The sequence below is a fragment of the Helianthus annuus genome, chromosome 5 (assembly GCF_002127325.2).
Source record: "Helianthus annuus cultivar XRQ/B chromosome 5, HanXRQr2.0-SUNRISE, whole genome shotgun sequence".
Classification (NCBI taxonomy): Eukaryota; Viridiplantae; Streptophyta; class Magnoliopsida; order Asterales; family Asteraceae; genus Helianthus; species Helianthus annuus.
Genome location: NC_035437.2, coordinates 29,323,408 through 29,395,496, shown reverse-complemented (window position 1 = coordinate 29,395,496; position 72,089 = coordinate 29,323,408). Strand labels below are relative to the sequence as shown.

Genomic DNA, 72,089 nt, shown 5'->3' with positions numbered 1-72,089 from the left:
TGTTGCAATGCTTATTTGAAAACAAACCTTATTTTGAAAAGTATAACATTACGACATAATTAACCAACTCAAATCAAGTTGATTATAATTTATAAAATCTCCTAGCCATGATTCTTAACTCCAAAAGCATTTGTTTAATTTAACCCAGATTGGAAATCGTTTTTGAAATAAAAACTCGAATAGTATATATATATATATATATATTGTTAGAAAAACCTTGTAATATAACTTTGTTTTGATAACAATTGTTGCTGCATCCGTCTGTCGTCTTCGTCTTGTATCGAGTCTTGTATAGAATGTATTAGATGGGGCACAAGAATCGAGAAAAAGTAGAAGTTTAAAGCTGATTCCGCTTGAAATGGCATTAGGCCACTTTCAAGCGAAATCACCAAATCATGTTATTCCGCTCAAGAGTTAAATGTTTATTCCGCTTGAGTTGTAGATAGTGATTCCGCTTGAATTGAGTTCAAGCGAAATCACAGAGGCTATATATAGGTAGTGTCTCGAGCGAAATCAGTATGAATTGGTTCCGGTTTGCAACGAAGTGCTGCCGAAGTGTTGTCAGAATTATAAACGTCATTCAATCAATAGAAACAACAGTTTAAAGTGATATACTAGCTGAATTGAGCTTAGTTTCTTAGTTTCCGCCTCTGAAACTGAGTTTAACTCTTCTGATCGACTCGTACGGGTCACAAAACGATCCTACAAGTGGTATCAGAGCTCAGGAAGAAGAGTTCTATACAATTCAGCTGCAAATTCTGTTTCTACACCTTTCTTTTTCAAAATTCAAAAATTTTCACGGTTAAAATTGGCTCAAATTTACACAGTGCACTCGGAATTTCATATTAACAAAGCCTTAAAAGTTTCAAGTTAAAATTCGAACTAAAACTGGTATTTTTGGCTATTCCGCTTGAAAATCAGCGATTACAAGATGACGTCAGCAGCACTTTGGATCTGATTTCGCTTGAAATCACTTGTTATATTTGATTCCGCTTGAAAATTTTGCTGTGTTTCTGCTTGTATTCCAGATTCCGCTTGACAGTTTCCAGTTGATTCCGCTTCAACTAAGATTCCGCTTGAAATATTGTGTAATTCCGCTCCAAGATACTGTGTGATTCCGCTCTAGGTTATTTTGTGATTCCGCTCCAAAGTTTGTTGGGATTCCGCTTGAAACGTTTAGTTTGATTCCGCTCCAAACAGGGTTTCGCTTGAAAAGCATTAACTGATTCCGCTTGAATCAGTGTTTAGTGATTTCGCTTGAACAGTTGTTGTTTAAATTTGGTATTTTGCTTGAAAGGACTGTTTTTGAGAACTTTGAAAAACCGAAACATGGACGAGGATTTTTACAACACATTCGCTACCCCGGTTACCCAAATGAGTATTGCCCAAAACACGATGTTGGAAAACAAAACGGGAACCATGCATAAACCGCCCAAGCTTATGAACATTGAGGAATATAAGGGTTGGGAAGGACGGTTTGAAAATTGGGTACAAGCAAACTATCTAGAAGCTTGGGAATGTGTTGAAACGAAGTATGTGAGACCGATGAATGACGATGAAGAGGTAATTGCGATCAAGGATATGGGTGCCGATGATAAAAGAAAATATAAAAATGAGAAAATGATGCTAAGTCTGCTACAACAAGTTGTGAAAGAAGACATCATGGTCTTATTGCAACACAACGAAAGTTCTTATTCGATTTGGAAGGCTTTAAGATCAAATTTGTTGGTAGTCAGGAAATGATCAAGAATAAGAAATCTCAGCTAAAGAAAGAGTTTGACTTATTTCGTGGGTTGAAAAATGAAAGCAAAAAGCAGATTATCGAAAGATACTGCAATCTTTTAGCCAACATGAGAAGGTTAAGCATTGAAAAGGATAATGAGGAGTTAATCGAAAAACTTACTGATGCATTGCCACACGAGACTTGGGGCACATATCTCATGATGCTCAGAAACAAGAAAGGATTTAACACGCTAACTTTGAATAAGTTCATTGAAAAGTTGGAAGCTCAAGAAATGGAACAAAGAAAGATTTCCAGGATGAAAGACTTTGATGGTGAATAAGATATCGGGTTGTACTACAAATCAGGGTTGAATGATAAAACAACCAACATGTCACCAAAAGTTGAAACTGCATTCAATGCAAAGAACTCATCTGGAGGTTCATCAAAAGGATCAAACATCAACACAAGTTTCTCATCATTTCCATCCTTTGATCCGAATGGTTCAACAACAAGAAATGGCAAAAAGCTTCAATGCAACATTGTTTTGAACATTGAAAATGATCAGGAATATTCTAAAGAGTTAGCAAAAAGCCATATGTCTTTGTTGGGAACTGTTCTTGAATCTTATGGTAGTTTTATTGCAGGTCGAATCGGGAATCCAAGGCTTACTAAGGAAGATTACGACCAGATCGATGCTGAAGAAATGGAGCTGATGGACATAAAATGGTGTTTGGCAAGCGTGTTGAGGAGAGCTGAGAAATTCAAGCAGATTACTGGAAGAGATGATCTTCGTGAAGCTAACGTCTCTACTTTAGGTTTTGACAAATCTAAAGTCACTTGTTTTCGTTGCAGGGAGAAAGGACACTTCAAGAGGGAGTGCACAAATCGCGAAGCAAGTGGAGCTCAAAATCCTTTTAACAACAACAATGATTACTACCGGAAGGCCATCTACCATCAAGTTGCTCAACAACCAACTCAACAACAACAACATCAGGCACAAACTGCTCATGGAAGAAATGTGATTGAAGATTCTTCAAAGAGAGCTTGTGTGGTTAATCAAGATTTTTCAAAGAGAGCTGATGGTCACGCCTTGATAATAGATCAAGATGATGAAAGGTTACCCGAAGGGTTTAGCTGGGAGAATTTCACTTGGGATGATTATATTCCTGATCAAACTCCAGTTCACATAGCTTTTGTTGCTCGTGTTGAAGAAGACAGTGATGATGATGGTACTGAATACTATGCAAGAAGGATGGCAGAACATCTGAAAATGATGGCAGAAAGCGATAGTGAAGATGAAAAAGTTAAGCAAAAGAAGAAGAAAAAGATCAAGACACCTGTGAGCAGTGATGATGAAACTCCGGTGGTTAGAAGAAAAGTTAAAGAAGTTCCGAAGTTCGAGATTGATGAAGAAGCTGTTGCGAAAAAGAGTCCTGTAATGTGTGAAAATTGTGAAACAATGAAGAAACAAAATAGTTCATTGATTCACAATATGAACAGGTTAAAGGAATCTTATGATGTGCTGAACAAAGCCATGAATATGTATAATGATACAAGTGAAGAGCAGGCAACAGCAATGAAGACGCTTCAGGGAGCTTTCATGATTAAACAGAAAGTTGTGAACAACTACATTGAGAAGTGTGCTGCTCTTGAACAGAAATTAGAGTTACAAAGAATTGAGACTGAAAGAGTAAACCGTTTGTTGAAAAGTTACTCACGTACTTCTTATGTCATTGACAGGATTTATCCGACTGTTGAGGGAATGAAGGCATTTGAAGAGGATGAAGTAACTGAAGAAAAGAATACTGGAAAAGTTACTGATGAAAAGACTCCAGAAAAGAAGACTGAGAAGAAGAAAGACACAAAGAAAAAGACTAACAAAAAGGATTCTGGTAAGAAACAAGGTGTCAGTTACAACAAGTGTCCACCCCCGCTGGAAAATGTATATTTGCCCAGAAATCCAAATTCTGAAAGAGTCCAAAAGGCTACAAATTTACAGTGGGAGTCGGAGTCGTCAGTCAATTTGCCGGAAAGTATTGGTGTCACATTTACATCGTCTGACACTGATCAACAATCTCAATTGATGAAGAAAGTGGAGGATCATGTGTTAGATAACGATGAAATAGAGGAGTCAAAGTCGGAGTCAATGTCGGAGTCAAAGTCCGAGTCTAGCACTCCAGATCAAAATGAAAAACAAGGAAAAAGAGTTTATAATAATGAATTCCTGTTATCAAAATCTAATTTGAATGATGAAACATTTAAGGTGGCTTATACTTTAAATGATTCAGACAAATTATATTCTGATGAGGAATTTCCAATAAGAGGTGTCAAAACTGAAATGATAAACAAGGTTTTCAAACTTACAGAAATTAACATTTCTGAAATAAAAGATTTAAATCTTACTGATAAACCTAAAAAATACACCTCAAGAGTTAAGCAAAGAGAAAACAAGAAAAAAGGTTATGGCTCTGGTTCTGGTTTTCAAAAGAAACCTAACCATGGCAATTTCAAAAAGAAAGGACTTGGTTTTATTCCAACAGAAAAACTGAAAAATGAAAAATATGTTCGTGATTTTAAATAAAAAATGACATTTGTTTCAGGTACGTCATCAGAAGAAGAAGAAAAGAAAGCATTTTGGAGACAGTCAAACAGAGAGTTCCTTGCAAAGAAGCAAGAAGAAATGAAGAATGCTAATCAAAGAAAGGAAACTCGAACCTGTTTCAAATGTGGTAGAATTGGACATCTTGCGGTGAACTGTTCGCAAGCAATTCAAACCAAACAGGGAGTTTCTAAACTTAAAGAGATAGTGGTTGAGTTTGAACCACCAATTGACCGAACAAAACTATTCAAAAACTCTAAATTTGAAATTGGTGAATGTTCAAACAAGTTCTACAACAAAAGAGCTAAATCTGACAACCAGAAATGGGTTGTTAAGAAGTCTGTTGATAGCTCTAGCGATGATTCTGATAGGTCAAAATCAGAGGAGCTATCTTCTGGTGATGAATCTGATGCCACAAAATCAGAGGAGCCACAGGTTGCAGAAAATGGTGAAAAGTCAGTAACTCAGATGGATGATGAAAATTTTCCACCATTGAGTGCTGAAAATTTTAAAAAGAAAATTGCTAAAGTGGAAATTTCAAATCAATTTTATGATGATAAAAAGGTGTTTGATGTTGAAAAGGCCTTTAACTCCAAAGTTAAACATATCTTTGGAAAGATGATTGATCGAAAAGTCAAAGGGGTTAAAGAGTTCTATGAGAAGAAGAGGGGAGGTAAGAAACCGAGTGATGATGACTCGGTAACACCCAAGGCTGGTCAGGCTTGGGTGGATATTTTCTTTGAATAGAAAAACCTGACTTGCCGGAGATCCCAAGTTGGTAATCATGGATCATGAATCGACATCATTCTTTATATTTGATTATGTTTGTCGTACAAGTGGTACAGGGGTTGGTTCTTAAAAGTGATTAATCAAGGTCATTAAGTTGAACTTGATGTGATCCTCATACAAGTGTTTGAAGACAATATGATGAACCACATCCCCATTCCTACAAGTGGATAAATCAACTAAACTTATTTTCCGGAAAAACCATTTTGATTAAAACAAACTTAAGTGTTTTGAAATCTAAATGGGAAAATAGTTTGTTGATAGGGGAGTTCAGATTGTTTACGCCTAGTGGATGGCGCATTGATGCGATTTGATATTGGTTGTCAATTTCTGTACAGTTTGTTTTCAAATTTCTTTATGTGTTTGCATTTTAGGGGGAGTAGAAAAATTTCAAGAAAATCCAAAAACAATAGAAAATTTGAAAAAGTCAAAAACATGATAAAATCAAAAATGAGTTTTGTTGTGAAAAAGAGGAAATGATAGTACATCAGTGGACTATCACAACATGCTAAAGAATTGGAAAGAAAAAAATGTGATAAACAATCTCATTGTGGATGTGCCAGTAGGTTTTACACATTTAGTAGATTGTGATGAGATATAAATCTAAAAATTCAAACTTGCTTATTTCGTGGGTAACAATTTCTTGGATATATGGGTAACCCCCGAAATCTTGTTTGAAAGATCCCTCTTTCTGAGATACTAGGTCTTTATGCTCAGTGATATCTGGGGTATTATTCCGGGACTTCTGCTGAATGGAAATTCTGACCTAGTGTAGGATCGTTAGACGGCCTGACGAGTCGATCAGAAGAGTGCTCAGACTGAATCAGAGGCGGAATTCATTAATTCAGTCTTTGTTTAGCTTGATTTCACTAATTTGTCTCTGTTTATTACACTTATTAACAAGTTACAAGCTCTGGAGACGATTCGGCAGGGCTTCGCCATTACACAACACAACTGCTCTAACTGCTACGTAGTTCCGCTTGAATGACCCTATATATAGGCAAGTAGGTTTCGCTTATACGTACATGTACGTATAAGCGGAACTACATCATTACCTTATAAGCGGAACCATCCCAATGACACACAAGCGAAACTACCCTATGACACATAAGCGGAACCATGTCTAAAACATGATTTCTCAATTTCCGTGCATAATACAATCAGCCCTAACCTAAAACTCGAACTAAGATGTAGTCGACAGACAACTGCACCAACAGACTCCCCCTTGAATGTTGACGGAATCTTCAGTGAGAGTCTTTAAACATTGACAGCTCTTCACTCTTAATCGGTCTTCTTCAGGAACTCTTCCTGGAATTATGAACCCGGATCTTTCTTTGGCTCTAACTTTCATCAGACTCCCCCTATCATCAAGCTGGGATCGCCGTCTGGAATTTGTTATCACCATTGAAATCAACTCCTGGTTTTATCAACTTAAACTCTTCTCAGGATCTGATGTATCTCCTGGCTTTCCGTAGCAACAGGATCAGAAACCTGCACAACTCAAACACTCTATCACAAACAAACACAATAGTGATTCAACTTAATGAATCAACTAATCATTTAAGAATATTCAAGAATTTTTCTCAGTTAAAACCTATTCAACTTTCCAAAATCTGATTAAACACTTCAAACCAATTTAACCAAACCTCTGTTCATCATGTTTAGCCTTTGAGATTTTGAATATCAGCTTTCCAACATCAGTTGTCGAAATTTTTTTTTGGATTTTTCAAAACATGAAACACAAATGCAATAACAAAAATTAAATGCAGAAATGACATATATACAAACATATTTTTGTGAGTTTGTGCAAGAGGATCATATCAGCTGCCGACTAAACACTAGCACCGTTAAGCTGTTATTTCATTTTAAGCTATTAAACAGTTCGCATAGATTGCTGATATACCGATCCACTTAAATCCTCACAAAATGTTCAACCTGTTCGGGATACAGAATTAGTGTTTTAAAAACTTAAACCTCTACATGTGTCCCACCTCAGAATATACTCCCGTATCCAGACCCCAGTATTCAGTCTTACATGTGAGTATACCACAGCTGATATATGTTAAGGGGTTATGTGCGAGGGCTGTGAGAGCTCAGGTCGATACTTCCGTATACGCAGAGAGATGACGGCTTCGACTTTTGGTGTGTCCCCTTTAGAGGATCTTTTATTTACAACAGCAGCGACTATCAATTTTATTGTTTCATCAGCATGCTGAGGGCGAGCTTATATTTCAAAGCTTTTTGCAGAAAGCATTATCTGGGGACTAGGTCAGTACTTCCATACAGCAGAAGTCCCGGGATAATACCCCAGATATCACTGAGCATAAAGACCTAGTATCTCAGAATACGAGACCCTTCAAACAGGATTTCAGGGGTTACCTATATATCCTGGAGGTGTTCCCCACGTAGATGCAAGTGAAATTTATGTTTATATCCCAAACTGATCTACTAATTCTGTGAAAACCTATTGGCACATCTTTAGCGAGACTGCTTAATTGCATTTATACATTACAAATCTTTAGCGTACTGTGCCAGTCTAGCTGATGTACTATCATTTCCCCTATTCGCACTTAAAACTCATTTTTTTAATTTTTAAATGTTTTTGACATTTTCAAATTTTCTAATTTTTTAAAATTTTTACTCCCCCTAAAATCAATATATGTTTCAATTTTGATTTTCTGGGAAAATTTGAAACAATCTGTACAAAGTTTGACAACATGATATCGAATCGCTTCAATTCGCCATCCACTTGGCGTAAACAATCAGAACTCCCCCTCTCAACAAACTATTTTCCCATTATGATCTCAAAACACTTAAGTTTATTTTAATCAAAATGGTTTTTCCAGAAAAATTAGTATGTTTACCAATCATTTGTAGGTTCGGGGTCACTTCATCATTTTGTTTTCTTCAAACATTTGAAAAATTTATCATTTCCAGTTTTACCATAAACCATATGTAGAAAATCAAGTACAACTTAATGTCCCTGATTTACCACATGTAAGGCGAAAAATCACCAGAGTGAAAATTTCTCAAGAAATGTGCCAATTCATGTTCCACTTTTACTAACCTGGGAACTCCGGCAAGTCAGGTTTTTCATTTAAACAGATTCACCCAAGCCTGACGGTCCTTGGGTGATTTCGAATTCTTGTTCAACAATGGTGGAAAATTTGCATCATCCATTGTTAAACCTGAATTCTCCTTTTTTACCTCAACCACTGGCTCCTCTGGTTTTGACGAACCAGAATCATTGTCTGAGTGTGGCTTATCTGACTTAGATGAGCCAGATTCATTGCCGACACCTTTCATCTTCTTCTTTTCCTCTTTCGTCCTCAGATTTGTATCTGATGAATTCGCCTGGCTTGACTTTGCATTCGAAGGAGTCGATTCATCAGAACTTTTATTTGTATCAACAGATAAACCCGAGGACAAGATCTTCTCGAGATACTCTCTTGCCTTCTTCCTCTTTTTCCTCAGTCTGTCTTTCTGCCCCTGTGAAAGTTTAACTTTCTTTTCTTGAATTGTCTGTTCTTGAACTTTAGGTTTTAGAACCTTCTGTTCATGGGGCTTGACTTTGACTCGAATCTTTGCCAATTTCTGAGACTTAGCACTCAATCTGTCATTCGATCTCCTTGGGCAATCTCTGGCAATGTGACCTTTGATTTGACAGTTAAAGCATCTCCTCGTCTCAAAATTCCTTCTCTGGCAGTTAACAGCAATGTGTCCTTGATAACCGCATCGGTAACACACTCTGTTATCATACCATGTACCACATTCACACCAAACGCTCAGATCATAGCATTGTCTGGCTTGGTGATATTCCTTCCTCATGTTTGCTGGATTTGGCTTTTGAGCACTGTGGTCTGACCTGCACCACTTATTACCAACAGTTTTTGAGTTTTCATTTATCAATTTTTTAATTTTTGATTTTGATTGGATGATTGATCTGATGAGCTTTTATTTTCTTTTTGAACATTTTTCAAGTTTTTATCTTTTTGTTTCTGTTCCACTTTCTTCTTCAAAGGTTTTTGCTTAGAGCATTCTCCCTTTTCAGTCGATTGTAGAACAGTTTTCTGAAATTTTTCTTTTTCATCATCAGATTTCTCATCGCAATCTTCAACTTTGACATTGTCAAAGTTTGTGACATTGTCACTTATTGGAACTGAATTGATTGGTTTTGGACAGGGAAAATTCAAACTGTCTGATGCAGTCACAAAACCTTTCAATTTCTTTTCAAGTACATCAATCTTGCTTCTGGAATTCTCAGCTTCATTTTCAAGCTGAGATATTCTTTCAAGATGAGACTTGATTGAATTTTCATTCTCATTCTTCATGTTTTCAAGAACAGACTTTTCATTTTCCAAAACTTTTATCTGTTCTTGAAATTTTGTTTCATTTGCTTTCAGATTCTTGTTTTCCAGCTTAATCCAGAAATCCTCATCTTCTGAAGATTTCTTTTTGCTTACAAAATCTTTTTCTAACTCTTTGATTTTCTTTTGAGCACATTCACTTTCCTTTTCCAATTTTATAATTTTCTGAAGATGAGAATTTATCATTTTTTGTTTTTCAATGTTGTTTTTGCTAAAAACATTTCTCCCATCTTCAAGAATTTTTATTTGACTTTGAAATTCTTTCTCAGCTTTTAGTTTCTCTATTTCAAAAACTTTCATTTTATCTTTCAACATCTTGTTTTCAAATGTCAAACTGTTCAAGTTACTTAACAGTTTGTCATTTTCAGCTTTCAGTTTCTCACAAATTTCCTGAACCATAAGAATCTGTTTTTCATCAGTTTGCTTCTCATCTTTCAACTTCTTGACTTCCAATGTCAAACTTTCCGCATCCTTCAAGAGTTTGTCATTGTCAGTCTTAAAGTTGTCACATTTTGAGCACACTGTTTCATTCTTCACAGATTCTTCATTCTTTGGAATATCCTTTGTTTCCATCTTGTATGTTCCTGCACAAAAGAGTTTAACGAAATCAAAAGGATTCATACTTTCATCAATATAACATTTCCTTTTAATATCATATTTCAGACTACTCTTTGTTACAAGACACACACGAATTCTTTTATCAATTTCAGTAAGTACATCCGATTCCAATTTTTGTAAATTCTTTTCCATTTCATTTAAAAATTCCTTCCTTTTCGTACATTCCTTATGAAACTCTGCATTAACCTCATTAAAGAATTCTTTTGGATAAAGTTCTTGAAAAAAATCTTTCTTTTTTAGCTCAACCAAGAATTCATCCCATTTAGCAGGTAATGCATTTGTCAATTTCGATATTTGTTCATCATTTGATATTCTAATACCCTTGTTCCTCAAATTGTCCATTAAAATTTTAAACTGTATTTCCATCTCATTCAACGTTTCATCCTTTTGACACATGAAATGTTCAAAACTTTTAACCCAAATGTCCGTACTCACATTTCTATAATTGGTATCCACAGTTCTCATATACCAATTATTTAAACTTTCAAACTTATTGTTTTCTTGTTCATCAAAAACCATTTCCATTTTTTTACCAATCCAACACCTTTTTAGATTTTTTATTTAAGAAATCAACAAGTGTCTTATAAGCGAAACTGCAAGATGTGCACTTGAAGCGGATCTAGTAATGTTCAAATAAGCGAAACTCTTGTTGACCAAATGAGCGGAACTACTAATGTCTTAATGAGCGGACCAGTGTTGTTCAACCAAGTGAAACTGATCTGTTCACAAAAGCGGAACTATCACAACTGTCCTTTGAAGCGGAACCTTTCAAGCGGAACTCCAACCTGTCACTTGAAGCGAACCTTTAAGCGAAACCTTACAAGCGAAACTCCAACTTGTCACTTGAAGCGAACCTTTCAAGCGGAACCACTTGACATTTGGAGCGAAACTACCTGATTTTGGTGTCACAAAAGCGGAACTAGGTGGTCATAAAAGCGAAACTACCTGCTGTCCGAATAAGCGGAACCTAATCCGAAGGTAATTTGACCCATTTTTAGTCCGTAATTTGGTCCGAAATTTTCAAGGGTTTGTTAATGTCCTATAATACACAATCTGTGAAATTTTGATCCAATTTTGACCGGTAAAACTCCCTGAACTGATAAAAGAAGGTGTAGAAATCAGAATTTTTGAGCGAAAACGAGCTAAACGGTAAGAACTCTTCCTCCTGAGCTCTGATACCACATGTAGGATCGTTAGACGACCTGACGAGTCGATCAGAAGAGTGCTCAGACTGAATCAGAGGCGGAATTCATTGATTCAGTCTTTGTTTAGCTTGATTTCACTAATTTGTCTCTGTTTATTGCACTTATTAACAAGTTACAAGCTCTGGAGACGATTCGGCAGGGCTTCGCCGTTACACAACACAACTGCTCTAACTACTACATAGTTCCGCTTGAATGACCCTATATATAGGCAAGTAGGTTTCGCTTATACGTACATGTACGTATAAGCGGAACTACATCATTACCTTATAAGCGGAACCATCCTAATAACACACAAGCGAAACTACCCTATGACACATAAGCGGAACCATGTCTAAAACATGATTTCTCAATTTCCGTGCATAATACAATCAGCCCTAACCTAAAACTCGAACTAAGATGTAGTCGACAGACAACTGCATCAACACCTAGTCCCCGTATAATACTTTCTGCAAATGCTTTGAAATATAAGCTCGCCCTCAGCAAAATGATGAAACAATAAAATTGATAATCATTGCTGTTGAAGAAAAGATCCTCTAAAGGGGACACACCTAAAGTCGAACCGTCATCTCTCTGCTGAATGGAAGTTCTGACCTGAGCTCTCACGGTTTCGCATCTAACCCCTTTACAAATATCATCTGTGGTATACTCACCTGTAAGACTGAATATTGAGATCTGGATACGGGAGTATATTCAAGTAGTGGGACACGCGATTAAGTTTAAGTGCTTAAGACATTAATATCGTATCTCAGATCAATTGAACTCTGTGTGAAAATTTAAGTGGATCAATATACTGACAATCTAGGTGAATTGTTTAAAACTTAAAATGAAATCAAGCTTAACGGTGTTGGTGATTTGTCTTATAAACTGATATGATCCTCTTTCACAAACTCACAAAAATAGTGTCTGTAAATATTTCTTTTCTGCATTTCTCATATTCAAAAATCCCAAAAAGATTTTAGTGTGTTTTAGCATAAATTTTTGAAAAATCCAAAAAGATTTTCGATAACTGGTGTTGAAGAGCTGATTTTCAAAATTCCAAGTGCTAAACATGACAAACAGGTTTGGGAAGATTGTGATTTTAAAGTATTAACAATCTATCTTATAAGTGGTCATCAGAAGTTTTGGAAATGATACTCCTGCAAGTGATTCTTCAGAGACTAAATGTTAGATCATTTTATGATTTCTACAAGTGATGTATGAGTGAATTAAAAGTTTAAATTAGAAGACTAATGTTTGAGGTAGAGATTGTGCAGATAACCTGAGCTGGAGGAGAGCCAGGTCACGATCTTGGAATGGATTCTGAACCTGTGAAAGCCAGACTGCGATCCCAGCTGATTGAGAGGGGGAGTCTGAGTTACAAAGAGCCAGGTTTCTGATTCTGAAATTGTTTCTGCCGATGAATTTAAAGATTTAACACTTAAGGGAGAGTGTATGTTGATGCTGATAAAGAGAAGAGATCAACATCCGAGGAAAGATGATAGAGAAGAGAAGATAGAGATTGAGGATGCTTACAACGTCAGATACTTCAAAAAGTTTAAAGAGAAGCCCAAAGACTGATAAAGACTGAAGATGCGAAGACTCGACACTGAAGACTCCGTCAACATCCGAGGGGGAGTTTGTTGGTGCATCCGTCTGTCGTCTTCGTCTTGTATCGAGTCTTGTATAGAATGTATTAGATTAGGGCACGAGAATCGAGAAAAAGTAGAAGTTTAAAGCTGATTCCGCTTGAAATGGCATTAGGCCACTTTCAAGCGAAATCACCAAATCATGTTATTCTGCTCGAGAGTTAAATGTTTATTCCGCTTGAGTTGTAGATAGTGATTCCGCTTGAATTGGGTTCAAGCGAAATCACAGAGGCTATATATAGGTAGTGTCTCGAGCGAAATCAGTATGAATTGGTTCCCGTTTGCAACGAAGTGCTGCCGAAGTGTTGTCAGAATTGTAAACGTCATTCAATCAATAGAAACAACAGTTTAAAGTGATATACTAGCTGAATTGAGCTTAGTTTCTTAGTTTCCGCCTCTGAAACTGAGTTTAACTCTTCTGATCGACTCGTTCGGGTCACAAAACGATCCTACAACAATTGCCCAAGTGATCTAGATAACGCAACGACATATAATGCGTTAGAAGCACTTATATATAGGAAGTACCAGCGGCGTATCCACCATGCTTTTAACACATTACACCCGCCCCGTTACCTAATCACTTCCCTAACCCAACGGTTCAAACAGTTATAAATGGTTCATGTCAATCAACAGATACAAACGATTCACACAGTTCAACAGTTACAAACGGTTCACATAATTCAATGGTTACAAACGGTTCACATAATCAAATGGTTACAACGGTTCACATAGTCAAATAGTTACAACGGTTCAAAATGTAATTCAATGTGTCCATATGCTGGATGAGCATATGCAGCAAAATGTAATGTAAAACAATGTACTAAGTATGCACACAATGGACATACATAGCATAAAAACATAATGAAATCATGTACTAATAGTGTACTAATGAACATAGCAAGTATGTGATATAAAAACATGAAAACATGAAAGTAACAAGTAGGCACATGTGTTTCACCCCAAAACGTTTGAAAAACAGTAAAAGAGGGGTCTATGTACTCACTTGAGGGTGCTTAGAAGTCTTGAACAACAACCAAGCAAAGCTAGAAGATCACGGAATCAAACGGCACCTAATATAGGTAACTATGTAAATAACCGGACCTAAATCGGGAGATCGGATAGAATAAGGTTCCGTAAACCAAATGAGTGTTGGGTCTCATATGATATGGTTTAACAAAGCCTATATTCTAAAATGAAACCTATCCTAAGTGCTTACGACCCGTTTAGATAGCTTACGCTACTTTAACGCGTCGTTGAGTAAAAAGCGTTCGGAACGCCTAACTAGTCCTATGACAAGTATTATATGCCCATATATGTTTAAATATGTTACATAATCAGTTACGTGACAAAAATTTAGGTTACATATGCTTAATTTCCAATTATGTATGAAAAGGGTATTTTGGTAATTTACCTATGGCATATAAACAACTTATCATACAACTACCTAAGCTAGGTGACCATAAAGTATAACCTCGGAAGGTTATTCCCTATGCTACTATGGTCACTAAACATGTTTGGTCGGATCCTAATGATCGACCAAACGGGTCGTGTTCGAAAGTCTAAGCGGGTGTTTAGTCCGCTTGACTTTCGACTCTACACAAGCACTAAACTAAAAAGTGACGAGCTAAACATGCTAAAACATGTTTAGTTAAGTTAGAAAACAGGTTTGGTATCAAAACAAACGGTTTTGATACCTAAAAGTAGCTTGGTTACAAAATACGTGAGAATACACATTCTGGCCGAAGCTACGACTCGTCACTGAGCCTAGATAACGTGGTAATCAGTAGGTATAGTCACTAGGGACTATAACCATCGTGATTACGCTCACGTTATGAAGTTCAAACGAACTTCGCGTTGACCATAAACTGGTCAAAGCAGAAAGTCAAACGCAGTTTGACTTTAACGATAGAAACGAATGAAAAGAACGAAAGAATACTTACAGAAGGTCCCCGCAAGCTCTTGACCCGATTTACCCTCAGGTATGAAGTGTTCACTCCAACTTAGAGGGCCAAAATCAGATCAAGTGTGCTTTGGGAGTGAAATGAGAGGGGGTATTTATAGATTTCCATGAACTGTTAAGATCATTTATCGAAAACCGAGCTTCAATCTCAACCATCCATGTGGGCACATGGTTTACAAATACAAGGGGCACTTGAAAACCAACAAAATTGGCCCATAGATTGATCAAAAACCATTTGCAAGAGCTGGAATGAGCTGGAAACACATTCTGCTGGTCTGGGGATGGCTTACGGACCGTAAGCAAAGGTACATACGGACCGTAAGGACCTTGCAGGTCAGCAACTTTCAAAATTGGCCGTTTTAGTCCCTGCAGCCCCAAAACTTGGTTTTTGATGCATTTTTGACACGTTTAAGCCCCGTTAACCCCATTTCAAAGCTCTAAAATGAAGTTAAAGTATAGGGAACTTAAAATGTGCTAAAAAATATCTCGGATGTTGGTTCGTTTGGTCGTACGGTTGTGTTATTCGGTTAATTACGACGGGAGTCGTAACGAACGCAAAAACGATCCAAATTGCGCGACGAATGGAATTTTATCAAGCCAATCACTAAAACATAATATTTTAATGATAACTTGAATTTTTGGATGTCCGGATATATTCAGAACGAAAGATATGCGCGAAAATGCAAACTTATGCACTTTTTGACGCTTTTAGTCCCTATTGATCAAGAAAGTTTATTTTAGCACACTGAACCCCTCCAAGCCTATTTCTAAGTTATGTAAAGGATATTTAGAGTGTGTTTAACTTATGATCATGTTCCGGAGGGTCTGTTACAGTACAAATTGACATACTTTCGCAGTTTGTCGAATTTAGTCCCTGTAAGCGAATAAACTTGATTTCGGCATACCAAACCATCCAAAACTTATTTCTAAGTTATCTAAAGGTTATTTAAGGTATGTTAAGCCTATGTCACTGTTCTGGAGTGTTTGTTGCATTAAACTGGTTATATTTATGCATTAGATTGCGTATAACCTTCCAGAAAGCGATTTAAAGCCCGAAATCGAACAAGAATTTGATATGTACAAACGATACACATATTTTTACAAATCCCAAGTATGAAACATAATATTTAATTGATTTGGTATTTGTTTGATGGTCACGGAGGCACCGGTGTCACACTTAGACTATAGACTAGGTCAATTCTAAGACATCAAAACCTGGACTAGGTCGTGTCTTTCCTAATTCCCTATAGTTATGGCTCTGATACCAATCTGTCACACCCCAACCGATGGAGGAATCATCGGGGCGCGACACTAGGCGAATCAGATTGCTCAAGAGAATCCATAACAACTATTTGGTGACAATATTTAATGTGTTCATTATCCATACAAACAAACAATATATCAGCAAACAATTATACAGATTTCATGTTCTCTCAAACAATACAAATCCGACAACCTAGATTTATTGTGAGTTTCTAGACTTCCTAGCTTGATTTCGAGACAGTCTGTGACTAACCTGCAACATACGTTAAAATAATGTCAATACACAGAGTGTAAAGGTGAGTACACAAGTTTAACAGCATATAGTATAGCGAAAGCGTTTATGCATAACCAACATGTAACACCTAGAAATGTGAAGCAAGTAAGCTATCGACAATGACATATGCAACCGACATGACTGCGAGTGTAGAATGCGCAACACATTATCACCACTGTGACCATGTGGAGTAAAACCCTTAACAACCCCTGTCCATGACAAGTGCTGAGTCCAAACTATTGTACTAGCGTTGCTAAGGTGTCAGGAAACAATCACTGTGTAAACATAACATACAAGTATTCATTGAGACACGTATAACATGCGAGAGCGGTTAGCGTTTAAAAGTGTTTGCATTGTGTGTTGATGTGAATTGATATAGGCAATGTATGTACCACCCAAAATGTGTGTTAAGCGAAAAAGGGTTCAAGTAAACTCACAGTGGTGTTTAACAAGTAAACACAACTTGATTGGATTGAAAGAGAGTGCGTCAGAGTTAGCCTGAGCATAGAACAGTAGCGTAAGCATTGAACATCGTGTAACAGCGTGTCGAATGAGATAAGTGTCGAATCGTGAGTCGAACGGGTGAGTACCCATTCGATCGGATGGTCATCCGGACGGATGACCATTCGAATGGTTGGTCATTCGATTGAGTGAGTGTCAGTGTATTGATCTGAAACTTTTGAAGTTTTCATTGCAGTAAAAATCAAGTCATCCGGTCGGATGGTCATCCGGACGGATGGCCATTCGATCGGATGGCTATTCGAGTGAGAGCTTGATAGTTTGAAGTTTGATTAATTATATAAGTGTTGAAAGGACAAGTCACCTGGGCGAATGGTCATGCGATCGGATGGTCATCCGATCAGATGATCATTCGAGTGGGTAACTTGTTGTTTTGTAAATTTTGTAAAATTTCTAAGTAAAATTTTTCGAGTATTAATGGAGACAGCATGACGACGTGTCAACAACGGAAACATACCAAGATCCAGTTCCTTCGATCGGATGGGAATCACCCCATTCGATCAGTTCACTGTTCTCGACGAAGTTTCAGGTATGACCCGTTGGTCGGTCATCTCTCCGGTGGAAATCCGTTTTCAAGGCGGCTCTCGGCTATAAAATGAGTAGGGAGTCTGAATGAGTTAAGATTCCATTGGGTTTTGTATGAAAATCGAAGAAAGTTGAAAGAAAGTTTGTAAACAGTTGAAAATTGTGAGTTTTTGTTGAGATTCGTGTTAAAAAGTTTGGAAATCCTTTAGATCTGAACTATTCTTGATGAGGTGACGTCACACTACAGTTTGCATAAGAAACCAAGTGAGAACCACCTTCGAGATGTCCAAATCAGACGATTTTAGAAGGGAAATTAGTGATTTTCATGTAGAAGATGATGTAAAAGTGTTTAGTGATGAAGATTGTATAAGATTCGGAGAGAAATACTTACGGAATAGCCTTGAATCGTGGTGAAAAGTGACTGAAAGTGCCTTGAGTGCGAGTGGTAGGATGGAAGAACCAAAGTGTTGAAATGAGACACCATGGTCCTATTTATAGGTGAGGGAGAGTTAAGGCGGTGGAACCAGTCATCGGATGGCCAGCCGATCGGATGGCCATCCGATCGAATGGTCATCCGATCGGATGATCATTCAATCGAGTGGTCATTCGATCAGACGACTGATGCGAGTTAGTTTTCCAACTTTCGGTTTCGTTCGACGTGTTTTGTTACGTTAACCATTGTGGAATACTTTAAGCGTTATACCGAGATAAGTAGCGTCATGTTAAGTTGCGTTTCAGTGCGGTAAATTGAGTTGCGCGTGCCAGCGAGTGCGCGTTTAGACATGTTTAATACTCGGATATTATTGTTATTATTACATATAACAGGTCATAGCATAAGTAACTGCGTTTCGAGTTTGCGTTGCGTTAGCGTTGCCTCACGACGAGCGAGGGGAGTGGTTTAAGCACTCACGCGATATCATCGTTAGCGTTAGTGTTATACGCGTTGTGATGTGCGATATAGCGTGTTGAAAGTATGCGATATATACGAAGTAGCGTTGTAAGCGATATAGTTACATTATAATCTGAATCTCTGGTGCTAGGCGTAACGAGTGTAACGAGAGTAACAAGCACGAAGGTGAGGGTTGCTACAGTCTCCCCTGCTTTAGAAAATTTCATCCCGAAATTAATCCACAAGGAGGGCTGCGAGAGTTGATACGAGTGCGAGTATTGACACGAGTAAGTGGCGAGTAAGCGTTAAGGTAAGCGAAAAGCGAACGAGCGATCGATCGAGGATTGTCTAGCGAGAGCGTCTCGGTGACATAGGGAAAGCGCTGAGTGAGGCGATTCGTTTGACTGAAGGATGGTATTGCACGGGTTAGCGATCCAAAAATGTCTTGAGTTCTCGGAAGGTTTATGGCACCGAGATTTTAAGGAAAAGCTTGTTTTTAGAAAAATTTTCGTACGGTGTGGCGTTGAACTTGAGTTGATGTTCATGCCAGCGTTGTCGAAAAGGTTTTTTTTGAGTTATCAAAAGGTCTTATGGAAAATTTGATTTTTACGAAAAGTTTCTTATGACGTGGTGTTAACGAACTCAGTTTAGCGATATGAGTGTGCGCGAATGAGTCAGCGATTGAAGCATTAAGGTAGCGATAAACGTTAAACGACACACAATGAGCGAAATGCGATGAGCGACACGCGATAAGCGACGGGCAAAAAGCGATAAGCGTAAGGCGATAAGCGATACGCGAAAAGCGACACACGAATAGCGATAAGCGAAAATGGAAAAGCAAAAAGTGATAAGCGACGAGCAATTAGCGATACGCGATAAGCGATAAGTGAACATCGATAAGTGATAAGACACGAATGAGCAAATCAATGACATCATGAAGAAATGGTAAAGAAAATTCACCTTCAACAAAAGAAACTAATTATTAAAGTCATTAATACAAACCCAAATAAAAAGTGCCGAAAGATTAAAATCAAAAGTAATACATTAAAGACTTGTCTTCACTAAGTGATGTAAGAGTTTAGCCAAACATGGCCTTTGATTGACAAGAACTCTTACGATCAATCTTGGATCCGGAGAGTACTACACACTCTAAAGATGGATGATGGTGGTGGGTGTTGGTGTTGTAGTGGTGGTGGAGTGGTGGCAAAGTGGGAGAGAAGTGATTTGCCAAGCGATGCCTTTGAAGTGAACCAAGCACCCCTATTTATAGCCAGAATAGAGCCCTGGCCACGGCCCCGTGTCTAGCCAACATGGCCCGTGGCCATTATCTTCTCTTCCTTCACTAATTGCAATTGTCAGCAGAGGGCCCCACACGACCCCATGTCTTATGGGCACGGCCTCGTGGTCAACTCTTTGTTGTACTATCAAGATTCTGCAAATCTTAGAGTTGACCACGCCCCGTGTAGAGCTGGGCACGGCCCGTGGTGGGCATAGAAGCTTCTGCAGGTTTGTCCTTTTGTGCAGGATTCTGACCATGCCCCATGCTCAGCTGGGCACGGCCCCGTGGTCAGGGTCTGTTTCTTGTTTTTTTGCTTTGGGAGATACTGCCGAGGGGTCGGGCATGTCACTTTATTCCTTCTTCTTGTATTTATGTTGGTTTTGGCTGCTTATTTGTTCCTTTTGTTCTTTTAAGCTCGTTTAGTCCTGTAAATTCAAAAGGAAGAAAGAAACGCGCTTTTTCCAACATTAGTACTAAAAAATGTTAGTTTTATGCCTCATTTGATGTAATTTATATGTTGCATTTTGCACACATCAACAATTTTTGTTATGGTTAAAGTGGAAGTTAGGATAGATATAGGAGATGAAGAGAAAGTAACTATAAACTCTGGATGTTCTTTACATTCATAATCCTTTCTTAAGTACAAGTTTACAGCTGAATTAACGACTAGCAGATTGTTAATCTGTACTTACCATGCCCATACAATATTACAATTATACATTATTATGAATCTATATCTATCTATATATTATATAAAGGAAACCATTGGATGGCACGTGTCATTCCTTCGGATTACCCGAATTCTAAAATGAATACCCCATTGTGTTTTAGTAACTTTCCTAATATACCTCTTTTTTGTAATAACATCCCACATAAATGAATTTAACCCTAATCTCTCATTCAATAATTCTCTCAAGCATCGTCTGCGACGATTTCAAATCTTCCGATCTTCACTTTTGTTTTCACAATAGCATCTAATCGACGATATTATCTTCCTTTTCATGTTAGATTGAACGTTTATGTTTTTGTATTTGATTTTAAATCTTGATTTCGTTTGTTATTTGATCAATGCGGTAATCAAGTGCACAATTTCGTTAGTTAGGTTTTTAAAAACAATCTGATTTAAGAATCGACGATTGAGTATAAAGTGAGTGTTTATCTTTTGTTATGTGATTTTATAAATTGATTATCTTTGTTATTTGTTTGATTCAGTGAACGATCTTTGTTTGATTGTTTAAACATTAAAGATCTTTGTTTTGATTTAGTAATCTTTGTAGAAAGGTGTCACACCCCAACCGATGGCGGAAACATCAGAGTGAGACGAACGAGATTGCTCGAGACATCATAACACTATTTGCGTCAATAATTATAATAGAAACTGATTTCATTTCATTCCGAATTATCAAGTTACAATACAACGATATCAAATTTCAACAATTGTTTCAAATACAACGACAAGACAAATAATAAAATACAACATTGTTTAAAATTGATACAACAACATATCTAATGATTCTAGGTGTGTATCTAAGGAATCCTTACTACGTTTCATCATCTCAACCATCAACCTGCAATATGTTTAAAAATACATGGTTTAATACAAAGTATTAGCGAGTATACAAGTTTGGTACATAACATAAGTATAAAAAGAATTTAAACGAATCCACATGGCAAACTTAGTTATCATGATTAACGTAATGTTATGAAGTCTTTGAGCAATCTTGTTCGTCTCACTCCGATGTTTCCGCCATCGGTTGGGATGTGACATAATGATTGTAAAAAAAAGTGATTTACTTAATGATAGAATTATGGAGCATTTACAAGTAAACTATGAAACACATATAAATGTATAATACCTTTAGTTTCAAAATGTATGAATTGCAACTCTTGTTGATATAAATTTGTAGGTGATGGTGTCACAAGAGATTGAGTGTTCAGATACAATGACATTGTCTGATGTAGACCTAGATTCAAGAGTATGAATATCAAAGGTGTGAAGATTGTGTCGACTATCAACTAGGTTAGACCTAGATTTGTGAATGTCAACAGTTTCAGCAACATATGGACAAGGATAGATATGTGATGAATCGGAAGATGCTGTGGATATCGCCATTGTGAATGGTGGTGAACGGTGGTCGTGGATGCTGCCGTGAATGGTGGTGAACGGTTGTCAAACCCTACTAGGCTAGTCGTCAGATCAGTGATATGAAAAAGAAGTGCGCTTGTGTTATAAGAAACATGATATATTTACAAATTTGCCATGTGTTCACATTGGGCATACGGGATCAGGAGAAAACGCCCTAAAGTGTGAGAACGGTGAGAACGCATCCTGGCCCAGCGCGGGATATGATCAGGGCGTGAGGGGTTTTTTTGTCTTTTCAATCTTCTTTTATTTCCTAATTTTGCGTAACATGCTGCTTCATTTTTGGCGTCTAAGATTATTTTGGCGCTAATTATATTCATTAACTAATTGGCGTTTTAATTTTTATTAGATCTGTCACGTTGAATTAATTGTTTTTGTGTCACATAGATAATTTGTTTGGCGTTATAACGTTTCCCTGGTCAATTTTTTGTGGCGTTGTATAATAATTCATTACAAGTCATTAATATTTTCATAAGATTACAATAAGACCAAATGTTTGTTATGGCGTTTAGTCAATTTTTTTGGCGTTTAATACATTGACAAGGTGCTTTGCCAGCACCCGTTCTCACAGTTTTCATACTATTAGCATTTTGGTGTTTTTAGTTTTTGGCATTTTATATAATAATGTATTTTATTAGTAGAGAATTAGATAACAAACAACAGATAATTAGATAACAAAAGAATAGAAAATGAAAAAGAAAAAAAATATAAATATGGTAATCTAATTTCTCATCCAAATCTTCGCTGTCATCAGACTCTTCTTCTTGAATTTGTTTTGGCATTTTGAACCTTTGAATACCTCAGCTAGATGCCAACTTTCCTACATAACGCCCGTCTTTTTAGAAGAAGCTTGTTAGTGGCATCCTGTCTTTTGGTGTGATATTCTTGTTTGTTGGCATATCATTAAAGATCAACTCTTGCTTGAATGCTATTTATAATAATGGAGTCCAAAATAGCATTTTACACTAGTATTGATCCCTTCATGCCATGCATATATTCATCAAGAACAAAGCTCACATGATGACATATCACTGTCATCGGACTCTTTTTCTTGAATATTTGTCCATCTCATTCAGCAAAAGTTTATAGAGATGCCCACCTCAGAGAAGAATTCATTCAGTGAAAGCTTTGCCATCTGTGGTTTTTTTAACTATTTTTTGGCGTTTAAGGTGAGTGGTTTATAAGGAACATGGCGTTTGTTTTCTGGGTGTGATCAATTCATTGTGTAGAGACATCTCTCTTATAGGAGTTTTTTGGCACGCAGTTCAGGCAAGATTTTTATTATAATAAATGATAGTAATAAAGTAACCGTCTTTTCAGTTACTGTGTGTATTTGTTGTTTTGTTCAGCTTTATCAGTTCTAGGGTGATAGACATCCCATCTTCTAAGTTTGGTGTTTTTTAAATGGCGTTATGTAGACCAAGATGACAAAATACAATAACAGATAAAATATTAAACAGGAAAAATATTTTTTATTATTTTTGGCGTTTTGTAAGCAAAAGCTTTTTGTAGTATTTTTTTGGCGTTTAGCAACTAAATAGAGAAATATAGCATTTAATTATCTTAAGAAAAAAAAAAAGATTACACAGAAGAAAACCAACAAAAAAAATTAAAACTCCTCCTCAAAAGGTACTTTATCCGAGAATTATCCATCACTTTCGTCGTCTTCTTCCCCGGAATCTTCATCTAGACTTTCATCCGTGTTATCACCTTCACTTTCATTGGCTTCTTTTTGCTGAAGATTTTGAAGCCTCCATTTGAACATGTCCTGCATCAAAGCCATTTTTGAGTCCATGTCTGTGTTCAAACAAGTGGCGTTGTGCAATTCTTCCATGAACCCAATCCCCTGCTTTATCATGATGTTTTCAAGCAGGTAGTCTTCCTGCTCTCCGCTATCATATATAACGGTCACCATGTCTGTTTCCTCATCAAAACGCTATGATGTCATGACTGGGTCCGATTTTCCATCTGCTTTGATTGGTCCAAATTTCCTTGTTAATGTTTTCATAAGCTTATGTGTTTCATGACATTCGTTATCCAGAGCGATGCCAAGCGATAGGATACCCCTCTGTACCTCTTCTTCCATCCTCAAAATTGTCTTGATCGTCCTAACATACACCATCCTTCTGTTGTCAAAACGTAGGACGAATCGCCTGATTGCAAGAGTGTATCTCCACCAAACGATGGTTGCCATTTTTGGCGTTTTGGTTAAACTTGGCGTTTTTGGTAAAAGATGTTTTTGCAGAATGATAGATTGAAGTGATTATGGAAGCGATGTTTAACGTCGTTTATATAATGATGTTTTTGGCGCGTAATTTAGGAGGGAATTTCTTCTAATAAATGTTAATAACTGAATTTCAGTTACTGTGTTGTTTCATCTTCCTGTAATCTCCAACGCGTTTTATCACTAATTTTTGGTGTTTTGTATTTAATGGCGTTTTATTTGTTTTGAATGGCATGTTATCATTTTTTGTTGGCGTTTTGAATTTGAGAGGTAAAAGACCCTTTTACCTTTAATGAAGCGCGTCCACTTAATAGAATTGGTGTTATTTACGATAACACCACCCCGCCAATCTAGTCCATAGATTGTTTTGATCGTACGATCCATAACCGTTCTCACTGTTCTCACACTTTTCACCGTTTTCTCTAAATCCTGACCCTATATAGGTATGTATATGTATATATATATATATATATATATATATATATATATATATATATAGGGTTAGGTTAACGTACAAATGCCCTTATCGTACATTACGTACGCTACAATCTCAGCCATCCGATCATCTTCCCGCATTGAATTCGCATGTTGTTTTTTGTAACAATTTCGCATGTTGGTTTTTTAACATGCGATTTTATCAAAATTACCACATGCGAAATTGTTACAAAAAAACAACATGCTATTTCATCAAAATTATCACATGCGAAATTGGTACAAAAAACAACATGCGAATTCATCAAAAATTATCACATGCGAAATTGTTATAAAAAAACAACATTTCATCAAAATTATCACATGCGAAATTGGTACTAAAAAAACAACATGCGAATTCATCAAAAATTATCACATGCGAAATTGTTATAAAAAAACAACATGCGATTTTAAAATACGGGAAGATGATCTGACGGCTGAGATTGAAGCGTACGTAATATACGATAAGCAATATTGTACAGTACTCTTTACCTCTCTCTCTCTCTCTCTCTATATATATATATATATATATATATATATTAAACAACATTCATAAGGATAACCTATTGTCGCAAAAACCACTTCAAACCCTCTCTTCCAGTACTTAAAAAAATGGACCCGAACAACCCAATAGCCGTCATTGCAAAATTCTTTTAGTTTTAAAACCGCCCGCTAAAAGATATACCAGAAAACCCTATGGTTGTCGAAGATGATCAAGAGGAGGACGAGAAGGATTACGTACACTGGCTTATACGATTTAGAGGGTGATCTAGATAATTGGTATTATTGATAATCCTTATTTTAAACCATATGAGGACGGGAATTTAGACTCGTTAAATGACGATTATCGCCGGAAGTAATCAATCACCAATACAATACATAATTCATGGTTTATTATGACATACACTTCACTCAACAACATGTATACTTTGATCTAACAACAGTATTAAAGAAGTCAATGTTACTCCTTCAATATTTGATGTCAACCACCACCAGTTAGATATTCGGAATGGTGAGACACCAAGCGCTTAAGCGGAACAATCTACTTATACAAAAGTTGATGCCACTCCAATTCAAAGCAATGATTACCAAAGACAACAAGATTACCTGGTGGTGCGGCGGCAATGATTATCAAAGACAACAAGATTACCTTTTATGCTACTCTTAACTCAAGAAATTTGACATTCTGACTCAAGAAATTTGTAAGATAATACTAATTAGAGACAATCAAAGACAATAAGATTACCTGGTGGTGCGGCGGCGCTGAGGAGGTGGTTCGGCGTCAATCGAGGGTTTGGGGGAGGCGGTACTGGTGTGATTTGGGAGGGAATGAGTGAGTCTATAGCCCCTGCCCAAGGTTTTAATAACATTTAAAACATCAACCGTCAGATTAGGTTATTATCGAACGGCCAGGGATTGATTTAAAAGAGGAGACACAAATAGGACCTTTAGCGGCGACTTCACTAAAGGTGGCGTCGCTGTTGCGGGTATTTCTTGTAGAAGTGATCTCAACTACATCATCTCTAGTTACAAAATGGATCAGAAATCGACCAAGCGAATTTGTCATTGTCATTGATGTTTAGACATGTGTCCAAACCATGACCAAAGCTACCAATGTAGAACACCTTTTTATGTACACTTATGTACGAACAGAAACAAGACATGATAACGAAACCCATTCACACTAAAAATATGAGATGACTAAACATATAAAGGTACTAAATAAAACAAAAGATTAGTTTTAGTAGTAGAACAAGAAAAAAGTAATCGACAAGGTTTTCCTACCTTACAAGTATGAATGAAGGACAAAGTTTTACTAAAGCATCAAAATAGAGTTGTCGAGTTGATCAAGACATTGTGCTATGTTGTTGAAAAAAACATCAATGACAACAAATTAAGATTGAACAAAAGATCTGAAGAGACCAGTGAATTAACCTCCTCGGTTAACCACTGAAGAGACCAGTGAATTAACCTCTCTGGTTAACCACTGTTTCATCAAGATCGGAGAACAAGATACAAATCAATATGATTGTTGCAACGTTGAAGGTAACATACGCACATAAACCAGTTTTTGACTATTTGATTAGAAACACATAAATTAATAGTACTGTATCACTTGTTAAAACTATTAATATAATTTTAAAATTAATATTAAGCCATTCAGAAAGTTGTGGATTATTTAGTTTATAATTTTCTATACATATAAAAAAGCTAAAAACAAAACTTTTTAATTCCTTTGTGTGCTGTCACAATCCTCAACTCTTATCTCCACCCTGAAAATTACACTTCATGATCGTTCATTTGTGTTCCTTTTGAATGAAGTAAGTCAAGTAACAATTGTACCCTTTTAAAATTATTACATTTGAGGTTTTATTGTACTTACTAAAGTTCACTTAATATAAAAATATAGTACCGTGTTACAAATGTTGTCCTTAAAACATATAGAATATATCATTAAACAGACAAGAAGTAGGCTTGCTTTTGAAGAATAGATACATCATACTTAAAATTGGAAGGAATTGTATAGTTTTAAGATTGAGTTCAACAGTGGCATGGTCATGTACCCTATGAGCCAATGTCCAACTCATCTTATCCCTCCGTTACATCTAGAGCTATAAACAAACCGAATGAACATGAACAAGGACTTGTTCGTGTTCGTTCGTCAAGGATATAATGTGTTCATGAACATTTATAGAAAAAAATTTTATGTTCGTGTTCGTTTATTAAGGAAAGGAATGTGTTCACGAACGGTTCACGAACATAAACGAATACAGATAAAATTTGCGAAGATGACGGTGACAAGAGGTGGATGGTGAGAGGGAGCGACGCTAGACCTTAAAGCCCTAATCGTTGAACGAAGGTCGATAATATCTTTTTGATGCGAATAATGAGAAGGAAAGTTGAGTGGTGCATAAACAAGGTGGAGATAGGGTTTCCTATTTTATTTGTTTAGGTAATGAGATAAATAAGAATTAAAGAATATAAAAAAGTTTAGATAAAATGAATAAAGGCTAAAAAATCTTTAATGAACATCATAGATTAACAAACATGAACGTTTCACGAACACATTACCGAACGTTCACGAACGTAGTTGAACAAACGAGACATTTGTTTATGTTCGTTCATTAACTAACCGAACGAAATTTCTTGTTCATGTTCGTTCATTAATTAAACGAACGCACGTAAAGGAATTTCCACTAAATGGTTCACAAACTGTTCACTAAACGTTCAGTTCATTTACAGTCCTAATTTATTTCACAACTATCATAACTAGAAGGGTAGAAAATCCAAAAGAACAAGAACAAGAATCAATGTACAACTAAGCTTTTCCGTGAAAGTTGTTTTATGCAATATTTAACTATAAATTAAATACAATAAATACAACTAGGCATAAAAATCGATATCACATCGATCAACTGATTTCCTTTTTTTTTTTTTTTTTTTAAAAAAAGGCGATTTATATAAAAAAGGACCCAAGCAAGGTGCTCAGGGAAGTACAGTACATCAAAAAGAAAACAGAAAACATACACAGTGGAACCAAAATACAAACTTACAGTAAACTCAAAATTGCAGAAAATTATTACCAAGCCACCTTAAATTCGCACCAGGTTTTCCAATCGATCTTCAAGTTCTTTGACCTCGAGTTGATCCATAGGAAAGACAAAGCCTTTATCTCCCCGATTATCTTCTGCACTTGTTTATATTTGTTGTTGAAAATTAGATCGTTTCGTGTCCGCCATAATAGCCAGCACACAGTCGCAATGATAGTGTTAGGGGTGTGCACGGTTTGGTTCGGTTCGGTTTTGAGCCGAAACCGAAACCGTAACTGCTATAATCGGTTTTTACATTTCTATAACCGTTCGGTTTCGGTTCGGTTTCGGTTAAATAACCGTTTTTTTTTTCTTTCATTACTAGATGTGCAGTGTGCTATCATATGCAAGATTGTGTACTAATTAATAAATACTTGATTTAGAATTTAACTAGTTTTTACCAACTACACAAGACATCAGTAGATTATTATGTATATTATATCATCAACTAAAAACTAACATGCAAGTAACAAGGGATTTCCATTAATAGTTACACTGTAAACAAAATACAAACAAAACCATTAGCGAAATAGCAACTGGTTGGCCAAGCAAATTACAAAAAGTGGACCACACGTGAAGCCACAACATTACAAAAAATGGCTAGAGTTTTAAATAAAAAGTTTTAAACCAAAAACGCTAAAAGTTCTACTTTTAGACGTTAGTCCCAATCTTCATCTTCATCATCGCGTTCGTCATCTTCAACAATTGAGTCTTTTGGCGTTTTCTTTCCGGGTATGCAATCTACACAAACGCACATAAATATATCAAAATTTAAGTAAAAAACAAGAGCATATAAATTATAAATGGTATTACCAATTTCCATTTTTTCCAAAGCTTCAACCAAAATCTCTAGTTGTTCACCATGCACGTAAAGGTCTTGCAAATCCGTTGGTGTAGACCGTAACCAATCTTGGGCACAAATCAATCCCTCGGCGGTTTTACGAGTAAGAGAGCTCCTATACCTATCAATCACCCTACCACTGGTGCTGAAAGCCGACTCAGATGCAACGATTGAGATTGGCATTCCTAAAACATGCTTCGCAATTTCAGATAGAATAGGGAACTTAATCTTATTTGCCTTCCACCAAACTAAAACATCAAATGTTTCCTCCCTCTTTTCCGTTCCATCTTGTAAGTAAATCTCAACTTCATGATCATCAAGCATTTCTTCACCTTCTTCCTCTAAATATTTCTTATAACCATCTTCTAGATCAACATATCCAACATCATCAACCAAATTAGGTGTGGATGACGATGTACTTTGTTGCTCCTTTGTTTTAGCTACCTTTAGCTTATAATGATCATACAACTCCATTAATGTTTCCTTTACTAGATCCTTGATTAGCTTGATTTTTGGGGAACCTTTTCTGTGTATCAAACTTAAAGAATATCCAAGATATGACATCTTATTTCGGGGGTCTAGAACTAGTGCCACATACAACAAATGGTTAATATTGTCTAGATTATCCCAATACTTCTCAAACTTTGTGTTCATAGACAAACCCATGTTTCTCTTTTTCTGATCGTTACTTAAAGACATACTTGCTATACTTGAGTGCATCTTAGAAAGCTCAACAAAAAACCAATTTGCAGTCACATATTTAGACCCCGAAATCTTTTTTGTCACATCGAAAAATATCCTCAAAAATTCCATGAATAGCCTAAAAGAAAACTTATTGTATCAGATTTAAAGAATACTTATCGATTCATATTAAAAGAATACTTATTGATTACAAAAGAAAATAAAAAAAATAATGTACCTCGCATTTTCCCAATCTTCTTCATCCGGCGCCCCCAAAACTCTATCACTTTTTTTTCTTTTCCTTGTACTTGTCTCTTCATCGGCAACTTCACTATGAAAATATGTTCTATAATTTAGATCCACCTCTTGAAGCCTATTAACAAAAAGACGTATAACATAGTAAGATATTACATTATTAGTACAAAACGAAACAAATAAAAATTTTATACAAAATCTTACGAAATACCTCTCAAATGCTTGTGAAAACTTAAGTGCAGTTTCCAACATTAAGAATGTTGGATTCCATCGAGTATCCACATCAAGACATGGCTTCCTTTTACAAGCAATCTTTTCATTCTCAACACAATCTTTGAAGGTTAGAAACCTAGAAGGAGATGATCTTATATATCGTACCGCATTTCGAATCCTAGCAATGGAATCAACTTGTTCTTCTAAACCATCCTTGACAACAAGATTTATAATATGAGCGCTACATCTCAAATGCAGATACTTGCAATCTAACACAGAATGGGGACCTTTAAGCATTCTTTTCAGAAATTTAATTGCTCCATCATTTGATGAAGCATTATCAACTGTTATCGTAAAAACCCTATCAATGCCCCATTCTTGTAAGCAACGATAAACAAGTTTTCCTATTGTCTCGCCCTTATGATTTGCTATTTGACAAAAGTTTAGAATTTTCTTCCTCAAAACCCAATCTTTATCAACCCAATGTGCGGTAAGACACATGTAATTAAAGTTTTGAACCGATGTCCATGTGTCAGTTGTAAGAGAAACAGTTTGATCTCTTAAAACTTTTTTTAGTTTCCTTCTCTCATCTTGGAACACCGAAAAGCAAACCCTTTGTCCATCTAGAAGGAAACTTAAACATTGGATTTAACTCCCATACGAATTCTCTAAATCCCTCGTCATCGACTATACTAAATGGACGATTATCTTTTATGCACATGCGAGCAAGAAACAATCTACATTTTTCTTGGCTAAAAGAATGTGAAGCCAAGCTACCACCGCCTTCCGCCGAACTTTTAGGCTTAAAGCTTAATTTAGATTGTTTTAAATCTACTTTCTTATAAAGCGGTGACTTGGTGCATACTCTCAACAAATGATTACGCATGGGACTCGTACCATTTGTTTTAGAACCGGCTGTCATCACCTTTGAACAATAAGAACATTTTGCTTTCTGAATAACCTTATCGAATGTAAAATGATCCCACACGAACGATCTTTTACTACCGCCTTCTTTTTTCTCTTGCTCCACTTTTTGCTCATCAACACGATTGACTGGTTCATTTGATGTTTCTTTTTCCACATCTATAACTGGTGGCGTGCTATCCGGTTCTTTCATCTACATTTACACAAATTTATAAAACAATCACCCTTTATTAGTATTTAAATCTTTAAATATTTTCCATCAACATTTTCTTAACTTTATAAGCTACTGTTATAATAAACCATATTATCCATCACACTCAATTGTTTGTCTCATCAGATCAGTTTTGAACAATAATGTTAAGAAATATGAAAATAATGCATGATTAGGTGTATTATTACTCATGTGTAAACACAAAATTGCTGCACCACACTCAAAGAAAGCATCAACAAGACAACAATATGTGATATATTCAACTATTAGAGCACCATTTCTTCTCGACTATTTTAGTACACAAGTGAAAGCATCAAGTCCACATAACAAAATAAAATAGAACAAATTACTTACGGAGAATCAGTGTTGATCGATCTGAGCAGAAGCAGGAGCGTCGTAGCCGTCGTCTGAGCGGGAGAGAAATGTCGTCGTCGTTTGAGCGGGAGTGAGGAATGAAGGGTCGGTCGTCTGAGCGGGAGACTTCCAGGTGTATCAAGTACGTAATGTTATTCCAGCCATCCAGGGTTTCAAAAACTTTTGAACTTCATTTGATTATTAGGCCTGATGTGTTTATTAATGTTATGTATTGCCGTATTGGGCTGGGCCTACTAGGATAGGTTAAAGACTAACATATTAATAACTAATATGGGTTAACCTGTTAAAGGATTAAGGCTAACAAGTTAACAACTTAAACATAAAACATATGTATCGGGCCTTGTAACCTATCGGTTCGGTTCGGTTTTTTTCGGTTATTGGAAATGGATATCCAAAAACCGAACCAAAATTTTCGGTTATTAAAAATTCGAAAACCGAACCGTCGGTTTTTACTTCGGTTCGGTTTTTTCGGTTCGGTTTTTTCGGTTTTTTTGGTTACGGTTCGGTTATTTCGGTTTTTTGCTCACCCCTAGATAGTGTAGACAGCCTTCTTTTTATTATCCGCTAGCTGCTGTTGTTGTGCAAATTCAAGCAGTTCTACCACACTCAAAAGGTACCTAGGCAGGGGTATTTTGAACCATAGCGAGATTGCCACCCATACTTGTTGTGCGTATTGACATGTCACTAGTAAATGGTCTGTGGATTCTTCTACCAAGTTGCAAAGAACACATGACGCGGATGGTAATGTGATGTTACGTCTAGCAAGCGCCTCCCTAGTTGGTATCCGATTTAGCACGACCCGCCACATAAAGCAATTGATTTTCCTTGGTAGCCAAGATAACCATTTTAACATTTTTGTTTCCAGAATGACTTGCATTTTATCCAACTCGTTCCTCAATTCACCCACTTGAAACGGTTCAGCTGAATCTTCCGATAGCCACCACCATTCATCCGATTTTGATCCCATATTTTGACTTTCAAGTAATCGCAAACAATCCTCCCATTCCCCAGTTACCCCAGTTTCTGTTAAGGCATTTATGCTACCCCAAAACCATTCAGTTTTTTCATTTGTGATTGTATATCTTTGTTTTACGCTACAATGTTTATGTGACTCCATCGCAAAGAGATTAGGATACTGGGCCCGTAACGTGAAGTCTCCGATCCACTTATCCAGCCAGAAATAAGTGTTATCTCCACATCCTAGCTTGAGTTTTAGCCTGTTTTGAACGTCGATATAATGATTACTCGATTTCCTCCCCATGTTCACTATATTTTTCCATACTCCACTGATTGAGCTTTTAAGTGGTATTGAGGACACTCCCCTAATTCCTTCATGTATTGCCTTAATAACTCGGACCCAAAGTTGAGAATATTCATTTTTGAAACGTACACACCATTTCACCATAAGTGCCTTATTTGTAGCCGCTAAACTACCGATTCCCAAGCCACCTTGTTTCACCGGAGCAATTACTTTGAACCACGGAACCCAACTTATTTTGTTGTTGTCAAGGCACCCACCCCATAGGAATATTCTCCTAATTTTCTCCTATCTTTTCAACACCTCCACAGGAGCATTAAAAAGAGAGAAAAAATAAGTTGGTAGATTACCTAGCACCGCCTTTATTAAAGTCACTCTACCGCCAAAAGAGAGTGTCCTTGCTTTCCATATTGATAGTTGATTTTTGAATCTTTCAACTATGGGTTGCCAATTTCTTACAAGTCCCATATTTGCCCCCACCGGTAGACCAAGATAAGTAAACGGGAACGAACCCATCTTGCAATCGAGTATGGATGCCATATGTGCTATGTTAACATTATCCACACCCACTCCATAGAGTTGACTCTTTGCAAAGTTTACCTTCAGACCCGACGATAAGTGAAAACATCTCAGCATCCTCGCCAGATTATGAAAGTTTTTTTCGGTCCATTCACCTATAAAAAGAATATCATCCGCATAAAGAAGATGAGAGATTGTCGGACCCATGTTATCTATCTTCAAACCCTTGTAAATCCCTGATTCAATTGCACTACCCGTGGCCACATGAAGAGCTTCCATAGCTATTATGAAAAGTAACGGAGATAACGGATCACCTTGTCGCACCCCCCTTTGGATATCGAATTCCAAAGTAGGTGACCCATTGACTAATATGGATGTTCTCGCCGAGGATAAGATGCCCATTACCCATTTTCTCCATAGAGCCGGGAAGCCCATTTGGGAAAGTACTGACTCCAAAAACCCCCAATTTAAAGAATCAAAAGCCTTTTCAAAATCTACTTTAAATAGCATTGCCTGCCGTTTTGATCTTTTTGCCCACGAAACGATCTCATTCACAATCAATGGGCCCTCCAAAATACTTCGCCCTTCAATATATGCGCTTTGAACATCACTAACCACAGACCCAATCACCCCTTTTAGTCGATTGGCCAAAATTTTTGAGACAACTTTTGAAATGCAACCGATTAGATTGATGGGACGGAATTTATTAATGAATTGAGGTTCGGATATTTTCGGAATAAGAGTGATAAAACTGGAATTGCAACCCCTATTGATTTAACGTGCACATAAAAGTAGTCGAGTATAGCATAGAAGTCGGCTTCCAACATACCCCAAAAGTGTTTTATAAATTTGAAACTAAAGCCGTCAGGACCCGGTGCTTTTTCATTCCCACAATTCCAAACCGCCTCCTTTATGTCCTCCTTTGTGAATCTTTTAACAAGCGTAGCCGATTGTGAAGGGGATAGTACCTTGAAACCATTGTTGATGAAGGGCGGCCTATCGTGAGACTTTTCCAAAAATATTGACTGGAAGTAATCTTTTATGTTCATTTTCAATTCATCCGGTTGCGATATCCAAACATCGTTGAAGATCAACCCATTTATACGATTGTTTTTTTGATGTCCCTTGATTACGCCGTGAAAGAAGGAGGAGTTCTCGTCCCCGTCTACCACCCATTTTATTTTCGCCCTTTGTTTGAGATCCTCCAACCTGCTTTCATCGATTTCATTGATGGTTTTTAGCCAAACATCTCGCTCTTTAACCTCTACATCTGTTAGTGCCGTTGTTTCCGCCTTGATATCCAACTCTTCCACTTTCTTCATTAATTCTTTTAACATGCTGTTATTTTTCTTAGAAACCTCCGCACACCATGGTTTGATAGCCATCTTAATTGCTTTAAGCCTGGCCGCTAACTATTTATCCGGTGGGTGAAAAGGAGGTATACTTACGTACACTGAGTGAACAACTTTCTCAAGACCATCCTCCTTTAACCACGAATTAAAGAATCTAAAAGGTGGTTTGCCAAAAGATACGTCTGAACAGATGAGCATCAGCGGTCTGTGATCCGATCGATATCTGGGCAGACCAATGAGTTTAGCAGCAGGCCACCTGGAAAGGAACGAGTGACAAACAAGAACCCTGTCTATTTTACTGAATTTCTGCCCATCATCCTTCATATAAGTGAAACGACAACCTATCATAGCGTATTCTGATAAGGCAGCACTGTTAATAAAAGAATTAAAATCATTGGCAGATTCAGCACAGAATTTGGAGTTCCGTCTTTCACATGCTTCACGAACACAGTTAAAATCTCCTAATAATATCCATGACCCCCTGCCCGACGCGGAGCTAATAAGAGCCAATAGATCATCCCATACTTGTTTTTTCGCTTTCTTATCTAGTGGCGCATAAACATTAACTACCGTAATATTTTCCCCCCCATGTTTTAATTCCCCAAAAGTTGCAAGGAAAAATCTGTTTGAGACTGATTGCTTTTTTATGAATAAACTCGGATCCCAAATATTCAACATTCCACCCGATTTACCACTAGAATCAACCATGTCAAAATCAAATGGAGTATTATCCCAAAAAGCACTGACCTGAGCGTTTGTGGAAATTGCCATCTGAGTTTCTTGAATGCATATGAATCCTAACCCGTTCTTTCTTTTCAGCACCCTAATGTGCTCCGCTTTTTTGGAGTCACCCGCCCCCCTGATGTTGGCTGACATGTAATTCATTGATTACCATTTGACACCCTTGTTTCTTCAATATGGCTTCTCAGGTCCTTTTCATGACCCGTAACCATGAAACCCAGTTCTTTTCCCACAGCAGCTGTTAGCGCCACTTCTTTATCAATTTCAACTGTGTTCGTTTCATTTGACATCCCCGAAGAATCAGCTGTTTGTTCGTCCCTAACCTGGTTGCCGCAGCTACTCTGTTTGTTTCTATGTTTCGGAACCCAAAATGAGTCTTTCATCTTCATAGATGGAAATTTCCCTTTGTTCTTTCGACTCTTCGATCTGACAGATACAGTTGGAGAGGCAGGTATGGAGTTGTTCATCGTAGATGAGGGGGGAAGATTTAGATTAAGATTTAGGTCAGTTGGTTTTTTTGAGATTGCCACCTGTTCAATTAGGTGTCGCAGATTAAATGGGTCAGGAGAGATGTTTGCTGCCTCGTTTTCCATTGGATAAGGTTTAGGAGACATATTGGGCCCAATCCCTGTTGATTCACATACCACCTCTTCCTCATTAAATAATCCAGTGAGGCCCATGTTTGACAAAAAACCCAAATCATTGCTGGGCTTAGATTTTGGAGGTGGAGGTGGGGTCGCATAAGGATCCTGGTCCACGTTATACACTTGATTTAATGTAGGCACCCCATTCTTTGTCCCATATTGAGTAGAATCCTTAGGAGAAACATCATCATTGCTGCCACCACATTTGCTTTTGTCAACATTTTCAAAAACAGATTGCACCTTTCCAACTTCTGTACTCCCATTTGTTGTCGATACATCTACATGAGCCACTTTTGGATTAGGTGTAGTGAATTCGTCTCCCACCCCTAGGTTACTAGCACTTTTTTCAAGGTTGCCGCTCTTCGAGGTAGTCCCTCTAACTTCCCGGGAACTGTTAGCCGATTCTGACTGAACAGATTCCACCGTATTTCCTAAATCTTTCTGATCATCGGACATAACCGGAGAGAAGGGAAAACCTGAACTAATGTCTTCCGAAATCAGAATTTCATGAGGTTGCCCATGCCATGCAATCGTTAACTTGCTATTAACACGAGCAACATTGTTCGTGATGATCCCCACTGTGCTCACAGATAGGTCACTGTCGTCGTCGTTAGCCGTGGATGGCAATACCACCGTGCCTATCAGCCCGCCTATCTGATCAAAAATTATAGGGCCCCAGAATTGTAATGGAACACCTCGAATGTATAATTTTGCCAGGCGTTGAAACGGTAGGTGCCGTCCATCCCAGACGTGAAGGTCAATGAACCATTTTTCCCAAGTTTCTTTTTTGTGTTCCAGGAAATCAATTGCCTCAGTTTGGTTACCAAATGTCAATAGTAGCCTTAACCCACCCTCATACCGTATTATGAAGCCTTTCAAACCATCTTCTACAAGTAACTGCTGGATCCGTTTAAGATCGTAGGGGTTTTTAACTTCCGCAACCAGTGAATTGCTTCTCCATCTCTTTGACGATTCACTTTCTGCTACTGATATGTTTACTGTTTTCTCCGGCACTGTCGCATGTTTGATACCAGTGATTACCTCTGCATACGTCCTACCGTCATTTGCATGGGTCGGTCCCAAGTTAATGTTGCCTGTTTTTCCATCTTCAACTCCCTGTTTAGGCCTATTCATCTGCACCGGATTGGCCGGGTGGTGTTTGAACTTTTGTTTATCCACTTCCTTGACAAACTTAGCCGGCCTTACAAAGATTTTTTTGTGATCGATTCTTACCGTACATAGATTAGCAGCCATCTGTAGAACATCTCTTACTTCTTCAAATCTTATGAATCCAAAAGTGTTACCTTTCTTGTCTCTTTTCCTTGGAACATAGGCATCCGTCATTGACCCGAAGCCACCGAAAATTTTCCACAGTAAATAACTAGAACAGTCGTCCGGTAGATTACCAATGAAAAACGTCGTTTCCTTCCTCATTGGTCTGTTGTGGTACGTATGTTCATCGATAAGCCGTTTTCCTTTATATTTCGCCACCCGCCAACGTTCCTCTTGTCTTTCTTCAAATCTCCGTGCATTAGTGTTTCGCCGCCATTTATCCATACTGTATCTTCGAAAAGAAAAAAACCCAGAAGGCGAATGGAGTTAGGTCAGAACTGAATAGGGAGATAGGTAATCTACAAGGCAAATAACCTAGGAAACCCAGCCCACTATTCCGATATGATCCTCCTCGTCGAGCTCTTCCGGCAGTTTCCAGCCACACACAACCTTTCCGAACGGGCTCAAAAACTCTGCTAACAATCTCGTTATGATCGGCGGGAGGGAATCCGTTCGATCAATCACATGCTGTTATACAGTGCCTGAGCAGTCGCCGGAGAAGGTGATCTTACCTGAGCATTCGCCGGAGAATACGAAAGGGTAGACAGTTCTACAGATGGCTTGATCAACTGGTTTCCTATTATCTTTATCTGATACGTAAAATGTAATTTGTTTGCAGTTTCATACATCACAATAAACTTATATATTAGTACATCTAGAATTAAAATTATAAAGTTCGATAACCTTAATGCAATTAGAAATTTATATCAATCTTAATGGTTTATAGTTGCACTATAGATCATGTTGCTAGCTTCTTACATTTTCTTTATACAATTATCCTTTTATTTTCTTATGTAAAATTACGATTAAGATAAAAGAAACCAATATTAGATGACATATACATGTAACAAAAATTATACCCGAAATGGATGTTAAAAAGTCAGTATTATAGAATCTCCAAAATGAAAGACTTAATATTCTATAATCAGTGACAACAGATATTGAACTTTTAAATAGACGGGCTAAAAGTTTTAAAGAAGAAAAAAAGTGGTGGCTGACTCAATACATATAAAATTTTCATAAATTTTGGTTAAAATTTACACTTTAAAACAGAAAAACATGAGACTCAGACCCCAATTAAGATTTACCACTGTTTCGAATATAATATAGAAAATATCATTCATAAACAAACTACATGTCTAACAACTAAGAACGTCGGTTCATATTCATATAATTTTTATAACTTATTTTATTTTTTAACGGCTTAAATTACATTAAATTGGTTTTCGCAAGCCTGAAACTCTTAACCTTACAAGAAGCAACTTATTTCATTCTTTACAAGTTTTAATGAATAACTAAGTTATTTCATTTTGTACAAGGTTAATGTATAACTAACTTGACCCATCAAGATACGATGAGAACAAATTTTGATAATTTGATAATCATTTCCTATTAATAACATAAATTCATACCATACCCATTTAAAGCCATCAATAACAATCATATAAACAATGCTAAACAATTACACAATAGGACACAAAAGAAGAAAAAAAAAGTAAATCCACATTCTACAAACACGAACCATTAACACCATGATAAACTAAAAAAAAAAAACTTATCTTTTGTTTTTTTCCAACCCAACATATCATTAAACATTCCATTGCCCCCTTCATATACCTTCATTTTCCCTGTATACACACAGTAATACAAGTATGGGCTACAACCCCATTTTCAAATCCCAATGGCAACCATTCATCATTCTTCTAGTCTCCACCACCACCACCTCTTCCACCCCATTCCCACAACCGCTTCCTTCTCCGCCGCGATCAGCACCGCATAACTACGCACTCAAACCAAGCATGACCATCATCATTGGAGCTCTAACCACCGTCTTCTCCATCACATTTCTTCTCCTACTCTACGCCAAACACTGTCGCCGGTCGAACAACCGGTACCCGCCGTCAGAACTGACGGCGGTCCGGTTCTCTGACCGGGACAATTCCGGGATCGACCGAACTATAATCGAGTCGCTCCCGGTCCTCCGGTTCGGGTCATTAACCGGACAAAAAGACGGTCTAGAGTGTGCGGTTTGCTTATCCGTATTCAACCAGTCTGAAGTGCTTCGATTGCTGCCTAAATGCAAACACGCTTTTCATGTAGAGTGTGTTGATACATGGCTTGATGCTCATTCCACATGCCCCCTTTGTCGCTACCGGGTCGACCCGGAGGACATTTTTTTAATCCTTGAAGAAAATAAGAATCAAAGTGAATTGGATAAAAAAGTAGAGGCACAAGAAGTACAAGATGAAAGAGAATTACCTGTCAGACGTGTCTCCGGCAGACATTCGTCTGCCGGAGAACAAGGAAGTAACAGACAAGTTTTTGTAGTGACCTCGTCACCTGTACACGTGCAGACTACTACTACTACTGCACAGGTGACGACGTCAGTAGTGCCTGTAAGCAGCAGGCGGTCTTTAGACAGTTGGAACAACAATAAAAGTTCCAACTGTCTAAAGAAAACGAAGAAAACAAAGAAGAAAGATGCGACACCGTCCGTTAAGACGGTGTCGGGAACCCGGAAAGACGGGTTGTTGTTGGCGGACACAGAGGCGGAAGCGGAGGAGGAGGAGCGGCGGAGGAGGTATGAGAAGCGGTTCGAGCATAGGATCGTAGTGGGGACAAGTGGGGCGGAGAGGTGGAGCGACGTACAGCCGTCGGATCTGTTGTATCTGCGATCAGAAATGATACTAAGTGACGTCCGTAGATTGAAAAGATCGAGACCGTCAGTTTTGCATGAAGGGAATAATGGTTGGTGGCAGAGTGGCAGAGGTGTAATAAATTCGAGAAGTGTGTCGGAGATGACAGGTTTGAGTAGGTTTGGGAGTAGTGGGGAGGCTGGGGTGGTGTCCAGGTTGTTGGCTCGGTTATCCGAACCTAGATCCGGACGTAATTCTTCTTCTTCCAATGTATAGTTACACACTTTTGGTTTACTACCCCCACCTCGAATTTATTGTTAGGACAAAACATTTAATTTATTTCATCCGTACTCTTTATATAGTTATATGATTTATATTTATTTTGTGAAAAGGGAGTTGATGGACATTATGTTAGGATAGTGAAATATGATAAATGTTTTTACTCGTTTGTGCTACTTTTTTCCCTTTTGATGCCGGTGTGGTTGGGGGGCAATGGAATAGAAGCACCAAGTACCACCGGTAACAAATCTGATCAATTGTAAACTATCAAATAACAAAAGACCTTACACGGGTGCCGGGACCACACGTTATGTCGGCAAAATACACTAGATATATATAGGGTGTTAATATTGTCACATCCCTCCCATCTATCTCTCTCTACATATAATAGATATATAATAGAGTGAAAATGATGTAAAAATAAGATTCAGGGGGGATTGCGTTCATAATAGTGTCACTTGCCAAGTGAAAATGATGTAAGAATAAGATTCAAGGGGGAATTTCGTTCATAATAGTGTCACTTGCCAAGTGATTCCGACAACTTCGTGTAACATTTGTGGCACTATATCACATGATCAGTTTTACATTCATGTAGTATCATCAATTTAAACACTTCCTTTGCATCTGTGTTCTCTTAATATAAGAGCACTTGGTAGCATAATATGCAACCATTGTTCACCAATTTTTCCAAAATACAACTTTGATAGAGTAGGCCCTTAATCCATACTGAATCATACTTGCCAACAATCAACACTTTCCTATATTAATTTAAGTCATTTTTTGCAATGCTTATAAGTGAGGCATTAACTCAATTCCTATAATATAAGAGTCCGTATATAATTTAGCAAATCCAAATGAATAAACTAATAATAATTCAAGACAAATTACATATGAGAAAAATTTAGAGGTTACTTAATTTTATAAATTGCTTCTCTCAAGTAAGATATCATCAATAGGAAGCCTATTCATGCTCACTTAATCCGAAACGTTAACATGTAAGAATTGAAACATCCTTGGTATAAACTATATATCATTCGTGTTGGACACCAACGCACAATAACAGCCATACTTGAATGCATCAATCACAACCCTTAAGCACAAGTCAGGAATCAGTAGCTTAATCCAATTTAAAAAAAAGGGTTATTGGATTTTATCACCCCTAACTATTGACTATTGACCGCTGCCACCCCATCTATCACTTTGACGTCCGCCACCCCCAACTTAACACTTAGTGTGTTCTGTCACCATGTCATTAACTGATCACTAACTTTTGATCCTGTTATAATACTTTTGAGGGTGTCCTAAGATCCATAAAACCTTCCTAAGATCCCTATGACACCCCCAAAAGTATAGTAACAGAATCAAAAGTTAGTGATCAGTTAACGACGTGATAACAAAACATACTAAGTGTTAAGTTGGGGGTGACGGGTGTCAAAATGATAGTTGGGGGTGGCAGTGGCCAATAGTTTAGGTGATAAAATCCAATAACCCTTTAAAAAACCTACGATTTGAACTAAAAGCCTAGCAATTACATGAGAAAAACATGCGAAGAAGGTAAAAGAGATGAAACTATCCCACCAAACTTTGTCTAATTTTAGGGAGACGCAATTTAGGAGTATGGAAAACAAACCAATGATGTAACAATACCTTCTTGACAAGAATATGTACACGATCAAATAACAAAACTGTCAGGATGTGACAAGTTGTCGAGGTTGCAACCGAGTAGGGAGCATCGAGGTTGCAACCGAGTAGGGAGCATCGAGGTTGCACCGATTGAAACAATCAAGGGGGCAAACGTGCATAACGAGGAATTAGGCTTTAGGATTCAAGCAGCTAATTGAAATAGATAGGTATTAACCAATTGGATAGTTGCATTAACAATTTTTGGGTATTTAATGCAGGCTTATTCTAAGTTTTGATGTGGGTAACTGACACAAAATACTCTGAAAACAATGCAGTTTGCAAGGTTCAGAAAAATCAGGGGATTAATGATGGGTTGGTAAAATTTCAGAGCTTAACGTGTTTATTTTTACAAAATTGTGTGTAATTGAGTTTTAGAATACACTACTTTGAGATGGCTTGTATTTTGTAGGTCTCGACAGGTTTAAGGTATATTTTGTAAGCTTAACGGAGCTTTGGAATGAAGATAGGAAGATCAGGAATGCATAAACGAACCAAGACAGAAAAATTAGTATTAGTTACGTCGACGACTCCACTTCTGGTGTCGCTGACGTCATTAGCATCGAGGGTGCTCATCTTGGGCACCGACCAAAGCATCTTCTCGTCGAGGTGGCATCGATGACTCCACCAACAGTTTCAAGTGCGAAATTTCAAGAAACAACATTTTTTACTCATCTAGCGTTTATTTTATATGTTTTGGTTTAATACTCACATTGTGTAATCTTGTGATTGAAATTATGTGAATCAATTGTTAGTATTGTTTTGAACTTGAAATTGTTAAGTTTTTCTTGCAACATTGACATTGAGAGATGATTGCTACTATGAGTTTTGATTCGTGCTAGGGTTTGTTTGTTGTCTTGATTGATAAAACATACAATCGTGTTCATTTCATATTGTGAAGGTTTTCTTGCACCAATTGCGTATGATAGATAATTTAACAAACTGAAAAAAGCATTGGTATCATAAAATAATAAAACCATTCATGTAAGATACCCCTAGATACTTGTTAATCCGAACCCGATGTGATTCTTTCTCAAATATTACAACACTACTTTTAATTATCATTTGATAATTTGTGATCATAATTGAAATCGTTAGCTTGTTTCACAAAAACAATTGGAATCACATCATTGATTCCCACTTTCAAACAACCTTTGATATAATAAGGAAAACTTTATAACCTGTCAGCGACCACAAACTCTTTGTGGTTTAACACCCTTCTTACCACTAACTATCTAGTTAAGGGTACTAAGAAACACTTTTTAACTCTATATTTGACCGGGCCTTCAATACCCGATTAATTTATTAATTTTCAGTAATATAGGTAACATATAAAAAATGCAGGGCCACTTGATTCTGACACCCAAGTGGTGGATATGCCCCTGATGTAACACCCCGTGTTTTCGAAAGTCAAAGTCAAAGTCAAGATTGAGGTCAAAGGAAGAAAAGATTGCTATTTGCGATCTGTCACTCCTTGCTCAACTCTCGTTTGACTTCTTTGACTTGTAGATAATCTATTTATTTTATTGCATTAGTTGTATTATGTGGAGTACTTGTTAAAGATCGAGGTTTAATCGATATTTATCGCATATCGCATTCGCAACCCGAATTATGCGTTCTGGATATTGTTTTACGTGTGTGTGTGCTACTTATGTGTTATTTGTGCATGATTATTTATGTTTATGTTGTGGTGATTAATCAAAACGCAATCTCAACTCTACCGCAATCGATTCGCAAACGCTAAATGCAAGTTACTTTGGATGATTGTATGTTAGGTATAGTATTTGGGATTAATGGATAATTCTATCGCATCGCAAACTCGAAACTCACTTAAACGCAACGCAAAACCCAACGCACGAAACGAAACGCCGAAACTCAAATCGTCGGAACCACTCGATTGAGTGACTACTCGATCGGATGGCCAACCCTTCCTTTTTGGGACCCTATAAATACCTTCACATGTCACATCACTTGATGTGACAGCCCCTCTGCTCGACCAGCTCGCTTCAGCCCTTCTTTCTCTCGATTTCTCACGATTCTTGTAAGTTTTCAACCTAAATCTTGTACTTCTATGATCTACACACACTCCTTCACCTTTTTCTCTTTCTAATCTTAACTTTTCACCGTGAAATCACTAGATTTGAGGTGTTCTAGGATGATGTCATCATGGGGTTCTTATGAACTTCATGTTTGGCTTCAATCCACCAAGAACAACTTAGATCTGGACGATTTCCACATAAATAAACAAAGATCGCATAGATCTGAACATATTCATGGTGAAAAGGATTGAAAGACGGTTTTCAAACTTTCTTTCAACTCTTTTACACTCAATGCACTCAAAACCGATAGAATCGGAGCTTGTTTTGATCTTCTACTCCTTCTTAGTGATGTGTTGGTTCAAGATCTGGATTCTACCGAAGAGACAACTGATTTCGGGTTAAACATGAACAACCGTCACGAACCAGTGAACGGGTCAGATCTAGGTGATTCCTGTTCGATCGGGTCACTAGGGACATGACGAGATTCTGTTGTTTAGCGCGTTATCACCCCGTCTCGATCAAAACTACAAACTTTCAAAAACAACCAAGTGTCAAGACGATCAGGTCGTTGAGACGGATAGCCGTCCGATCGGATTGCCATCCGATCGGACAACCATCCGATCGGCTTGCACCTTGGTTCCACACTTAAACTTTTTTATTCAACTTTTGAGGATCTGAACGTCGAACGGATTACCGTCCGATCGGATTGCCATCCGATCGAACTACCATCCGACCATGTGATGTTTGGGACCCCAACACTTAAATAATTTTCAACATGTTCAATGCCTTACTAGTTCTAACGGATTGCTACCCGATCGGTAGACTAAACGATCGAGTGACAACACTGCTGTGAACTTGTTCTCTGAGAATTACCTCGCCGAACGGATCGTCGCCCGATCGAACCGTCGTTCGATCGACCGACCTGAAGGGTAGAGATATTTCTCTGTTTTCAAAATGCTACAATGAAAACTTCAAAAGGCAAACCATCATACACAAACACATCCTCAGCAAACGAGGTGTCAATCCAATCGAATGGCCATCCGATCGGATTGCCATTCGATCGGATTACCAACCGACACTTATCACTTTGCACCATTTTACGCGCCGCTTATCATTTATGCTATTGTTAACTATTCAGGCTAACCTCTCAGCGCTCCCTTCAATCCAAGATAGTGTTTACTTGTTAAGACAATCTGTGAGTATACTCAATCCCTTTTTACTTTACGCACTTTTGGGTGTTACATACGTTACTTTTGCTAAACCACAATCGACACACAACACAAACACTATTTATACGCTAACCGTTATCGCATGCTACGTGTTACTCAATGAATGCTTGTATGTTATGTTAACACATTGATTGTTGCCTGACACCTTAGCAACGATAGTACTATAGTTGGGACTCAGCACTTGTCGTGGACAGGGGTTGTTAAGGGCTTTACTTCATGTGTCCCAGGGGGGATATGTGTTGCGCATTCTACAACTCGCAGTCACGTCTGTGCATATTTCTCTGTCGATAACCTACTTGCCTTCACTTTATACATGTCACATGCTGGTTATGTGTAAACTATTTCGAACTCTATTATATTTATTAAACTTGTATGCTCATTTTTACACTATTTGTATTGACCTCTATTTTAACGTATGTGACAGGTGTTTAGGATGCTACTTGCTAGGAAGCTTGCTTGCTTTTCATGGAATCCAGTTAGGGGTCTAGTTATGTCATGCTTAAATCTGATTGGTCGAGACAATATTTGTTTTTGAGACAATTATTTGTAATAACTGTTTTATTTGGATATGTTGTGGTATGGTATGGGACATGACGTTTTAATATCTGGTAATTAATAGTTATTATGGATACTCATGGACAATCTGTTTCGCTCAGTGCCAAGCCCCGATGTTTACGCCATCGGTTGGGGTGTGACAGATTGGTATCAGAGCCATAACTATAGGGAATTAGGCAAGAATCGACCTGGTCCGGGTCGATGTCTTAGAAATGACCTAGTCTATAGTTAAGTAGCAATAGTCCGACTGGTGCATGCCTTGTAGGGGTTATGTACGAGCTTACTTGCTATTCCTCGCTATTCTCGCTTACACTACACTATCACTGCACGCTACTTTCAAATGAACGAGTGATTAGGTCGAGATTAGGTGTGGAAACCGCAAACTCTCGACTAAATCGCTTGTTCAACCCGCAATTTTATTTATTAACAGGAGAATTTGCGTTGAATCAGGAGTGAAATCTGTACTTTAACGCCTATTTTATCAAAACAGGAACGAAGTTGTTAAGATAGGGGTAATAACCCGAACCTTAACGACTTGTTCCGATCTCTATGTTGGTTTTATAAAACTCTCACCAAAGTCTCGACGGACTCCAACGACTTGAAGTCACCCTATAACTGGAAGGATGCGTGCCAACCGCCCAAATTCGAGGCGAGAGCATAGTCCCGAAAGTTAAAGTGTGTACCAAAAGTCCTTGTGAATAGTCGAACCGCTTTGGGTAGTCGACATCTATCAGCCGCAGACAATCCATTCTCGATTTTTATGTGTTTCGATTCTGAGCTCGCAACTGCCGACTCTGATATTCGTCGCTTTTATGTGGATTTTATGTGTTTTATGTGATTTTATCTGTTTATGCGTCTCGATTTTTGGTAGATTATTCGCTTTTCGCTTTGATCGACACACACGACTCGCACTGCACATCTACCTCAAAACGTTAACAAATCGCTGCTACTTGTGGATGAACGCATGTTATACTACTCGCTGTGTACTCGCAAATCGCTATTCTTGAACGCGCGCGAACATTGAATGATAGGTTTCTGTATTCTTACTGCCTCTTGTGCTTCTGTGCTTATGTGCTCCTACGTGCTTATGTGCCTACATGTTTATGTGTTATGTGATTGTGTTCCTGAGCTTTAGTAGTATTAAGTGAGTGTGAGGTGAGATTCGATTATATTATGTCTAAGTCCTATGGCGATGTCTGTTGCAGACAATGTCGTCATCTGGATCCCGTCACTCGCGCGCTGCCCGCCGAAACCAGAAAGACAAACGCCTTGCTGTTCTCGTCGCTAAGTAGATAGCGATAATCATTCCCCAAATCGTTAGCGACCTGCATGAGAATGCCAGCAAGTCTTCTAAAGAGTCCAAGACTGATTTGCCAAAGCCTGTTTTTAGCTTCAAGCAGTTCAAAGCTTGCGGTACGAAAGAGTTTACCGGCGAAGATGGCCCTACGGCCTTGTTTCAATGGTTTGATTCGATTGAGGTCACCCTGCGCCAGAGTCGCTGTCCTGATAATCTCTGCATTCTGAACGCCATCGGCGTCTTCCAGTCCCGCACTTTAGATTGTTGGACGGCCGAGAGAAACAAACACGGAAATGATGTAGCTTATGGTTTGACGTGGGATGAGTTGAAGGATGTCATGATGGAAGAGTTCTGCCCTCCCCATGAGCGCAAAAAGTTGGAGGACGAATTCTGGTATATCGAGCAGAAGGATGGTGACAATGTTGCTTTAACTGCTCGCTTCAAACAACTCAGCATAATCTGTCCGGATCAAGTTAAGACTCCCGATGTGACGATCAAGAAGTATATCCGAGCTCTGCGAGATTGTGTCGCAGACTTTGTGCAAGCTGCAAAACCAGCAACAATCGAGGAAACTTATCTGCTCGCCGCTGAGATAAACGACAAGCGAGTCAAGGCTGGTGTCTTGGACAAAGCCTCGAAGAATCTGCATTAAGCTATCACCACTGCAACTGCTGAAACCGCTCCTAAATCTTCAAAGTCCTCTCGTCGCAAGAGGAAGAAAAACAGCAACTACAACAACAAGAACTGTGCTGTCACTACCGCTGCCCCACTCCAAGTTGTACCAGCTCAGCAGCAGACTCAACACCGCCAAGTCGCGGCACCCGTAACCCAAGCACTGCCGGCAAAGCGTGCTTACACTGGTCCTCACCCGGCCTGCCCGACTTGTACCTATCATCACCCGGTGGGAATCGCCTGCAGATTTTGTGAGCATTGCAACATGTACGGCCACTTCACCGCCAACTGCCGTACAGGTCCACGTCCAGCTCAAGCTACTGCTCAACAAGCTCTACTTCCCGCTCCTCAAGGCCAGCAAGCGGCTCCTGCACCAGCAATCCATGCTAGAGTTTGCTTTGCGTGTGGTGATCCCAACCACTTCGCAAACATGTGCCCAAATCGTGTTGTGAAGCATGAGCCACAACAGCAGCAGCCCCAGCAACAGCAGCAGCAACAGCAACAAGCTGCCCGCGCTTGAACTTTCAACATCAATGTGCGCCAGGCTCAGGCTGACAACAACGTGGTGAATGGTACGTTCCTTGTGAATATGGTATTTATGCTTCGTGTTTATTTCATACTGGAGCCGATAACTGTTTTGTATCGTTTGAATTCGAAAAGCTCCTAAATCGTAAGCGCGCCCATCTCCCCTCGACGTTCGATGTTGAAGTTGCCACCGGAAGAACCATCGCTGTCAATTCTGTTCTTCGTGATTGTACCCTCGAACTCAACAATCACATCTTTCCTATCGACCTTATTCCAATGCAGCTCGGTAGTTTTGACATCATAGTAGGCATGGACTTTCTTCGCGAAAACCATGCTGAAGTTGTTTTCTTCGATAAGATGATTTGATTCTCGCTTGGGAATGGTGATCAACTTTGTGTGTATGGTGAAACTCCTTCGAAAGGTCTCAAACTCATGTCATGTGTTCAAGCTAGCAAGTATCTCCGCAAGGAATACAGAGCTTCCTTGGCTAACATTGTAGTAGCGGAGAAGGAAAAGAAAGGAAAGACGGAAGTAAATGATGTCCCCGTGGTGCGTGATTCCTAATGTATTTCCAGATGATCTTCCCGGACTGCCACCAAGTCATGATATCGACTTTCGCATCGACCTTGTTCCTGGAGCCAATCTTGTTGCTAAAGCTCCTTATCGACTCGCTCCGTCCGAAATGTACGAACTCTCGAGTCAGCTCCAGGAATTGTTTGATAAAGGCTTCATTCGCCCTAGCACCTCTCCTTGGGGCGCACCATTCCTTTTCGTTAAAAAGAAGGATGGGTCGTTCCGGATGTGCATCGACTATAGGGAGTTGAACAAGCTGACGATCAAGAATCGCTATTCCCTGCCTCGAATCGATGATTTGTTTGATCAGTTACAAGGTGCTACGTGTTTCTCCAAGATTGATCTACGCTCAGGCTATCACTAGTTGCGCATTCAAGAGGAGGATATACCCAAAACCGCTTTTCGTACTCGATACGACCACTATGAGTTCGTTGTTATGCCTTTTGGTCTAACCAATGCACCCGCAGTTTTCATGGATCTGAAGAATCGCGTGTGTAAACCATTTCTTGACCGCTTCGTCATCGTGTTCATCGAAGATATCCTGATCTATTCCAGGTCGAAAACCGAACACGCGCAACATCTACGTTTGGTTCTCGAGCTACTCCAGGGGAACCAACTCTATGCCAAGTTCTCCAAATGTGAATTTTGGCTAGAGCAGGTTCAATTCCTCGGTCAAATTGTCAATAGTCAAGGTATTCACGTCGACCCTGCGAAGATCGAAGCTGTTAAGAATTGGGTTACGCCTAAGAATCCGTCTGAAGTCTGTTCTTTTCTCGGACTAACGGGCTATTATCGCCGATTTATCGAAGGATTCTCTAAAATCGTTGTGCCGCTTACCTCTCTCACACACAAAGACAAGCCTTTTGTTTGGGGAAACCAGCAAGAGAATGCGTTTCAAACCCTCAAGCATATGCTTTGCAATGCTCCCGTCCTTGCTTTACCAGATGGAAACGATGAATTTGTTGTCTATTGTAACGCCTCGAACCTTGGTCTTGGTTGTGTTCTCATGCAACGGGACAAGGTTATCGCTTACGCATCTCATCAGCTCAAGATCCACGAGAAAAACTATACAACCCACGACATCGAGCTAGGCGTAGTTGTTTTTGCATTGAAGATTTGGCGACACTACCTTTATGGTACCAAGTGTACGGTCTTCACCGACCACAGGAGCCTACAACACATCTTCAGCCAAAAAGAACTGAATATGCGTCAACGCCGATGGGTGGAACTTCTCAACGATTACGAGTGTGAGATCCGTTATCATTCGGGCAAAGCAAATGTCGTTGCCGATGCTTTAAGCCGACGAAGCTATTTGCATAGCGCTCGTAATGTTTAAGCCCAGCATCATCGCGAGACCCACATCCGCGAAACCCAATATGCTTGTTTTACCGAATGCACTCTGAAGAAGGAAAGGATTCTCAACAGTGGAGCTCAGCTAGTGAACAAGTCGAATGGGATATTCTATTATCTGGATCAAATTTGGATCCCAAAGAGGACCGATTTGCGACAGATTTTAATGGACGAAGCCCACAAATCCCAATATTCTATTCATCTCGGTGCCGATAAAATGTACTAGGACCTTCGCTACAAGTACTGGTGGCCGAGCATGAAGAAAGATATCGGTCTCTATGTTTCGAAGTGCCTGACTTGCTCGAGAGTCAAGGCCGAGCATCAAAGACCCTCTGGCTTACTCGTTCAACCCAAGATCCCTATGTGGAAATGGGAGAGTATTTCCATGGACTTCATAACAAAACTTCCGCGCACGCCATCAAGTCACGACAGCATCTGGGTTGTTGTTAACCGTTTGACTAAATCTGCTCATTTTCTGCCGATACGAGAAGACTACAAGGTAGAAAAATTAGCCCGAATCTACACTAATGAGATCATTTGTCGACATGGGACGCCTCACAACATCATATCTGACCGTGATGCTCGATTTACCTCACGTCTTTGGGAAACGTTTCAATCTGCTCTCGGTACTTCACTTAATCTAGGTACCGCTTTCCATCCTCAAATCGACGGTCAGACTGAAAGAACGATACGTACCCTTGAAGACATGCTCCGTTCGTGTGTCATAGATTTCGGTGGTAATTGGGACGCATACTTACCTTTAGTCGAATTCTCGTACAATAACAATTATCATTCCAGCATTCAAAAGGCACCATTTGAGACATTATACGGAAGGAGATGTCGATCGCCTATTGTGTGGCACGAGATCGGTGATTCGCAAATAACCGGTCCTGAGCTATTGCAAGAAACGACTGACAAAATCCTTCAAATTCGAGACACTCTGTTGAAGGCTCGGAGTCGTCAGAAAAGTTACGCCGATAGACGACGCAAGCCCCTTGAATTTGACGTTGGCGACTACGTACTCCTAAAGGTATCACCTTGGAAGGGTGTGGTCAGATTCGGCAAGAAAGGGAAACTCGCGCCTCGATATGTTAGACCATTTAAGATTCTGGAAAGGATCGGAAAAGTGGCCTACATACTCGAACTACCGGAGGAACTTAGCAACGTCCACCCGACTTTCCATGTTTCGAACCTTAGAAAGTGCCTGGCTGAGCATGATTTACACGTTCCACTTGAGGAACTTCAAGTGGACGAAACATTACACTTCGTGGAGAAGCCTGTCGAGATCATGGACCGCCAAACCAAGCAGCTCAGACGCTTGCTAATTGCGTGAAGTGTGTTATATTTTAGGTATGTATTTTAAGCCCTTTTACACTTATTAGCCAAGTTTTAAATTTATAAAACACGATATTTACTAACACTAAACACACATATGGGCAAGTGCACCCATCATGGACGTAGTATAGTGTTGGTAAGATACCGAGGTCGTCCAAGGACACAAGAGCTTTTAGTACCGGTTTATCCTCAACGTCTAATCAAACCAAAATGTTAGAAAAAGATTTTTAAACTAAGAAAAATAAAACTAACTAAAATGCTGAAAATAAAAATAAAAAATAAAAACATATAGACAAGATGAATCACTTGGATCCGACTCGTGTGTTAGTGTAACCTTTGATTATTTTCGCACTTTTGCACTTCTTTAAGAGATTATCGTAGTTATTGTAGTAGGCCCCTCTTTTGAAGGCGACGTTACCCTCAACCCAGTGGTTTGAGTCAGCAAGGATACAATCCTAAAGGGTCGGATTACTGAAAGATAATTAATTAAGTTATTAATGCATAATGTGGTAGGCCCCTCTTTTGAAGGCGACGTTACCCTCAGCTAAGTAGTCTGAGTCAGCAGGGATACAATCCTAAGTAGCTGGGTTAAAGTTTTAATAGTAGTTTAACTTATGAGGGGATCAAAGAGTTTGGACCCCCGCCATCCAACACCTTTGGGTATTGAAGGAGGTCCTACTAAATTTGACCTAGGTCCCTTGCAGGATCTCTAAACGCTGAACAATGGCAAGACTCTTACCAAACCGTTCCCATAACCCCCGACCAGGTAGCCAACATACCTCCATATAGACCGTGGAGATATGAATGGTGAAAATCTTTTATTTTATATAGACAGTAAAATAATGCCAAGACACCACGGATAAACGATAAGGAAGAATCACCTTCAACATAAGAAACTAGTAATTAAAGTCATTAATACAAAACTAATTAAAAAGTGCAAAAGATTAAAAATAAAAAGTATTACACTAAACACTTGTCTTCACCAAGTGATGTAAGAGACTTAAGCAAACATGGCCTTTGATTGTCAAGAACTCTTACGATCAATCTTGGACCCCGAGACGACTCACACAGTCTATGATGGACAATGGATGATGGTGGTGGATGATGGTGTTATGGTGGTGGTGGGTGAAGTGTGAGAGAGGTGGTGTGCCAAGGGATGAGTTGAAATGTCTCTAAGCACTCCTATTTATAGGCTGAACAGAAGCTCGGGCACGGCCCCGTGCCCGCTGGGCACGGCCCCGTGTCCATCCTTGTCTCTCTCCTCATTAATTGTAATTCGCAATTACAATAAATGGGCCTGCAGGAGTCTGACCATGCCCCCGTGTCCACTGGGCACGGCCCCGTGGTGGGCAATAGAAGCTTCTAAAGGTTTGTCTTTTCTGCTGCTTCTTGGGCACGGCCCCGTGCTCGCTGAGCACGGGGCGTGTTCAGTCTTCCGTTTTCTTGGTTTTGCTTGGGAAGATGCTGTTGAGGGGTCGGGCATTCCACTTTAGCTCCTTTTCTTGAATTTATGTTAGATTTTGCTGTCTTTTTGCTTCTTTTGTTAATTTGAGCTCATTTAATCCTGAAAATACAAAAGGAAGACAAAAACACACTTTTTCCAACATTAGTACTAAAAAAGGGTTAGTTTTATGCCACATTTGATATAATTTATATGTTGCATTTTGCGCATATCACTCGCGCATTCCCATTGTGAAGGTCCGATGGGAAGGCAAACGAGGCGCAGAGTTCACTTGGGAACTCGAAACCGACATGAAGGCGAAGTACCCGCAGTTGTTTGTTATGGCTTCGGCCTAATTTCGGGACGAAATTCCCTTAAGATGGGGAGGCTGTAACACCCCGTGTTTTCAAAAGTCAAAGTCAAAGTCAAGATTAAGTTCAAAGGAAGAAAAGATTGCTAATTGCAATCTGTCACTCCTTGCTCAACTCCTGTTTGACTTCTTTGACTTGTAGATAATCTATTTATTTTATTGCATTAGTTTATTATGTGGAGTACTTGATAAAGATCGAGGTTTAATCGATATTTATCGCATGTTTTATCTCTTTATCTCTTATCGCATCGCAATCGCATTCGCAACCCGAATTATGCGTTCTGGATATTTTTTTTACGTGTGTGTGTACTACTTATGTGTTATTTGTGCATGTTTATTTATGTTTATGTTGTGGTGATTAATGAAAACGCAATCGCAACTCTATCGCAATCGAATCGCAAACGCTAAACGCAAGTTACTTAGGATGATTGTATGTTAGATATAGTAGTTGAGATTAATGGATTATTCTATCGTATTGTAAACTCAAAACTCGCTTAAACGCATTGCAAAACCCAACGCACGAAACGAAACGCCGAGACTCAAATCGTCAGAACCACTCGATCGAGTGACTTCTCGATCGGATGGTCAACCGATCGGACAGCCATCCGATCGGTGACCCACTCGACCCACTACACTTTCCTTTTTGGGAAACCCTATAAATACCTTCACATGTCACAACACTTGATGTGACAGCCCCTCTGCTCGACCAGCTCGCTTCAGCCCTTCTTTCTCTCGATTTCTCGCGATTCTTGTAAGTTTTCAACCTAAATCTTGTACTTCTATGATCTACACGCACTCCTTCACTTTTTTCTCTTTCAAATCTTAACTTTTCACCGTGAAATCACTAGATTTGAGGTTTTCTAGGATGATGTCATCATGGGGTTCTTATGAACTTCATGTTTTGGCTTCAATCCACCAAGAACAACTTAGATCTGGATGATTTCCACATAAATAAACAAAGATCTTGCATAGATCTGAACATATTCATGGTGATAAGGATTGAAGGATGGTTTTCAAACTTTCTTTCAACTCTTTTACACTCAATGCACTCAAAACCGATAGAATAAGAGCTTGTTCTAATCTTCTACTCCTTCTTAGTGATGTGTTGGTTCAAGATCTGGATTCTATCGAAGAGACAATCGATTCTGGGTTAAACATGAACAAACGTCACGAACCAGTGAACAGGTCGGATCTGGGTGATTCCTGTTCGATCGGGTCACTAGGGACATGATGAGATTCTGTTGTTTAGCGCGTTATCACCTCGTCTCGATCAAAACTCTAAACTTTCAAAACAACCAAGTGTCAAGACGATCAAGTCGTTGGGACGGATAGCCGTCCGATCGGGTTACCATCTGATCGGATTGCCATCCGGTCGGACGGCCATCCGATCGGCTTGCACCTTGGTCCAACACTTCAAATTTTTGATTCAACTTTTGAGGATCTGAACGTCGAACGGATTACCGCCCGATCGGATTGCCATCCGATCGAACTACCATCCGACCATGTGATGTTTGGGACCTCAACACTTAAACAATTTTCAACATGTTCAATGCCTTAATAGTTCTAATGGATTGCCACCCGATCGGTAGACCAACCGATCGAGTGACAACACTGCTGTGAACTTGTTCTCTGAGAATTACCCCGCCGAACGGATCGTCAACCGATCGAACCGTCGTTCGATCGACCGACCTGAAGGGTAGAGATACTTCTTTGTTTTCAAAATGCTACAACGAAAACTTCAAAAGGCAAACCATCATACACAAACACATCCTCACCAAACGAGGTGTCAATCCGATCGAATGGCCATCCAATCGGATGATCATCCGAACGGATTGACGTCCGATCGACTGGCCATCCGATCGGATTGCCATCCGATCGGATAACCAACCGACACTTATCACTTTGCACGATTTTACGCGCCGCTTATTGTTTATGCTATCGTTAACTGTTCAGGCTAACCTCTCAGCACTCCCTTCGGTAAGACCCCGAAATTTAAAAAATTAAAATCAGGATAATAAAACGCTAAATAAACAAAAACAAACTAACTAGGAATTTATAACCCAGTTAGTTAAGAAGTCTTGAAGTGACTAATATTGAGGTTGAAATACCTAAACTATAAGTTAAACAAAAGTTGAGGGGCCAAATTAATAAAAACTGAAACTTAAATGTTCAAATAAGAAAAATAGCCCACCAAACACACACATGCGTGTGCTGGGATCGATCAGAAGAGGAGGGCGACTAGGGGTTTCTTTCAAACCCTAAAATCCTCACAAAATTCACAAATTGAAGCCTCTAATCCGCTCTAAATCAAGTTTCAAACATGAATTTGTGATCACCTCGTTGCAGGGATCAAAAGGTATGCAAAATTTTGGTATTTTGTTGCATCTTAAATTCTAGGTTAAATGTGAAAAACGAAAATTCAACTTGATTACTTGATGCATGGGTGAAATTAGAAGTAACATGATGTTTAGGGATAAAACCCTAGAAGAATTCTTGTTAAAATTTAGCTTGATGATTCTAGAGATTTAATCACCATTGTAGGTGATTATTGATTTTGTAAAGACTAGATAAACACTAAGATTATGAATACTATCCTAGAGAAAACTAAATTCATGTGTTAAATTCAGTATTGTTAATGTTGAAATTTAGTGCAAATCGCCTAATCGAAGTAAATGTAGGTGAAAATAACATGTGAAGAACCTAGTAATGATTATGTAAGAATTTGACCCGCTAGGTGTTTGTTGAAACGCTTAAGTGAGGAATAAGATGTTTAGAATCGAACAAAAACGCAGATTTGAATATCATAATGAATTGTCCATTATTAATTATGAAAGAGTTCTAAATTGATGATGAATGGAACTCTTTAGGTAAAGCATCCGGATCGTCAAGTGGACAAGCCGGAAGTGATACACATTTGAAGGGCACATTTTGAAGGTACGCGACCTATTGTTTCGCTACATTACGTTAATTGTTAGTCTTAATTTGTTATATTGATGATTGGTAAACAAGTGAAACCATTAAGTCACGAAAGTGACAAAGTGCCTTAAACAAGTAAGATGGGTCAAAACATGAGTTAGAATTCGAGTTTGGATGTATCTAGCAATGGAGACACCCATTCGGCACCCAAACGGGTCAAAACAAGTTGTGTTACAAACATAGAAATATATAATCACCACTTGTGATTGGTTATATAGTCAAGTGTAGGTCGTGTAACGGACACACATTTCCGTTGTAAAAGCATGAGTTCTTGTAGAAGGAGTATAGTGCGGAACATTTGTTTGCCAATTGATTCCGAAAAGCATGATTAAATCCTTAGGATTAAGCATGATAGTTATGACATGAGCGCTCTCGGGAGGGAAGCGAAAGTCATAATTGGTAAACATGGAAACGGGTGATATGGTTTGGAATTAAAGGTGTCAACAATGCAAGTTAGGGAACTTGTAACAAATGGGTTAAATAAACAAGAGATGAAATAAAAGCCAACTGCTGTTGAAATGATATTTTTATGCAAAACGTGTTGATAAACGCGTCCGTAATTAAATTACGGTCACGTAGGAAAAAGAATCGGCTAAAACGAACGCCCGAGTCAAAAGTTATGTCGATTTAAAGTTTGGAACTTGGAAAAATAGTGCTGGGTCAAATTAGCAGCTCAACACAACATTCTGTCGAAAATCGTTGCTGGCGCGACGCCACGGCCTCCCACACGCGACGCCAACACCCAGAACCGAGATTTTCTTGTTTTTTTTGATACTTTGGGTATGGAACTTGTTGATACTTGGTGTTTAAAGTGTCAAACTAATAATTTTAAATGGTTTTGATCGTAGGTGAATATGGAACCAAATCCGGATGGTGATCAAGCTATTATCAAGAACCGAACACACTAAACGAAGTTTCCGCACTTGATCTATTTTGTCTTAGCATTATGTAGATACTTGAACTATGTTTCAAACGTTATCTAGTAGACACTTGAAGTTATGTTTTGTATGTTTAATGGATATTTTCCTTTTAACTGAAATTTCAGAATCAAATATGGTCTTTTAATCAAGAAAGTTTTTGTAAACTTGATATTTTAGTATCAATTCCTTGTTTTGTATCATTAATCTTGTTACATTAAGTTGGGTCTTACAAGTTGGTAATCAGAGCTAAGGGTTGTCAATAAAGTGTGTTCGGTTCAAGCTTGATCAAGCATCCGGTAAGAGTTGATTGTTTTAGGTAGATTTAGAGAATATAAAAAAATGAAACATGAACTAATATGCACGAAAAGAGTGTGTAAGCTCACTCAAACACGGGAAATGCATGAAACAAGAACGGTTGAATCAAGTTATGAACTTGATTAAACCAAAACAAGTAAACCATATGTTATAAATGAAATGTTTAACGGTTGATGTAAACATTTCAGTATTAAAGATGGCGGATGGAGGTAATGATGATGCGGTGCCAAGAGTCACCGAACAAATGAGGGAAGTGATTGCCGAGGAGGTTGGAAAGGCAATCGAAAATAGTTTGTCTGGTTTTACTGATAAGATTCAAAACACGGTTCTGTCGATAGTAGACGAGAGAATCAAGAAACTGGAAGATAATGCTAATTTAGCAAAAGAAAAATCCAGAGGACGAAAGCCTTGTTCATACAAGGAATTCATGGCGTGCAAGCCGCTAGTATATAATGGGGAGGTTGACCCAATAGTATGCCAACGGTGGCTCAGCGATATCGAGGCGGTATTCGAGAGGACCCATTGTGATAAAGATGACTACGTAGCCTATGGTACAGGTCAATTAAGGGGTCAAGCGAAAGACTGGTGGGATAACAAAAAGAAAAAGATTGGAAGCGAAGCGGCTAAGGCCATGACATGGGAGGAGTTTAAGACAATGTTTCTTAAACATCATAGTCCCAAGGCAGTCATTAATAAAGTCAAGGAAGAGTTCATGCAACTTAGGCACAAGAGCGAGACCATAGACAAGATTACGGCAACGTTTATGGATAAGATGAAGTTTTGCAATGAATTGTGACGAATGAAGAACAGAAGATATACTACTACTATAACATGTTGAGCGCCGAGTATAGGGAGTTTATGACTCCTTCGAAATACGAGACCCTTACCGAGATCATAAATGTTGCTCGGGAACTGGAGATCGAAATGAAAAAGCAGGTTAAACGGGGCGAACGAAGGGCACATGATGTTAATCCAAGCCCTAGCAAAAAAGCGCGACTAAACAAAATAGTGAAGAAATCGGATGCAAAAGGCGGTTCGCCAAGTTGCAAAATCTGCGGAAAGGGTCATAAGGGCGAGTATCGCTTCAAGGATAAGCCTTGTCCCATATGTCGGAAGACGGGACATATGGCTACATCATGCCCGGAGAAAGTGACGGTTTGCTACAATTGTTATCGACCGGGTCACAAAAAGTCGGAATGCCCGGAGCTGGTTGGAAAGAAAGATGGGCAAGACATGAAAGGTGAAGCCCCAAAAGCAAAGGCAAGATCTTTCCAATTGACTGCCGCAGAAGCAAAAATTGAACCCGAGGTGGTTTCAGGTATATTTACTGTAAACTCCATCCCTGCACGTGTATTATTTGATACGAGTACGAATAAATCCTTTATTTCGTATGGGTTTATTCGACATCCTTCATTTGTTCTAACAAAATTACCTATGCCTTTAGAAGTAGAGATAGGTAATAACAAGAGTTTTATTGTTTGTAATGTATGTGAAAACTGTAAATTGAGCATTGATGATGAAGAATACACAATAGACTTGATCCCGGTGTCGATGGGAGAATTCCAAGTGATCGTGGGGATGGATTGGTTGTCCCGATACCACGCGAAGGTGGTTTGTTTTCAAAAGGAAATAAAGCTGACGTCTCCTAGCGGAAAGCACGTTACGATATACGGTGAAAAAGAGGGTAACCCGGTGGTATGCTCAATGCTAGAAGCCCACAAACTTATGAAACATGGGTGCAAGGCCTATATGGTGTACGCAAGTGAGACGGAGGGTGAATCCCTAAAAATCGGAGATGTGTCGGTAGTACGTGATTATGAGGATGTGTTCTCGGAAGATTTACCAGGAATACCACAAAACGAGAGGTAGAGTTCGGAATCGAATGGATTCCTGGCGCAAAACCTGTGGCCAAGACGCCATATCGGCTCGCGCCGTCGGAATTACAAGAATTGATGTCTCAGGTCCAAGAATTGCTTGACAAGGGGTTTATCCGACAGAGTGTATCCCCGTGGGGCGCACCAGTTCTATTCGTGAAAAAGAAGGACGACAGTATGCACATGTGTATCGATTACCGACAGTTAAACAAACTCACGGTGAAGAATCGATACCCACTTCCAAGAATTGATGACTTGTTTGACCAGCTACAAGGAGCAAGTTAGTTCTCAAAGATTGATCTCAGATCGGGTTAGCACCAATTGAAAGTCAAGGAGGAGGACGTACCGAAGATGGCCTTTCATACGCGGTACGGGCATTATGAGTTCCTTGTAATACCCTTTGGGTTGACTAATGCACTCGCGGCGTTCATGGACCTCATGAACCGGGTTTGCAAACCTATGTTGGATAAGTCGGTAATTGTATTTATCGATGACATTTTAGTGTATTCGAAGAATGAGGCTGTCACGGCCCCCGACCCAGTTTGACCCGTTTTAGGAGCTGCGGGACAGAAATCCCGTGGTATTTAATTAATTGAGTTTAACATCGGAAGTTTATTATCAGGATCTTTTTAAAACTAAAATATTTCTCGATTATTTTATTTCACAACTCGGGATAAAACCCCGGTAATTTACAATCATTTGATTTCACGAAGAAATCTTTTATTTTACAAAACATGTTTCTTTATTTTATCCTGAGCCACTTTCTTAAGCTTGTAGTGCTTCACGACACTTTTCCTGGATCATAACAGATTACCTGAAACATGTTTGAAAAAGGTTTTGTCAGCGGGAAATACTGAGTGAATCATTCTATTTACATAAAATGATGCATAGTTGTTAATTACAGCATAAGAGCGATTACAATGGTTTATATCTTATTTCTATCTGGCGCCGTGTCACAATGGTGACATGTCACAATGGTGACGATGGTCATACCACTATTAGGTCAATGAACCCAAATAGTGATGATTATCCCTAGTAGGTCAATGAACCTAACTGGGAGAAAATTAGTAATGTGCACAATACCCCACTAGCCAGTGATTCAAGGTATCCACGACTTAGTACCTGTAATTATAACTTTTGAAAATAATTTGGAGTATCGTATAACAGTTGATAAAAAGAGAATGACTCACATTGCAGATTTAACGAGCAGTGTATAAGCCTACTGGTTTAGCCTTGTTTAACCTAATTTTAATAACAATGCCCACAAAACTGGGTTAGTAACTAATACAGCAGTTACGACAATTCACGAGATTAAACCCTCACAACGATTAACAAAGTGCAATACTTAAATATTCAGCGGATTCACAACGAATGACAGAGTATAGCCCGAGTTCGGACAGCACTCAAACATTCAAGTCGAAATCACGATGAATAACAAAGTATAAACTCAATTTGGGCGGCACTCAAATAATCATTGGATAGTTTCAATCGATCGGACGTTGTATCGTAATAGCGATCGAATTATTACCCTGTTTGGTGGCAACAGTGATTCGTGAATTGTGTGTTGTGTACCGTTTCTGTTATAACTCAACGTAGAAATTGAGTTTGGACGTCGAATTAACAGCAAACTTCAAGTGCCAACATCCCCTATTTATATCTGAAAAGTGCCCCCCTTCGCGCCACGCGAAAGGTTTCCTTGCACGCGTCGCGTGGCGCGACGGGTCTATTTCCTAGCCTAGGTTGGTTTCGTGTCCAGTAGCTTAGGTGAGTTGACAGTTTTGTTAAATTCATTTTTGACAACGGTTTATTTAGATAATCGTCAACTAGGTTTTGCCCCCCCTGAGTTTTAGGAGCCCTGATCCTGATTCCGATTGTTCTGAAAATTTTAGGGTTTATGCGAAATTACTTGGGTTTCTCAATTAGGGTTTCCTTAATAGATAATTAACATACTAAGTATTACTTTTAGTGAGAGTTGTTACATCCTCCCCACCTTAAGGAAAATCTCGTCCTCGAGATTTACTGGAATAGATGAGGGTATTTCCGCTTCATTTCTGATTCTAGCTCCCAAGTGTACTCCGGTCCTCTCTTTGAATTCCATTTGACCTTGACCAATACTAGTCGTTTGTGCTTGAGAAACTTGATCTTTCTATCTTCTATTTGTAGTGGTTTCTCTACAAATTTCAATTTTTTTATTTACCTCCATATCTTGAAGAGGTACTACCAGGGATTCATCTGATAAACATTTCTTGAGATTGGATATATGAAATACATCATGTACTCCAACTAGTTCTTCTGGTAGTTGTAAACGATAAGCAACTGGTCCTATTCGTTGTATTACTGGAAATGGTCCTACGTACCTTGGACTTAGCTTTCCTTTCTTACCGAATCTAACAACTCTTTTCCAAGGAGATACTTTCAATAGCATTTTGTCTCCAACTTGAAACTCCAACGGCTTTTGTCTATTATCTGTATAACTCTTCTGGCGATCTCTAGCCGTCTTCAGCCTTTCCTTCGTGATACTGAATATCACAGTCGTAGTCACTTAGGATTTTCATCCATCTCCTTTGCCTCATGTTTAATTCTTTTTGCTCAAATATATATCTTAAATTCTTATGACCCGTATAGACAGTAAACTTACTTCCATACAGATAATGTCTCCAAATCTTAAGGGCAAAATTATGGTTCCTAATTCTAAGTCATGAGTGGTATAGTTTTCTTCGTGCTTTTTCAATTGTCTTGATGCATACGTAATTACCTTTTTACGTTGCATTAACACACATTCAAATCCTAGCTTTGAAGCATCACTATATACTTTAAAATCTTCTGTTCCTTCTGGTAAGGCTAGCATTGGGGCATTTGTTAATTTATGCTTTAAGATCCTAAAGGCTTCTTGTTTAGGTCCTCATTCAAACTTAACTGTTTTACAGGTTAGCTTAGTTAATGATATAGCTATCTTGGAAAAATCCTTAATAAACCGTCTATAGTATCCGGCTAAACCTACAAAACTCCTAATTTCCATTGCGGATTGCGGAACCTTCCATTTGGTAATTGCTGCTATCTTATCAGGATCTACGTGAATACCTTCATGATTCACCATATGACCTACAAATTGCACTTCTGGCAGCCAAAATTCACACTTCGAGAATTTGGCGAAAAGCTTCTCTTTTCTTAACAAAGTTAAGAGTGCATGCAAGTGCTGATAATGTTTTTCCTGACTTTTGGCATAAATAAGTATATCGTCGATGAAGATAATTACAAATTTATCCAAATATGGTTTACAGATCCTATTCATCTTGTCCATGAATGCTGCAAGTGCATTCGTTAATCCGAAGGGCATGACTGTAAACTTGTAATGACCATACCTAGTTCTGAAAGCAGTTTTAGGTATGTCTTCCACTTGTACTTTCAATTGATGATCCGGAACGTAGGTATATATTAGAAAAATATCTGGCTCCTTGAAGTTGATCGAAAAGATCATCAATCCTAGGTAATGGGTATCGATTCTTAATTGTAACCTTATTCAATTCTCTATAATCAATACACATTCTCATCAGACCATCCTTTTTCTTAATAAACAACACTGGTGCCCTCTCCCACGGGGATAAACTAGGTTGTATGAAACCTTTACTTAATAATTCATCTAATTGATTTTTCAGTTTTAATATTTCTGTGGGTGCTAACCGATAAGGTGCCTTGGCTATCAGTATAGTTTCTGGAATTAGATGAATCCTAAATTCTACCTCCCTATCTGGTGGTAACCCTGGTAATTCTTCTGGGAATACATCTGGGTATTCTGAAACTACAGAAATTTCCTTAAGTTCTTTATCTTTAGTATTAATGATTACTGAAATCATTTATACTATTCCTTGCTTTTGTTCATAATTAGCAACTTTCATTACTGATATAAACTTTATGGGTTTACATGGCTTATCTCCTGTAATCATTATTACTTCTCCAATGGGTGTACAAATTTCTATGGAATTCTTATCACAGATAATTCAAGCATGGTTGTTTACTAACCAATCCATTCCTAACACATCATCAAATTCAACTAATTTCATAGATAATGGGGTTGCAGAAATTTATGACTTAAAAGTTCTATTTCTACGTTTTGCAGAACCTTATTTATTTCAACTGAATTCCCATCTGCCGTTTCTACTGTAGAAATTTGCCTAATGCTGGTTAAAGGTAAGTTAAGAGTTTGGCAGAATGAAATATTTATAAAACTTTGGTTTGCACCAGAGTCAAATAATACTTTTGTGTAAACGTTGTGAACTAAGAACGTACCAGCTATCACATCTGGAATGAGCTCTGCTTCCTGAGCAGTCAGTTGGAAGGCTCTTACATTCCTTTTTGCTTCTTCTGCAGGTTTGGCTTTATTGTTAGATGGTTTGTTCAATTTTGGACAATCTGGCCTAAGATGTCCAGCTTCTCCACAGTTGTAGCAGACTGAAAATCTCTTCCTCCTGCAGTCTTCTTCTTGATGCCCTGGAATTTTGCAAAAATTGCAATATCCTTTGCATCTTCCAAAATGCTTTCTTTTGCAAGAATTGCAAAATGGGCTAGTGGAAGATTGCCCATTCCCTCCTTTCTTGAAATTGTTATGGTTACCCGGACGGAATCCTTGGGTAATCTTTTGGGCTACTTCCTTCCTTCTATTTTCTTCTCTTGTCCGTACTAGTTCGTCAGCCAGAGTATTGGCTAAATCCACCGCATCATCAATCGTGCGAGGTTTCGCAGCCTTGACGATATTACGGATTTCAGCAATCAATCCCCAAATATAACGAGAAATAAGTACCGGCTCTGGCGAAGCCAGGGTTGGTACTACTCGAGCATACTCGAAGAATGTCGAAGTATACCTTCGACAATCTACATCCACCATCCGGTGGGTTAGAAACTTATTTGTCATTTGTTCCTTTTCATATTCGGGACAGAATTTTCTTTCTACAAAGCTCTTAAATTCTTCCTAGTTCATAGCATACGCCATCCTTCTTCCTTTTGCTTGTAACACCGTATTCCACCATTCTAGCGCCCCTTCTTTGAAAAGGTTTGACGCGTACATGACTTGATCATCCTGAGCACATTTACTTATGGCAATTACTGCCTCGGTTTTCTCTGACCAACACAGTGCCGCAGTCGCTCCTTCATTGCCTGCAAACTTAGTGGGTTTACAAGCAAGAAATTCTTTGTAAGTGCAACCAGGTGTTGCAGCTTTCATTTTCTTAGGGGGAGGAGCTTGCCGTGGTTCATTCTCATGATTAGTATGATTATTGCCTCCGTTTACGCTATTACTAAAGTTATCTTCAGAAATACGTTTGCTAGGAACGATTTGTTGTGGTTCTATTGGATTTTTAACAGCAGCAACGATTGCTGGAATAGCGTTGGCTATCCCTTGAGCAACTATTGCTGGAATAGCGTTGGCTATCCCTTGAGCAACGATATTTTCTATATCCTGCCTAGTCATATATTGATCTCCCGGTTGTTGCTCAGATTGATTAACCTCATTAACTGGTTCATTACTAGCGTTTTCCATCTGATAATATATTTATTAGTATTAATAATAACAATTATACATAAAATAATTATATTAATTTCACAATACGCATATAGCCAAACTTATTGATTTCTTGATTTCCATTTATATTTAATAGTATGCATCAATACACACCATTATCTTACAAAGTTTTATTTTAGGTTATTTTACAGACTGATTTTTACTATTACTATTACACAACCACAGTTCCATAAATCCCCTATCCTTTGTCAGATGATATTCTAGTAATGGCGTTCCCTCTCATCGTATTTCCAGGAGATCTGTCCCCCAATCTCTTGGATCCTATTCCCAATATCCATTAGTTCTTTGCCAAAGTGGCGGAGTTAAGCCATATTCTCGTTACTCATTGGTGGATTTGGTAAAGGTTCTGGATTGAACTGAGGAAAAAGCTTATAGGGATTGTTTTGGAATTGTATTTCATTAGTTAACCATTCGTCTATTTGCGAGTGGATTGAAGGGTTTGGAATAGCTGGTTCTAAGTTCATTGGTAGTTGTGTGTCAAGAAAGTGAATAAAAACATTTTCATTAACAGGCTTAATAGTATTATAGCTTGCCAATATAAAATCTAGCTCTTCCTGAGATGGTAACCTTTCAATTTACCTAGAGCTTTCCCCAATTTCCATTTTCTTAGGCTTGGGTTTCTCGAGAGGTAAAGCGTTGAATTCTATAGGTTCTTCTATGTCTGGTATATACCTATTGAAATCTCTGGAAACCTCTATTCTTAATGGATAGAGATTTAAATTCTGAAGGGCGTCAGACAAGTCACTCATGCTGTTTAGCAAAATACACACAATTACTAAGTTAAAATTCATAACAAAATTTAATAGAAAAACTTTTAAATATTATTTCATACTGGGTAACTACCAAAACAACTGAAATTTAAAACACACTAGGTTTTATTTGTAAATTTATTTATTTACTTAATAAGGTTTCTAGACTGTAGATAATAAAGGTGCTAAAACTTGGGTCAAATTATTTAAGGATTTGCATTAATCGCTACATTGGCTAGCATATAAAGATCTGCCCATACTGTACATAATTAGTCAGATAATAAAACACATAATCACAGAATAGCAATTAATAAAAATTAAGTATTTTCTAAATACTTAATTGGCATAAATTAGTGGCTCGATCAGTGGCTCTGATACCACCTTTTTCTGTCGCGGCCCCCGACCCGGTTTGACCCGTTTCAGGAGCCGCGGGACAGAAATCCCGTGGTATTTAATTAATTGAGTTTAACAGCGGAAGTTTATTATCAGGATCTTTTTAAAACTGAAATATTTCCCGATTATTTTATTTCACAACTCGGGATAAAACCCCGGTAATTTACAATCATTTGATTTCACGAAGAAATCTTTTATTTTAGAAAACATGTTTCTTTATTTTATCCTAAGCCACTTTCTTAAGCTTGTAGTGCTTCACGGCACTTTTCCTGGGTCATAACAGATTACCTGAAACATGTTTGAAAAAGGTTTTGTCATCGGGAAATACTGAGTGAATCATTCTATTTACATAAAATGATGCATAGTTGTTAATTACAGCATAAGAGCGACTACAATGGTTTATATCTTATTTCTATCTGGCGCCGTGTCACAATGGTGACATGTCACAATGGTGATGATGGTCATACCACTATTAGGTCAATGAACCTAAATAGTGATGATTATCCCTAGTAGGTCAATGAACCTAACTGTGAGAAAATTAGTAATGTGCACAATACCCCACTAGCCAGTGATTCAAGATATCCACGACTTAGTCCCTGTAATTATAACTTTTGAAAATAATTTGGAGTATTGTAAAACAGTTGATAAAAAGAGAATGACTCACATTGCAGATTTAACGAGCAGTGTATAAGCCTACTGATTTAGCCTTGTTTAACCTGATTTTAATAACAATGCCCACAAAACTGGGATAGTAACTAATACAGCAGTTACGACAATTCACGAGATTAAACCCTCACAACGATTGACAAAGTGCAATACTTAAATATTCAGTGGATTCACAACGAATGACAGAGCATAGCCCGAGTTCGGACAGCACTCAAACATTCAAGTCGAAATCACGATGAATAACAAAGTATAAACTCAATTTGGGCGGCACTCAAATAATCGTTGGATAGTTTCAATCGATCGGACGTTGTATCGTAATAGCGATCGAATTATTACCCTGTTTGGTGGCAACAGTGATTCGTGAATTGTGTGTTGTGTACTGTTTCTATTATAACTCAACGTAGAAATTGAGTTTGCACGTCGAATTAACAGCAAACTTCAAGTGCCAACATCCCCTATTTATATCTGAAAAGTGCCCCCCTTCACGCCACGCGAAAGGTTACCTTGCGCGCGTCGCGTGGCGCGAAGGGTCTATTTCCTAGCCTAGGTTGGTTTCGTGTCCAGTAGCTTAGGTGAGTTGACAGTTTCGTTAAATTCATTTTTGACAATGGTTTATTTAGATAATAGTCAACTAGGTTTTACCCCCCCCCCCCTGAGTTTTAGGGGCCCTGATCCTGATTCCGATTGTTCTGAAAATTTTAGGGTTTATGCGAAATTACTTAGGTTTCTCAATTAGGGTTTCCTTAATAGATAATTAACATACTAAGTATTACTTTTAGTGAGAGTTATTACAAAGGCTAAGCACGTTTACCATTTGCAAGAAGTGTTAGAGACACTCAGATGAGAAGCTGTATGCAAAATTCTCAAAGTGCGCCTTCTGGTTACGAGAGATGCAGTTTCTCGGGCATATCATTAGTGCCGACGGGGTAACAGTGGATCCGTCAAAAGCAGAAGCCGTATCAAAATGGAACACTCCAAGGAATCCCTCGGAAATCCGAAGCTTTTTAGGGCTCGCGGGATATTATAGGAGGTTCATACAAGATTTCTCCAAAATTGCCTTACCGTTGACCAAACTGACTCGCAAGGAGGAAAAATTTGTATGGGGCGTTGAACAAGAGAAAGCCTTCCAAACACTTAAAGAAAAGTTAACTCACGCTCCTGTGTTAACATTACCGGAAGGGGTTGACGACATGGTGGTTTATTCAGTCGCATCGCATTCGGGACTCGGATGTGTTTTAATGCAACGAGGCAAAGTTATAGCCTATGCCTCGAGGCAACTGAAGATTCATGAAAAGAAATACCCGACTCATGACTTGGAACTGGCAGCAGTGGTATTTTCCTTAAAATATGGAGACATTACTTGTATGGGGTAAAATGTACCATCTTTACTGACCATAAAAGTTTAAAATATTTCTTCGATCAGAAGGAATTAAACATGAGGCAAAGGCGGTGGTTGGAAACGGTCAAGGATTATGATTGTGAAATACACTATCACCCCGGGAAAGCCAATGTGGTGGCTGATGCGTTAAGCTGAAAGGCAGATTACGCCCCGATACGGGTACAATCGATGCAACTCATTGTGACTTCGGGCTTACTAGAACGAATTCGAAAAGCACAAGTTGAAGCAGTGAAAGTGGAAAACTGGAGAAAGGAAAGAATTGTTGGCCAAGTTAAGAATCTCGAAGAAGGCAACCACAGTTTAAAAACACGTTTCAATAGAATTTGGATTCCTAACACATGTGGGGTTAAAAAGCTTCTACTCGATGAAGCTCACAAATCCCGTTATTCCATTCATCCGGGGGCGACCAAGATGTATAACGACTTGAAACAAAACTATAGGTGGCCCAGAATGAAAAAAGATGTTGGGAAATATGTGGAGAAGTGTTTGACCTGTTTGCAAGTCAAAGCAGAACACCAAAGGTCGTATGGTAAACTGCAACCGTTGGATATCCCAATCTGGAAATGGGAACAAATCACAATGGACTTACTGACCAAACTGCCCAAAACCAGCCGCGGTTTCGATGCCATATGGGTAGTTGTGGATAGGTTGACGAAAAGTGCTCACTTCATTCCGATTCGTGAGACTTATACGTCAGAAAAGATGTCGGAGGTTTACATTAATGAGATAGTAGCATGCCACGGAGTACCGGTATCCATCGCGTTCGATAGGGATACCTGGTTCACTTCAAATTTTTGGCGAGGTTTCCAAGAGAAAATGGGAACAAAGTTGTTCATTAGCACTGCGTACCATCCTCAGACGGATGGATAGAGCGAAAGAACAATACAAACGTTGGAAGATATGTTGCGGGCATGTATAATCGACTTTGGAGGCGGTTGGGATGCTTATCTACCATTAGTCGAGTTTTCACATAATAAAAGCTACCATGCTAGTATTGGGATGGCACCATACGAAATGCTCTATGGTAGGAAATGCCAGACCCCGGTATGTTGGGGTGAAGTGGGTCCACGTGAACTTGCCCACCAAGATATAGTTCGAGCCACTATTGAAAAGATTGATGTGGTTCGGGCACACTTGAAAGCGGCTCAAGATAGACAAAAGTCGTATGCAGACAAAAGAAGGAGACCGATCGAGTTCCAGGCTGGCGACAAAGTCATGCTTAAAGTATCCCCATGGAAGGGGGTTATTCGGTTTAGAAAGAGAGAAAAGTTAAGCCCGAGGTTTATCGGACCATTCAAGATTACCGAACGAGTTGGTAAGGTGGCATACCGCCTTGAACTACCGGAAGAATTAAGCGGAATTCATAGCACGTTTCATGTGTCACATCTTTGGAAATGTTTGGCGGATGAAACAACCTATATCCACTACGATGACATCGAGGTGGATGATAGACTTAACTATGTGGTGAAACCCATTGCGATTTTGGATCGTAAAGTGAAAATCATAAGGAATAAAGAAATCAATCAAGTAAAGGTCATATGGGAACACCGGAAGGGTTCGGATACCACATGGGAATCCGAGGAGGAGATACAACGATTCTACCTTACATTATTCGGTATGTAATCAGGTTTCGGGATGAAACCCTTTTAAGGGGGGTGGAGTTGTAACACCCCGAAATTTATAAAATTAAAATCAGGATAATGAAACGCTAAACAAACAAAAACAAACTAACTAGGAATTTATAACCCAGTTAGTTAAGAAGTCTTGAAGTGACTAATATTTAGGTTGAAATACCTAAACTATAACTTAAACAAAAGTTAAGGGGCCAAATTAATAAAAACTGAAACTTAAATGTTCAAATATGAAAAATAACCCACCAGACACACACATGCGTGTGCTGGGATCGATCAGAAGAGGAGGGCGACTAGGGGTTTCCTTCAAACCCTAAAATCCTCACAAAATTCACAAATTGAAGCCTCTAATCCGCCCTAATTCAAGTTTCAAACATGAATTTGTGATCACCTCGTTGCAGGGATCAAAAGGTGTGCAAAATTTTGGTATTTTGTTGCATCTTAAATTCTAGGTTAAATGTGAAAAACGAAAATTCAGCTTGATTACTTGATGCATGGGTGAAATTAGAAGTAACATGATGTTTAGGGATAAAACCCTAGAAGAATTCTTGTTAAAATTTAGCATGATGATTCTAGAGATTTAATCACCATTGTAGGTGATTATTGATTTTGTAAAGACTAGATAAACACTAAGATTATGAATACTATCCTAGAGAAAACTGAATTCTTGTGTTAAATTCGGTATTGTTGATGTTGAAATTTAGTGCAAATCGCCTAATTGAAGTAAATGTAGGTGAAAATAACATGTCAAGAACCTAGTAATGATTATGTACGAATTTGACCCGCTAGGTGTTTGTTGAAATGCTTAAGTGAGGAATAAGATGTTTAGAATCGAACAAAAACGCATATTTGAATATCATAATGAATTGTCCATTATGAATTATGAAAGAGTTCTAAATTGATGATGAATGGAACTCTTTAGGTAAAGCATCCGGATCGTCAAGTGGACAAGCCGAAAGTGATACACGTTTGAAGGGCACACTTTGAAGGTACGCGACCTATTGTTTCGCTACATTACGTTAATTGTTAGTCTTACTTTGTTATATTGATAATTGGTAAACAAGTGAAACCATTAAGTCACGGAAATGATAAAGTGCCTTAAACAAGTAAGATGGGTTAAAACATGAGTCAGAATTCGAGTTTGGATGTATCTAGCAATGGAGACACCCATTCGGCACCCAAACGGGTCAAAACAAGTTGTGTTACGGACATAGAAATATATAATCACCACTTGTGATTGATTATATAGTCAAGTGTAGGTCGTGTAACGGACACACATTTCCGTTGTAAAAGCATGAGTCCTTGTAGAAAGAGTATAGTTTGGAACATTTGTTTGCCAATTGATTCCGAAAAGCATGATTAAATCCTTAGGATTAAGCATGATAGTTATGACATGAGCACTCTCGGGAGGGAAGCGAAAGTCATAATTGGTAAACATGGAAACGGGTGATATGGTTTGAAATTAAAGGTGTCAACAATGCAATTTAGGGAACTTGTAACAAACGGGTTGAATAAACAAGAGATGAAATAAAATCCAACTACTCTTGAAATGATATTTTTATGCAAAACATGTTGATAAACGCGTCCGTAATTAAATTACGGTCACGTAGGAAAAAGAATCGGCTAAAACGGACGCCCGAGTCAAAAGTTATGCCGATTTAAAGTTTGGAACTTGGAAAAATAGTGCTGGGTCAAATTAGCAGCTCAACACAACAACAATCTGTCGAAAATCGTTGCTGGTGCGACGCCACGGCCTCCCTCGTGCGACGCCAGCACCCAGAACCGAGATTTTCTTGTTTTTTTTTTATACTTTGGGTATGGAACTTGTTGATACTTGGTGTTTAAAGTGTCAAACTAATAATTTTAAATGGTTTTGACCGTAGGTGAATATGGAACCAAATCCAGATGGTGATCAAGCTATTATCAAGAACCGAACGCACTAAACGAAGCTTCCACACTTGATCTATTTTGTCATAGCATTATGTAGATACTTGAACTATGTTTCAAACGTTATCTAGTAGACACTTGAAGCTATGTTTTGTATGTTTAATGGATATTTTCCTTTTAACTGAAATTTCAGAATCAAATATGGTCTTTTAATCAAGAAAGTTTTTGTAAACTTGACATTTTAGTATCAATTCCTTGTTTTGTATCATTAATCTTGTTACATTAAGTTGGGTCTTACACCTTCAATCCAAGATAGT

General features: G+C 38.5%; 2 protein-coding genes across 2 annotated transcripts; one reads left to right on the top strand and one right to left on the bottom strand.

Annotated features, from left to right (window-relative positions):
- Positions 1-34,749: 34,749 nt before the first annotated feature.
- LOC110943189 lies at positions 34,750-35,574 on the bottom strand. Its single transcript, XM_022184944.1, has one exon. The coding sequence runs from the start codon at positions 35,572-35,574 to the stop codon at positions 34,750-34,752; it is 825 nt and encodes a 274-aa protein (XP_022040636.1).
- A 3,413-nt stretch (positions 35,575-38,987) lies between these two features.
- Positions 38,988-40,433, top strand: LOC110940638 (RING-H2 finger protein ATL43). Its single transcript, XM_022182189.2, has one exon. It carries the CDS (start codon positions 39,059-39,061, stop codon positions 40,316-40,318), a length of 1,260 nt encoding a protein of 419 aa, XP_022037881.1. The 5' UTR covers positions 38,988-39,058; the 3' UTR covers positions 40,319-40,433.
- Positions 40,434-72,089: the final 31,656 nt, after the last annotated feature.

Bases quoted from the DNA above. Each gene is read 5' to 3' on its own strand.
- LOC110943189 (XM_022184944.1), bottom strand. From the start codon at position 35,574: ATGAATTACATGTCAGCCAACATCAGGGGGGCGGGTGACTCCAAAAAA.
- LOC110940638 (XM_022182189.2), top strand. From the start codon at position 39,059: ATGGGCTACAACCCCATTTTCAAATCCCAATGGCAACCATTCATCATT.